The sequence below is a fragment of the Rutidosis leptorrhynchoides genome, chromosome 3, assembly GCF_046630445.1.
Source record: "Rutidosis leptorrhynchoides isolate AG116_Rl617_1_P2 chromosome 3, CSIRO_AGI_Rlap_v1, whole genome shotgun sequence".
NCBI classification, from domain to species: domain Eukaryota; kingdom Viridiplantae; phylum Streptophyta; class Magnoliopsida; order Asterales; family Asteraceae; genus Rutidosis; species Rutidosis leptorrhynchoides.
The window spans coordinates 243,845,068-243,917,156 of NC_092335.1; the positions used below are offsets into that span (position 1 = coordinate 243,845,068).

General features: G+C 34.3%; 1 non-coding gene across 1 annotated transcript; it reads right to left on the bottom strand.

The window, feature by feature from the left end:
• Nucleotides 1–21,860: 21,860 nt before the first annotated feature.
• On the bottom strand, nt 21,861–21,967 carry LOC139903133 (small nucleolar RNA R71). The gene has a single exon (XR_011777977.1). It is a non-coding gene; the product is annotated as a small nucleolar RNA R71 (small nucleolar RNA).
• Between the last annotated feature and the right edge of the window lie 50,122 nt (nt 21,968–72,089).

The following is a 72,089-nucleotide window of genomic DNA, read 5'->3' on the forward strand; positions in this document are numbered from 1 at the left end:
TATACATTCTTTCATAGCAATCAAAACAACAATACTCATTCAAACCCAATTACATATTCTGATTTTGAAACCTCAGAATTCAATACGAAATATAACCGGTACCATCACTTTTAGATTCTTACATCTTTCAAAGCTATACATTGATTTCAAAATTGTGTTAGAACATCAAATGTATTTTAACGATTACAATCTGTGTTCAAACCCTTCAAAAATTTCTGAAGACACTTCAAATAATGAATAATCGAGATGATGATTCAACCGCATATTACCCACAGTTATGTACTTAAAAAGCTCTCGAAACCAAAGTCATAATTCAACACATATATGTGTCAGATCCTTTGGAATTTATTAGCAAAAATAACTTTGCAATTCCTTTGCAAAGTAGCAAATTCTATCAAAGCTCTAGCAAGACAACTTCGATTTTTCATTCGGAGTAGCCTTATCATAATATTGATATATATGTTACCTTTTCGCCATTGTTACCGGGGAACCTTTCATATCTCACCACAGTAGCAGTAAACTTATCAACAACCGTAATGATCTGAGATTTTCCGAAAAGACATTATATTTATCAAAACTCCATATGCCTCTTGTAACGAGAATTGCCATGCGAATCATTGGGAATTACCAATCAGTATTTTAAAATCTCACAGAATGTTGACGCCAACAGTTATACACAGATAACGTCTATCTCCAAGGCTTACATACTTCGAATGTGAAGTTTCTGAAAAACACTCTGAACCGCAAACTAGTTCTCGAAATGTTGATGAAGCAATAAAAACTGTAGACGACCTTAGCAGTAAAAAGTTTGATGATAAAGATTAGTGTATTGGCAAAGCTCAGAAAAAGAGAAGTTTTGGAACTGAAAAACGGATTGAGCAAAGTATGAAAGAGGCTGTAGACAAATCACAAAGACTGAATCTGCCTTCAAAAATCTAAATGATTCAGTATCTACTGAAGTCATTAACGAATACCTTACTCCTGACTCTAAACCCTTACGGACAAATCTTTTTCATCATCCTGTGATATTAGAAATTCTAAGATATCATCGTATCTTTCATTATAAATATCCTCGATATTTCTGAATATATTTTTATAACTAATCTGATCTTAAATCATTTATCTCTTCGCGCTATCAATGTTACATCATATAAGAAACTGTTAGTTTCTATATTCTGTAAACTTTCGAGTTTAAACTATGAATGTTTTTGAAGTAGTGTTAGAAATTGATGTATGAGTTAGTATAATATAATGACACTTGATCAACGTGATTATATTACAGTAAGTCATGCCGAGTTTCTAATGAAACGTGATGATTCACAGACCATAACATCATCATGTGCCATGTTACATGACTCTTACATTCTATCTAATATACAATCATATCAAGAACATAATTTCCTGATAGTTCTATCTTTCCTCTTGAATTCTAGAAATTTAACCAATCAAGATCGTGTTATTACAACCTCTCTCTTAGAACGTTAGCTATGTTTATTTCGAATTTCATATCTACGAATTCTAGACCATTATTCGCTTGATTTAAAGTCGAGAATAGAAAACAAAAGGATGGAACTCCAAAAATATAAAAGAAATGGGAAGGGTGGATTTATAGTGAAATATCAGACAAAGAAATCAAGACAAATCATCGCCTTTAATTAAAGCGAATCCTAATTTCCTTGATTACCGAAGAATCAAATCTTATTACAAAGAATTTCTCCAAATTCCTTGAGCTCTGGAAATCAATCCTATCTACGTCAAAAGATATGACGAATCTACATTTACTCATTTCACTCTTTTGTGATAGCTTCATTCGTACCCTTCGAATAATCAAATTATTTTATCATTATTACTCAATGGTAATAAAACTCTATTTATCAGCTTATATGAGTCATGAAAACATACTCATTGTCAGCCATGACGATCCCACTCAAATTTCAAGACGAAATTTCTTTAACGGGTAGGTACTGTGACGACCCGGAAATTTTTGACCAAATTTAAACTTAAACTTTTTATGTTTCCGACACGATAAGCAAAGATTATAATGTGAAGTCTCAAAAACTTTGAACTGTATTCATATATTCATTTAACCTTTGACTATCCTCGACGATTCACGAACTGTTATAAGTAAAATGTATATATATATATATATATATATATATATATATATATATATATATATATATATAAAAGTATATATATATATATATATAATATCTTGAATTGATAAAATATAATTTAATCATTTGAGTTAATAATGTAAAATAATAAAATAGAATTATTAAGTAATTACTAAAAGGGAATCTATATATAAATATATATGACTTCTTATATATATATATATATATATATATATATATATATATATATATATATATATATATATATATATATATTTTTTAAACAATAAATAATCAATAACAATTATTGTATGATATACTATATGGATAAAAAATATTACATATGTAATAATACATATATCTAATACAAGTATAACTATAGTTGTTATAATAATATTGTTATTACTTTCAATATTAATGTCAATACTAGTAATATTAATATTATTTTAAATATATATAAAATCTATAAATGTGAATTTGATATACATGAATTGTTATAATATTGCTATTACCAACATTATTATTATTAATAAAGTTTATATTATTATAATTAGTATTATTATCATTAATATGAATAATATTTTTATTACCAATATTATAATTAAAACCAATATTATTATTATAATTATTAATATAATTATTATTATTGTTATTATTTATTGGAAATAATACATTTTGTTATTTTAACATTAATGATAAGATCAATATCATTATTATATTATGTATTTTGATTAATATTATTATTATTAATAATTATATCATTATTAATCAGTATTATTATTATAAATTAGAATTACAAGGACAGATATATATATATATATATATATATATATATATATATATATATATATATATATATATATATATATATATATATATATATATATATATATATATATATATATTATTACTGATTATATAAACACCCATATAGGAGCCGAATCAGTTAAGCATCACCATTATAAATTTTTTTTCCTTCTAATGATATTCTTGTCGATCCCTTTACTGAAACAAAACAAAAACTCAATTGAAATCAAGGACAGATAGTACGAATTCCTTATTTATTTTATCTGCTTATTCCTTTTTCATTGTTCCTGAATAAAATTTGCGTCCTTCCTATCTGTAGTTGTATAAACGTCAATTTCATAAATCAAATAGAATCTAATTCAACTGTTAAATCAGGTACCTAATTATCCTATATCATTCACGTACTGCAATCTGAGATTTAAAAACCAAGAAATTTGAGAAAAAACACCACGACAACTCTGTTCATCATTTTTTTAGCCAAACTTCGAATTTGAATTTTATTTAAGAATCTATAAATGCAGTGTTGTTTGAAATCGTGTGTTTAAACTTTCTGCAAGATTTTAAGTTCCAATTTTTAGTATCGAATCCGATTTATCAAGTCAAAGTTAAAATTTCAAAAAGTCAAAATTTTGTTCATAGCAAAATTCGTAATCATGTTGTTGTTTCTGGGTAAATTGATGATCTAAAAAGATTTTAGGAACAATTTAGAAACTATTTCGTGTAGGATTCGAAGTCCAAAATAGCTTAAATTGTCGAATCAAGTTTGAGGTTCATTTTTTTTCTTCTACTCGTCGAACAGCAGGTTTTTCTTTTCTTTATATATATATTTTTTTTCTCGGTTGCTATTAATTCAAACATATACTTGGAACGTTTCTGTTTAAACACAAGTTTAGGTCAAATACATAATTTAGTCCCTAAGTTGAATTGATTCATGGGTTGTTCGATTTTAAAGAAGAAGAAGAAAATAAGAACACAGTCTATCAAGTTAAATAAATAAGGTTTGAGGTTTTAATCAGAAAAGCAATCGGCAGTGCAGGGGTTAGAGTGGTGTGTTGGTTAGCAGGAGGTCTCGGGTTCGAGCCCGGGCGTGGGCATTCTTTTTTTTGGAACATTTTCTTTGTGAGGTAGTTTTCTAAATTTTATTTATTATTATTATTATTTTTATTAGTGTTATTACTATGATTATTGTTATTGTTGTTATGATTATTATTGTTATTATAAGTATTATAATTATTATTATTAGTATTATAATAAGTATTATCATTACAATAAGTATTATTAATGTTATTACCATTATTAAATTATCATTTTATAACTATTATTATTATATTCATTAGTAAACCTAACCATTATCATTACTAAATATTATTAATATAAATATTACTAGTATAGCTATTATTATTATTATCACTATTAATATTACTTTTAAATATTATTATTATTATTATTATTATTATTATTATTATTATTATTATTATTATTATTATTATTATTAGTATTATTAACATTTTTTATTATAAATATTATTTTAACAAAAGATAATTGTGTAAAGAAATAAATATTACATATATTATAAGTATATCCAAAGTTACTATAACATATATATAAATATGCATAACATTTGAAATAATAAATACATTACTATTTTAAACAAGTAATATATTATATAATTAATATATATAAACTGGTTTGATTACTATTACATGTTAAGTAGAGGTGTTAATATATATACTTGATATAGGTTCGTGAATACGAGGCCAACCTTGCATTGTTCAGTTTCGTCGTATGAATATTTTTACTACAAAATATTGTACTGTGAGTTTCATTTGCCTTTTTACCCTTTATATTTTTGGGCTGAGAATACATGCGCACTTTTTATAATTGTTTTACAAAATAGACACAAGTAATTGAAACTACATTATATGGGTGAATGATCGAAGCCGAATATGCCCCTTTTGCTTGGTAACCTAAGAATTAGTAAACCGATCTACTAATTGACGTGAATCCTAAAGATAGATCTATTGGGCCTAACGAACCCCATCCAAAGTACCGGATGCTTTAGTACTTCGATGTTGTTTTATCATGTCCGAAGGATTTCCCGGAATGATAGGGGATATTCTTATATGCATCTTGTTAATGTCGGTTACCAGGTGTTCGCCATATGAATGATTTTTGTCTCTATACATGGGACTTATATTTATGAGAACTGGAAATGAAATTCTTGTGGTCTATTAAAATGATGGAAATGAATGATTATTATAAACTAATGAACTCACCAACCTTTTGGTTGACACTTTAAAGCATGTTTATTCTTAAGTGTTAAAGAAATCTTTCGCTGTGCATTTGCTCATTTTAAAGATATTACATGGAGTCATTCATGGCATATTTCAAAAGACGTTGCATTCAAGTCGTTGAGTTCAGTAGAGATTATTATTAAGTAAATGACATATTAGGTCATTTATAGTGGATATTATGAAATGGTATGCATGCCTATCAATTTTTGATGTAAAGAAAGTTTGTCTTTTAAAAACGAATGCAATGTTTGTAAAATGTATCATATAGAGGTAAAATACCTCGCGATGAAATCAACTATTGTGAATCGTTTATAATGTATATGAACAGGTCCTTTCACACCATGTATGGATCACACTTCTTCTTGTCCTCCGTTTAGGGATGAAGCTTACTGTAACGACCCGTCAAAATCGCTATTGACGCGGCACGTTAATCATTGATTCCACAGTGAGGTTTTAACCTCTATATGATACGTTTTGATAAAATATTGCATTCATTAAAATAAGTGACTTTCTAAACATAGAAAGTTATAACATGTGGACGAGTTCTTAAGTATAAGCAAATCCCCAAATACATAAGTCTTTATTTTACAGGTTGACATCACAGTCAATTTATTTATTACACAGCGTGATTTTGTTTAGAAATGCAATAAACTTTATACAAAGCATGAGAGACTCCATGCAGGCAACAAGCACATCACAGCAGAAGCAGTCTAAGGACCTGAGAATAAAAACATGCTAAAAATGTTAACACAAATGTTGGTGAGTTATAGTTTTAATTGCTCGAGTCATAAATATATAAAGATGGACCACAAGATTTCTTCAAAAGTTTATCAATAGATTCTACATAACAGATTACCTTGGTAACTAAACTTAACGCTATAATGATAATTAACCTATTCGTTTTAATACACGCAAACCAACGTGTCATAAACTCAAATAACATACGTCCGTTAAAAAGCTAGCGCTCTAGCTTGGACTGGGATGTCAAGCCCTATGGATCCATATACAATTATTCGCGCCCACCAGTCCATATCCTATGTACTGGTAGCTACTAGTTACCAAAGCTAAGGGATTTTTGGTTTAACTCAGTGTAGAATTAAGTATGTACTTGTGTCCATTGCATTTAAAATAAATTGCATGTATTCTCAGCCCAAAAATATTTAAAGTATTTAAAAAGGGAGACTATAAACTCACGATTCAATATTGAGATTCAATATTGTAGGCAAATTACGCAGATGTAATGATAGTGGATGATTATATAGATGTTCTTGGATTCACGAACAATACCCCAAACAATACTCAATATTTCCTTATTTTAAAACAGGTTGAAACTCAAATTAAAAATACTCGTTCATAACCTCTTTTCAATATATTACCACTTATAAAAATATAAGATCAAAATATGTAAAAGTATATGTCTATGTATGTGTAGTTTAAAAGCAAGAAACGAATTCGCAATTTATAGATGCAAAAAGTTTGACCAGATCATGCATATTTTATTTAAATAATAATATAATAATATAATAATAAAAATATAATAATATATATAAAAATTTAAAACGTGCCTAATCTAAGAAAAAGGCAAGCCGCCATCACTTTTTATGTCGACAAACATTAAGCGTTAGGTACACGGTCCGAGCATGGTGTCTTCATGAAAGTTGTAGATTTATGAGTTACGGTCGTCTGGACATGGGAATCACCCTTTTTCGAGTCAGTATGATTTAGTTATGATTTTTCTTGTGCAAGTGCGCAGGTTTAGTATTTTCATCATTTTAACTTGAAATCATGATACGAAATGTTGTAGTCTTTTGTTGCTCATTAGAAATATTTATTTTATATATAACAATATTTAAGTGAGACTAATTATATACACACACGTCAGCTTGCATGATCAAATGTCTAGCTACTTTAAATTTTGTCCTCGTCTAATATCGAATCTATATAGATATGCATGTTTATCAAAAGTGAAAAATAGAAAGTCCCACATTTTGTCCAAATACAATCTTGCCATTTTCAATGATATATATATCGAGTTATTTATATAACATATTAAATTATTTATTTAAATCGTTATATATATATATATATATATATATATATATATATATATATATATATATATATATATATATATATATATATATATATATATATATATATATATATATATATATATATATATATATATATCTATTTATAAATCGTTGTTCGTGAATCGTCGGAAATAATAAAAGGGTACTTGAACGTGTAAACTAGTTCAAAAAGTTTTACGACTCAACATAATAGGTCCGTTTATCATGTCGGAAACATTCTATCCTGTAATTAACTTATTAATGTGAAATTTTCTAGTTCATCACGGTACCTCCCCGTTAAAGAAAATTTCGTCCCGAAATTTTGAGTAGTACCTATTTTATAAGCGATATCAGTGAACAAATGTGGATACTTTTGCTTCATTTGATCTTCACGTTCCCAAGTAAACTCGAGTCCTCGTCTAGCGTTCCAACGAACTCTAACTATCGGTATTTTATTTTGTTTTAATTGTTTGACCTCACGGTCCATGATTTCAACAGGTTCTTCGATAAAATGGAGTTTATCATTGATTCGTATTTAGTCAAGAGGAATTACGACATCCTCTTCAGCTAAACATTTCTTCAAATTTGACACGTGAACTGTGTCGTGAACACTACTAAGTTCTTGCGGTAGCTTTAATTGATAAGCAACTGTTCCAATTCTTTCGGTGATTTCAAAGGGTCCTACGTACCTAGGACTTAGCTTTCCTCGTTTACCGAATCGTACAACGCCTTTCCAGGGTGACACTTTCAATATGACTTTGTCGCCCACTTGAAATTCTAGCGGTTTTCTTCCTTTGTTAGCATAACTCTTTTGACGACTCATGGCCGTTTTCAATCGTTGTTGTATTTGAAAGATCTTTTCGGTAGTTTCATGAATAATTTCTGGTCCAGTAAGGTTTTTTCTCCTAATTCACTCCAACAAATAGGAGATCTGCACTTTCTACCGTAAAGTGCTTCAAATGATGCTGCGTTGATGCTCGTATGATAGCTGTTATTGTATAAAAATGCTGCCAAAGGTAAGTGTCGATCCCAACCGGTTCCAAAGTCAATCACGCATGCCCGTAACATATCTTCCAATGTTTGTATTGTTCTTTCACTTTGACCATCTGTCTGTGGGTGATAAGCGGTGCTCATATCTAATCGAGTTCCCAATGCTTTTTGTAATGATTGCCAAAAATGTGATATGAATCGGGTGTCGCGATCAGATATGATGGAGATAGGTACACCATGCCTGGAAATGACTTCCTTCAAATATAAGCGTGCTAATCTCTCCATACTGTCTGTCTCCTTTATTGGTATAAAGTGAGCTGACTTAGTGAGACGATCAACTATCACCCAAATAGTATCGTGACTACTTGCAGTCCTTGGCAATTTCGTAATGAAATCCATGGTTATTCTTTCACATTTCCATTGAGGAATTTCTGGTTGTTGCAGTAATCCTGATGGCTTCTGGTTCTCAGCTTTGACCTTTGCACACGTTAAACATTTGCTTACATAAGTAGCAATTTATGCCTTCATATTAGGCCACCAATAGAACTTCTTGAGATCTTGGTACATTTTTCCATTTCCTGGGTGAATTGAGTACCTCGTTTTGTATGCTTCATCCATTACTAGTTGCCTTAGGTTACCATGTTTTGGTACCCATATCCTACCAGTAAAATACAAGGTTCCATCGGCTTTTACTTCAAGTTGTTTTTCTAATCCTTTGATCACTTCGCCTTTTTCATTTTTTTTTTTAAAGCTTCTAACTGTGCTACTTGAATTTGCTTTGTGAGATCAGTACGAATTGTAATGTTCAAAGCTCGGACCCTAAGAGGTTTTACTCTTTCTTTCCGACATAGGGCATCAGCTACAACGTTAGCCTTTCCAGGGTGGTAACGGATTTCACAATCGTAGTCATTCAATAACTCTACCCAGCGACGTTGCCTCGTATTGAGTTGTTTTTGATCAAAAATATGCTGAAGACTCTTATGGTCGGTGTATACTATACACTTGGTGCCATATAGATAGTGTCTCCATATTTTGAGTGCAAAAACTACTGCTCCAAGTTCCAAATCGTGCGTCGTATAGTTCCTTTCCTGAACTTTTAGTTGTCGTGAAGCGTATGCGATAACTTTTATGCGTTGCATTAATACACATCATAAACCTTGGCGCGAAGCGTCACAATAGATCACGAAATCATCATTTCCATCTGGTAATGACAAAATGGGTGCAGACGTTAACTTCTTCTTTAACAATTGAAATGCGGATTCCTGTTCTGTGGACCAATCATACTTCTTTCCCTTTTGGGTCAATGCAGTTAAGGGTTTGGCAATTTTAGAGAAATCTTGAATGGATCTTCGGTAGTAACCAGCAAGACCTAAAAATTGGCAGATTTGTGTTGGAATCTTCGGGGTTTCCCATTTACTAATGGCTTCGATCTTGGCGGGGTCAACTTTAATTCCATCTTTACTGACAACATGGCCCAAAAACTGTACTTCTTGTAACCAGAAATCACACTTCAAAAATTTTGCGTACATTTCTTCTTTCTTGAGTACTTCTAGTACCAGTCTTAAGTGTTGCTCATGTTTTTCCTTGTTCTGCGAGTAAATCAATATGTCGTCGATAAAAACAATGACAAATTTGTCTAAATACGGTCTGCAGATGCGATTCATTAGATCCAGGAATACTGTTGGAGCATTAGTCAATCCAAAAGGCATAACAAAAAACTCATAGTGACCGTAACGGGTTCTGAACACGGTTTTAGGAACATCTTCTTCCTTCACTCTCAGCTGATGATATCCGGAGCGTAGATCAATCTGAGAATAAATACTTAATCCTTGCAATTGATCAAACAAATCATATATCCATCCTTGATTGTTAATTTGTTTAATTCTTGGTAAACTATGCACATTATCATAGATCCATCCTTCTTCTTGACGAACAGAATAGGAGCACCCCAATGTGAAAAACTGGGACGAATAAATCCACGATCCGATAATTCTTGTAATTGGTTTTGTAATTCTTGCATTTCTGAAGGTGCAAGTCTATATGGGGATTGTGCTACAGGTGCGGTTCCTGGTACGAGATCAATATGGAATTCTACACATCTGTGTGGATGTAGCCCAGGTAATTCTTCTGGAAATACTTCGGGATATTCTCTCACAACTGGCACATCATCAATGCTTCTTTCTTCAGTATCGATCTTCTTTACGTATGCCAGAATAACATAACAACCTTTTCTTATAAGTTTATGGGCCTTCATACAGCTGATAAGGTTCAGCTTCGAGTTGCTCTTCTCCCCATAAATCATTAATGACGTTTCATCCTTACGAGGGATGCGGATCACTTTCTCAGCGCAAACAACTTCCGCTCTTGTTTTGCACATCCAGTCCATGCCAACGATTACGTCAAAACTTCCTAATTCTACGGGTATCAAATCAATTTTGAAGGTTTCACCAGCGAGATTTATTTCACAACCATGGCACATTTTATCGGCTTTTATCAATTTACCATTAGCTAATTCAATAGTATATTTATCGTCTAGAGGCAATGATGCACATTTCAGTTTAAAACTAAAGTCCTTACACATATAACTTCTATTGGCACCCGTATCAAACATTTTAGAAGCTAGTTGATTATTAACGGTAAACGTACCCATAACAAGATCAGGGTCCTCACGCGCTTCGCTGACATTAATGTTAAACGCCCTTCCCCATGCGGGTTCTTTATTCTTCTCATTATCAGGGCATTGATTTTTAAAGTGACCAGGCTTCCCACATCCAAAACATTTCTTGACATCTGTCGGTTTTGTCTTTACTTCAGAAACAGTGGCATAACAATCTTTCGCCACATGTCCTTTCTTGTTGCACTTATCACAGACCACCTGGCAATAACCTGAATGATGGGTGTAACATCTTTTACGAAATGGATGGGGTCCCTTATAGTTTGGACTAGCAGTTGCCCCATCTTGTTTACCTTTAAAAGTCTCTCGCCTCTTCAGGTGAGTACTTTTGCCCTTATAGTCTTCCCATTTCCTCTTTCCTTCAGTTGTCTTGACTTCGGTAATTGGTGCCTTAATCGAACTCTCCGTGATCTGGTCCATGAGTTGGTGTGCCATTGTCATGTCTTCCTGCATTGTATTCGGTTTGGACGATGTAACATTTCCTTTGATATTGATTGACAAACCGCCAATATACATATCTATCATCCGTTTCTCGTTTGGCACTAATTCGGGACATAACAAGGCTAGTTCCATGAAACGCTTTTCATAGTTCTTGAGATTCGCACCGAAAACCTTTAGATTACGTAGCTCAGTCTCCATCTTTCTAATCTCGTTTCGGGGACAATATTCTTCAATTAGCATCTTTTTCAGTTCTTCCCAAGAGATATCGTATGCCGTATCTACTCCTTCAGCTTTAGCATAATTGTTCCACCAAGTAAGTGCACCGTCTTGTAACGTGCACGAAGCATACTTTGACTTATCTCCATCCCCACAATTACTGATTTTAAAAACGGACTCCATCTTTTCGAACCATCGGGTTAGACCGACTGGTCCCTTAGTTCCACTAAACGTCTGTGGTTTGCATGCGTGAAAAGTTTTGTATGAGCATCCGTTTCATGAGTTTGTATTCACAGCTGCTGCTTTGGCTGCTGCTTCGGCTGCTGCCTTGGCTGCAGCTTCGGCTGCTGCTTTTGCCGCCTCGGCTGCAGCAATTCTTTCATTCACACGTTTCTCGACTAGTTCCTCAAACTCAGCATCTGAACATTTGAGAAATGTTTCTTCAATAAACACAACAGATATAATTAATCACGTAGAATATTATAGATGTAGCGAGTAATTAATGGTACATCATGGCATATTAATAATATGAACCCATTATTATAAAATCTTTTTATTCTTTATTAGCACTTTATAATTATAACTCGGGTAGTACCTACCCGTTAAGTTCATACATAATAGCTAGTACATGGAATTAACTACTAAAATCCTAATAATATTCCACTATGAAAAATTATAGCGAGTTACTACGTTATTATGTAATAATAATAAGAAGTAGTAATAATACAAATAATCATTCCATGCATTTATTATTAATAAACCAAAATAATACAATACCATGCAATACCGATATTTTACATATGCTTATTTTACATAACAAGATAGAGTAGCACACATAAGCAATAGAATAGCGCATGGAAGATTTATGGTTGCGAGGTCGTTTATTCAGAACTATCAGAAGCTTCTTCCCATTTGGTTCTCTCTGTCAATTGTTTGTGTGTGCATGGTCCGACAGACATTCTAGCAGTGCATTTACTTTTTGGTCGGGGTTTTGAGGTACCCGTTGCCTCAGTGGGTTTAATACAATAAGGGTGGTTGCGGATCGAATGGTCCTGTTTGTAGTGACCCGAACTTTTCCATGTTTATATATATAATGAAATTGTTATTTACATGATTAAGTGTTTCCAACATGTTAAGCAATCAAACTTGTTAAGACATGATTAATTGAAATAGGTTTCATATAGACAATTGACCACCCAAGTTGACCGGTGATTCACGAACGTTAAAACTTGTAAAAACTATATGATGTCATATATATGTATATATATATATATATATATATATATATATATATATATAGTTAACATGATATTATGATGAGTAAACATATCATTAAGTATATTAACAATGAACTACATATGTGAAAACAAGACTACTAACTTAATGATTTCGAAACGAGATATATATGTAACGATTATCGTTGTAACAACATTTATATATATATATATATATATATATATATATATATATATATATATATATATATATATATATATATATATATATATACACACTATGATATATTAATATATCATAATATCATGATAATGTAATGATTTAATATCTCATTTGATATAATAAACAATGGGTTAACAACATTTAACAAGATCGTTAACTTAGGTTTCAAAACAACATTTACATGTAACGACTAACGATGACTTAACGACTCAGTTAAAATGTATTTACATGTAGTGTTTTAATATGCATTCTTACACTTTTGAAAGACTTCAAGACACTTATCAAAGTACTTCTACTTAACAAAAATGCTTACAATTACATCCTCATTCATTTTCATCAACAATTCTACTCGTATGCACTCGTATTTGTACTCGTACAATACACAGCTTCTAAATGTATTTACTATTGGTATATACACTTCAATGATCAGCTCTTAGCAGCTCATGTGAGTCACCTAACCATGTGGGAACCATCATTTAACATCTAGCATGAAATATCTCACAAAATTATAAACTAATGGAGCCTATATGGACACTACATCTTCACGTGAATTAGAGAGCTCACCAACACATTCACTTAGCAATTTGTTCTAAGTGTTCTTCATCATCTTCAACAAAATCTAGCTCAATCTAGTTCATAAATCCATACATAAACCAAGTTATAAAACAACTACTCAAGAACACACCAACAATACTTCCAAGTTTGCTAGCTTACTTCCAATCTTGCAAATCCACTTTGAGTGATCATCCAACCTCAAGAAATCTTTCTTATTTACAGTAAGATATCTTTCTAATACAAGGTAATACTCATATTCAAACTTTGATTCAATTTCTATAACTTTAACAATCTTATTTCGAGTGGAAATCTTACTTGAACTTGTTTTCGTGTCATGATTTTGCTTCAAGAACTTTCAAGCCATCCAAGGATCCTTTGAAGCTAGATCTATTTTTCTCAATTCCAGTAGGTTTATCCACAAAACCTGAGGTAGTAATGATGTTCATAACATCATTCAATTCGTATATATAAAACTACCTTTTTCGAAGGTTTAAACTTGTAATCACTAGAACATAGTTTAGTTAATTCTAAACTTGTTCGCAAACAAAAGTTAATCCTTCTAACTTGACTTTTAAAATCAACTATACACATGTTCTATATCTATATGATATGCTAACTTAATGATTTAAAACCTGAAAACACGAAAAACACCGTAAAACCGGATATACGCTGTCGTAGTAACACCGCGGGCTGTTTTGGGTTAGTTAATTAAAAACTATGATAAACTTTGATTTAAAAGTTGTTCTTCTGGGAAAATGATTTTTCTTATGAACATGAAACTATATCCAAAAATCATGGTTAAACTCAAAGTGAAAGTATGTTTTCCAAAATGGTCATCTAGACGTCATTCTTTCGCCTGAAATGACTACCTTTACAAAAATGACTTATAATCTGTATTTCCGACTATAAACTTATACTTTTTCTGTTTATATTCATAAACTTAAGATCAATATAAAACCATAGCAACTTGAATCACTCAAAACGGATTTAAAACGAAGATGTTATGGGTAAAACAAGATTGGATAATTTTTCTTGTTGTAGCTACGTGAAAATTGGTAATAAATCTGTATTAATCATATCCTAGCTAACTCATATTGTATTATAAATGTATTCTAATATATTATGTAATCTTGGGATACCATATACACGAATACAATGTTTTGACATATCATATCGACCCATCTATATATATATATTTCAGAACAACCATAGACACTCTATATGCAGTAATGTTGGAGTTTGCTATACAGGGTTGAGGTTGATTCCAAAATATTATATATACTTTGAGTTGTGATCTAGCCTGAGGCTTGTATACACGAGGTCGTGGATTGATTCGAGATAATATATATTGCTGTATTTCTGTACATCTAACTGTGGACAACTAGTTGTAGGTTACTAACGAGGACAGCTGACTTAATAAACTTAAAACACTAAAACGTATTAAAAATGTTGTAAATATATTTTGAACATACTTTGATATATATGTACATATTTGTTATAGGTTCGTGAATCAACCAGTGGCTAAGTCTTACTTCCCGACGAAGTAAAAATCTGTGAAAGTGAGTTATAGTCCCACTTTTAAAAATCTAATATTTTGGGACGAGAATACATGCAAGTTTATAAATGATTTACGAAATAGATACAAGTAAATGAAACTACATTATATGGGTGAATGATCGAAGCCGAATATGCCCCTTTTTAGCTTGGTAGCCTAAGAATTTGAGAACAGACCCCCAAATTGACGCGAATCCTAAAGATATATCTATCGGGCCCAACAAGCCCCATTCTGGAATTTAGAATGCTTTAGTACTTCGAAATTATCATGTCCGATGGGTATCCCGGAATGATGGGGATATTCTATATGCATCTTGTTAATGTCGGTTACCAGGTGTTCACCATATGAATGATTTTTATCTCTTTGAATGGGATGTATATTGAAATATGAAATCTTGTGGTCTATTATTATGATTTGATAATATATAGGTTAAACCTATAACTCACCAACATTTTTGTTGACATTTTAAGCATGTTTATTCTCAGGTGATTATTAAGAGCTTCCGCTGTTGCATACTAAAATAAGGACAAGATTTGGAGTCCATGCTTGTATGATATTGTGTAAAAACTGCATTCAAGAAACTTATTTTTGGTGTAATATATTCTTATTGTAAACCATTATGTAATGGTCGTGTGTAAACGGTATATTTTAGATTATCGTTATTTGATAATCTACGTAATGCTTTTTAAACCTTTATCGATAAAATAAAGGTTATGGTTGTTTTAAAAATGAATGCAGTCTTTGAAAAATGTCTCATATAGAGATCAAAACCTCACGATGAAATCAATTAATATGGAACGTTTATAATCAATATGAACGGGACATTTCACTGTTCCTTTTTAATAATTAAGGACTTTTTATTTTTGTGGTTCTTTATAGCAAGTTTGAATTCCTTCCTAGTGATTTCTTTTATTTCATTAGCGAAATCCTCCTCTGGGTTTACGGGGAGTTGAGATTCCTCGGCTAACACAATTTCTTCTTTAATAGGTATTGGAACGCCCTTTTTAGTTGTGGAAAGAATAGACTCAGTGTCTGATTCAGAATCGTACAAAATAATTGGATTAGAAGAAGTCATATATCACATAATTGAGACAACAATTATGTTAGCATATAAATATATCACATATAATATTTATGACAAAATGATAAGAAAAATTTGGTAAAAATAGATATGGTCATCGTCCAGACTCACTAATGCATCTTAACAATTACCATTTAAACACATTAATTCAAATTCTGGTTCCCTATAACCTCAAGCTCGGATACCAACTGTAACGACCCGTCAAAATCGCTATTGACGCGGCACGTTAATCATTGATTCTACAGTGAGGTTTTGACCTCTATATGATACGTTTTGATAAAATATTGCATTCATTAAAATAAGTGACTTTCTAAACATAGAAAGTTATAAACATGTGGGCGAGTGCTTAAGTATAAGCAAATCCCCAAAATGCATAAGTCTTTATTTTACAGGTTGACATCACAGTCAATTTATTTATTACACAACGTGGTTTTGTTTCGAATGCAATAAACTTTATAAAAAGCATGAGAGACTCCATGCAGGCAACAAGCACATCACAGCGGAAGCAGTCTAAGGACCTGAGAATAAAAACATGCTAAAAATGTCAACACGGATGTTGGTGAGTTATAGTTTTAATTGCTCGAGTCATAAATATATAAAGATGGACCACAAGATTTCTTCAAAAGTTTATCAATAGATTCTACATAACAAAGTACCCTGGTAACTAAACTTAATGCTATAATGATAATTACCCTATTCGTTTTAATACACGCAAACCAACGTGTCATAAACTCAAATAACATACGTCAGTTAAAAGGCTAGCGCTCTAGCTCGGACGGGGATGTCAAGCCCTATGGATCCATATACAATTACTCGTGCCCACCAGTCCATATCCTATGTACTGGCAGCTACTAGTTACCAAAGCTAAGGGATTTTTGGTTTAACTCAGTGTAGAATTAAGTATGTACTTGTGTCCATTGCATTTAAAATAAATTGCATGTATTCTCAGCCCAAAAATATTTAAAGTATTTAAAAAGGGAGACTATAAACTCACGATTCAATATTGAGATTCAATATTGTAGGCAAATTATGCAGATGTAATGATAGTGGATGATTGTACAGATGTTCTTGGATTCACGAACAATACCCCGAACAATACTCAATATTTCCTTATTTTAAAACAGGTTTAAACTCAAATTAAAAATACTCTTTCATAACCTCTTTTCAATATATTACCACTTATAAAAATATAAGATCAAAATATGTAAAAGTATATGTCTATGTATGTGTAGTTTAAAAGCAAGAAACGAATTCGCAATTTATAGATGCAAAAAGTTCGACCATATCATGCATATTTTATTTAAATAATAATATAATAATTAAAATATAATAATATATATATAAATTTAAAACGTGCCTAATCTAAGAAAAAGGCAAGCCGCCATCACTTTTTATGTCGACAAACTTTTTATGTCGACAAACATTACGCGTTTCGCGTAGATAGGTACGCGGTCCGCGTATGGTGTTGATAATGCTAAAAACGTACATATATTTCATAGCATTATCCCTCAAGAAAGACAAGCTTTTAGTTGCAATTGTTCTATTTACAAGTGATATTCGTTTAAATATTAAAAGGTGAAGACAAAAGACAGATTCGACAAATTGAATACGCAAATGACCAAAAAGCTCAAAAGTACAAAATACAATCAAAGTGGTTCAAATTATTGATGAGAAACGTCTCAAAATTACAAGAGTACAAGACGCGAAACGCAAAATACAAGATATTAAATTGTACGCAAGGACGTTCGAAAATCCGGAACCGGGACCAAAGTCAACTCTCAACGCTCGACGCAACGGACTAAAAATTACAAGTCAACTATGCACATAAATATAATATAATATTTAAATAATTCTTAAAATTATTTATATATTATATATTATATTTAAAACCGTCGGCAGAATGCAAACAAGCTCATGTGAGCTGGAAAAAGTGGCCATGCGATCGCATGGCCTGAAAGCCTAAACTCCATGCGATCGCATGGTGAACAGTGACAGGTGACATTCTATAAATTTAGCAGTTTTGGTTTATCATAAAACCATCCATCCTATCTCTCTATCTCACTCACGTATATATATATATATATATATATATATATATATATATATATATATATATATATATATATATATATATATATATATTATAATTTTAATTTTAATTTTAAATTCGAATAATAAGGGTATGTTAGCGAATGTTGTAAGGGTGTAAGTCAAAATTCTGTCCGTGTAACGCTAAACTATTTTTAATCACTGTAAGTTACGATTAATGTTATTTTTAAATTAATGTCTCGTAGCTAAGTTATTATTATGCTTATTTAATGCCGAAGTAATCGTGATGTTGGGCTAAATATTAAAATTGGGTAATTGGGCTTTGGACCATAATTGGGGTTTGGACAAAAGAACGACACTTGTAGAAATTAGATTATGGGCTATTAATGGGTTTTATATTAACTAAATGATACCTCGTTGATTTAATATATAGACTTATAATTTGACGTATTTATATATAACCACATACGCTTGACTGGGTACTGTGGGCGGGATATCTATAAATACCAATAATTATTCATTTTACCGGACAAGGAACTGGATTAATAGTTAATAGACTTATTGAAACAGGGGTGGATTACATTCAAGGGTAATTGGTGTAATTGTTAACAAAGTAGTAAAACCTTGGTCTACACGCAGTCTATAACCTGGTGTATTCATTAAACAAAGTATTAAGACCTTGTTACAATTCGAATCCCCAATTAGTTAGAATATTTGACTTCGGGAATAAGAATAATTTGACAAAGACTTTCGCACTTTATGATTATGACTGATGGACTATTATGGACAAATCCGTATGGGCATATCGAATAATCTAGGACAAAGGGCAATTAACCCATGGTAATAAAACTAAAATCAACACGTCAAACATCATGATTACGGAAGTTTAAATAAGCATAATTTATATATTTCATATTTAATTGCACTTTTAATTATCGCACTTTTATTTATTGTCATTTTATTTAATTGCACTTTTAATTATCGTACTCTTTAATTATCGCAATTTTATTTTATCGCACTTTTATTTATCGCAATTTCATTATCGTTATTTACTTTACGCTTTAAATTAAGTCTTTTATATATTTAATATTTTACATTATGTTTTAACTGCGACTAAAGTTTTAAAATCGACAAACCGGTCATTAAACGGTAAAAACCCTCTTTTTATAATAATAATATTACTTATATATTTTTTTGTATTTTTACAAATATAATTTTTAAAAATATAGCGTTAAGCTTGTTTAAAAGATCCCTGTGGAACGAACCGGACTTACTAAAAACTACACTACTGTACGATTAGGTACACTGCCTATAAGTGTTGTAGCAAGGTTTAGGTATATCCACTCTATAAATAAATAAATCACTTGTGTAAAATTGTATCGTATTTAATAGTATTTTCTTGTAAAAATATAACTATTTTATACACCACCTCGCACACATCAAGTATTTTTGGCGTCGCTGCCGGGGATATCTTAAATGCCGGAAGCGAAACGCTATCTAAAAAAAAAGATTTTTTTATTAAGTTCTTTGTATAAAAATATATATGTTTTAAATATTAAAAATATAAAAATATATATATATATATATATATATATATATATATATATATATATATATATATATATATATATATATATATATATATATATATATATATATATATATATATATATATATATATATATATATATTTAAGAGTTGTTCAAAAATATAAAATATTTCTATTTCTATTTTTAGTTTGTAAAAATATAAGTTTTATTTAATTTATATAAATATTTTTTTATAAATATTAAAACAAAAAATTAAATCAGAGAAAAAAAATATATAAGTTTTCGGCCTGGTACTGTAGCAGCTCAGCATTTGGCCCGAATCTGCAGGTCATGCGACAGCATGAAAACTTAACTAGCACTCCATGCGATCGCATGGAGTGATTTGACAGGCCCGGTACATCAGATCCATCGAATTAGGGTTTTAATTAATATTAATTATTAATATAAACCCTAATTAGGGTTTAGTTTTTAATTATTTGTTTTAAGTTTTTAATTTATTTGTATTTTTAAGTGTAATTAGTTTTAATAAATTATAAAATTAATACTTTTATAAAATAAATAATATAAAAATAATATTTTAATAAAAATTGTGTTTTTACAACTTTAAGTATATTTTTATATTTTGTATCTTTTTATTCGTTTTAGCGTAATATTTATATTTTTTCGCTCGTATTTAGTTTTAAGACATAGTTTTTGCCGTAGTTATTTTTATTTCTAAATTTTTAGGCTTTGCCGTAAAATCCCTTAAGTGCTTTTTCTTTAGACTAAGATTTAAGTGCTTTAGAATTTTGCGACGCCGTTTTATAAAATTTAGTACCTTTTTAAGTTATTGCCGTTTTGGGATATAGTATTTCTCTAAGCTTTAATATTTTTAGACGTAACTTTTAATTCTTAGTTTTTAGTTCCTTTTTAAGTTTAGACGCGCTACTTTCTTTTAATTTTCGACCTTTTATTTTTCGACATTTTTCGACGCGCAATCTTTTTCTTTCTTATTTCTCGACGCTCTAGTTTATAGGACATAGAATTTTTTTCTATTTCTTCTCTAAAATTTCAAAACGAAAAATTATTTTAAGTGGTTAAATTGATAGACATCCATTTTCTGGTTCGTAGTAATAGTTAGATTTGTGCGTGGACCGGGTTATTGGAGCCAAACAGTACTCAATTATATTGAGACCAAACGAATCCTGCCCCTCTGCTGCATCTTTTGGCTATTCGAAACGTGAGCAAAATCTGAAAAGTCTATTAATTTGATAACTTATATAATTTTTCTTATTTTTATAACTAATAGGATATTCAGTGAATGCACCGAGCAAAACGTTCACCACCTTTTGTACGTTCACCACCTGTAACTCGATCAAGACATCTAGCAAATATTGTCGCCGTTGATTTTTCTTTAGAATCGTCATCAGTCGACCAAGTACTCCAATTCAAATTTCCGATAATCCATTTTTTGAACCCGACCTCACAATTGAGAATCCGGAGGATATTCAGGGACAATTCAGAGATCCTGAACCATTAATCTTTCCTCCGGAACCACCAATCTTTCAAACGGAGATTGTAGAGGAACCAACCATTAAATCAGAATCCTCTAGTGATTCAGATTCAACAAATTCAATCATGAAAAATCTGAAACCTCTAAGTATGGAAGACCGAATGTGAGCTAAACGCACTGGCCAAGGTCACGCAATTACTCAACCAGACATTAATGCGCCAGATTATGAAATCAAGGGACAAATCCTACACATGGTAACTAATCAATGCCAATTTAGTGGTGCGCCGAAGGAAGATCCAAATGAACATCTTCGAACCTTTAATAAGATCTGTACACTATTTAAAATCCGAGAAGTGGAGGATGAACAGATATATCTCATGTTATTTCCCTGGACTTTAAAGGGAGAAGCCAAAGATTGGTTAGAATCGTTACCTGAAGGGGCGATTGATACATGGGACGTTTTAGTTGAAAAATTTCTTAAACAATTCTTTTCAGCATCTAAAGCCGTGAGACTTCAAGGAGAAATAGTTACGTTCACACAAAAACCAAATGAAACTTTATATGAAGCATGGACAAGATTTAGAAAGTTATTAAGAGGATGTCCGCAACATGGTTTAGACACCTGTCAAATAGTACAAATATTCTACCAAGGATGCGACATCACTACACGAAAAGACATCGATATAGCAGCTGGTGGTTCCATTATGAAGAAAACCGCAACTGACGCTTACAAAATTATTGATAACACTGCTTCCCACTCACATGAGTGGCACCAAGAAAAAGATATCGTTAGATCATCTAAAGCAGCTAGAGCCGATTCTAGCCATGACTTAGATTCCATTTCCGCAAAGATAGATGCTGTCGAGAGACGAATGGAAAAGATGACTAAGGATATTCACTCAATACGAATTAGTTGTGAGCAGTGTAGAGGACCACATTTAACAAAAGATTATCTCAGTATTGAACTAACAATGGAACAAAGAGAGAATGTTTCATACATAAACCAAAGGCTTGGAAATAATTATCAGAATAATTATCAACCGCCAAGACCAATCTACAATCAAAACCAGAATTATAACCGAAATGTTCCATACAACAACCAACAAGGTCCTAGTAATCAACAAGTATCCAATAATACTTACAATCAGCAAAGACCTAATTTTCAAAATAAACCACCACAACCCGATGATAAAAAGCCAAATTTAAAAGATATGATGTCAAAGCTAGTTGAATCTCAAACACAGTTTTTCACATCTCAGAAACAAACCAATGAACAAAATGCTCAAGCATTTAGAAATCAACAAGCTTCTATTCAAAATTTGGAACAAGAAGTAAGTAACCTAGCAAGGTTAATAGGTGAAAGAAAACCGGGAAGTTTACCTAGTGATACAAATGCTAACCCCCGAAATGAAACAACTAAAGCCATTACCACAAGAAGGGGTATTACACTTAAACCACCTGAAATGCCTGTAATTTCTGATGAAGCTATTCCTACTCCACAAGAACCACAGTCTAAACAAGATAAGGAAAAAGAACCGGTAGTTGAAAAGGTTAATGAAGATAACACAGTTAAGGCTAAACCTTATGTTAAACCATACCAACCACCACTTCCTTACCCTAGTAAAATGAGAAAAGAGAGACTTGAAGCCGAGCAATCCAAATTCTTGGATATGTTTAAACAAATAAATGTAAATCTTCCTTTCATTGATGTAATTTCAGGAATGCCTAGATATGCTAAATTTTTGAAAGATCTAATCACAAATAGAAAGAAAATGGAAGAACTCTCGGCTGTTACTATGAATGCTAATTGTTCTGCAGTGCTGTTGAATAAGATACCAGAAAAATTATCAGATCCAGGAAGTTTCACAATTCCATGTTTTCTGGGAAGTCTTAGTTCAATAGAAGCATTGGCAGACTTAGGTGCTAGTATAAATTTAATGCCGTATTCACTATACGCTAAACTAGACCTTGGAGAATTGAAACCAACACGAATAAGCATACAACTAGCTGATCGATCAGTAAAATATCTTAGAGGGATAATGGAGAACATGCTAGTTAAAGTTGGTACTTTAGTATTTCCAGTAGATTTTGTTATTCTAGATATGGAAGAAGATTCTCGAGTTCCTCTCATATTAGGAAGACCATTCTTAAACACGGCCAAAGCAATAATAGACGTGTTTGGTAAGAAACTGACCCTAAGTATAGAGGACGAGAGTGTTACCTTTTCTGTTGATAGAGCCATGCAATAACCGCAGTCTGCAGATGATACATGTTATTATATTCAAACTATAGATTCACATGCAGAATTGTTAGAAGAATTTTCAGAATTACAAGGAACAGGAGAATGTTCTTTAGGAGAAGGAACTGAACCAATTCATGAAGTTGAAATATTAGCTACACTTATGGCTAATGGATATGAACCAACAACAGAAGAAATTCAAATGCTAAAAGAGGAAGACAGATATCGATATAAATCATCGATAGAAGAACCACCGACATTAGAGTTAAAGCCACTTCCAAACCATTTGGAATATGCTTATTTACATGGTGAATCTGAATTACCTGTAATAATATCGTCTTCTCTTACTGAAAATGAAAAATCTAAACTCATTTCTGTGCTAAAAGCTCATAAACCAACTATTGCATGGAAGATTCATGATATTAAAGGAATAAGTCCTTCATATTGCACACATAAAATCCTTATGGAAGAATGTAAGACCCGAATATTTTATTGTACTTATGTGTGTATAAGTTATTCAAGTTGTGGGGTTTAGGTTGTATTTAATTAAAAGGCAAAAGAAGCTGAACTGGGCATTTGGCGCGCCGCGCCATTATGGGCTGACAGCTCACTTTGTTTTTAATTAGATATTTTGAGGGCAATTGGGTAAATTCACTTGAGGGCCGACCTTAAGGCCCTAGATCAGTTTTGGGGAGCCTCATAACTCCATTTTCATCTACTTCACTTCTTCCAATTTAGTTTCTAGAGAGAGAGAGATTCTTAGTGAGGGAAAGCTTGAATCAAGGAAGAAGGAGGCGATTTCGGATCAAAGTGCGGGTATTAAAGTTGTTCATCTTTCCTCTAGCTACGTTTTGATCATAGTGGTATGCTCTAATCTTGATTTCCTTGTTTAATTTTTGAAAGGGTTAGAGTTAGGGTTAATGATGAACTTAAAACCCATTTGTGGGTGAATGGGGTGTTTTTGGATGAATTTGGGTCATGAAGACTCAAAGATGACTAACTAGGGTTTTCAAGTGTTAGATTGATGATTATAAACTTAATTGGTTAGTAAAAGTACTAGAACACTTTAATGATATGTAAATGGGTGTTATTGGGTATGGATGACCCAAATGGGTGTGTTGACTTTGAAATGGGTCAAATGAGTCTTTAATGACCTAAGCGGCCTATCAAGTATGAAAACGAGTTAGCCTTGTGACCTAAGTGTGTTTTAAACCCATCTTGACGAATGATTAGGGTTTTGGTGTGTGTTGACCCAATTTAGGGTTAAGGGTGCAAATGGGTTGAAATTGCACCTTGGGTCAAAATGGCTTAGAATGGTGAAAGGGTTTGGTTGACCGACTTGATTTTGCGTTTGATTATATGTATAATGTGATAGGTACGTTACTTTGAGGTTTCGCAAGCTCGGGTATCTTTTCACAAGACTTTGAGGTGAGTGGAATAATTATATGCGTATGTGTATAATGTATCTATTTGTTGTAGCGTGAAATGTGTAGTGTCGAGGTGCTAAGACACCATGTTTCATGTGAAGAGTGTAGCATCGAGGTGTTAAGATGCCACTCGGGTGTAGCATCGAGGTGTTAAGATGCCACCTAGGAGTGTAGTGTCGAGGTGTTAAGACACCACTCCGTAAAATAATGAGTGATGCATCGAGGTGTTAAGATGCCACTCGGGGTGATGTGCCGAGGTGTTAAGGTGCCACCCTAGGGGTTAGTGGTGTGAGGTGTTAAGTGCCCTAACGGATGTTGTGAACACCGATGGCGTTTTCGCGAGCGCCGTTCCCTTGTACTATTGGTTAACCATGGTTATTTGTGTTGTAAGCATATTATATTATTCGAGTTATATTCATATGCGGTTGTTATGCTAGCTTGTAGTATTGGTGATTTATAGCTCGTTATTGTGACGGTAAGCTAAATGTGTATGCTAGCGTGTTTGCGGTTTGGTGTGTAAGTGTATGCAAGTAGGTATAATTATATATGTACTCGTATAATTATTGCATTCACTAAGCTTTGCTTACCCTCTCGTTGTTTACCATTTTATAGGTTCGGTTTTGGACAAGGGTAAGGGCATCGTTTTGGACTAGAGATCCCGCTTGATGCTAGGGGACGCTTTTGACTTTAGTAGCTCTTGGAGTTTGACCGATAGTTGGGGAGTTTAATCCCAAACGCCATGCTCATTGTGTAGTTTGGAACTTAAACTTTTTGGTGGTCGAAACTCGTGAATTGTATTAAACTCGTAAAACGGCCGATGTGAGCCCCACTTGTAAAACATCATTTTTATGTTTGAATCGTGATAGTTTTACATATTTGAATGCGTGGTTAAAAGCGTGTCGTCTAAAAATGTCGGGAACTAGCAGATCTTTTTCGCATTTTAAAACTTTCCGGACATACCACTTTGGCGCGTCGCGCCCCTACCTGGCGCGCCGCGCGGGTATGCTGCACAGGAAATTTTTTTTATTTTGTATTTTCGCGTGGTTTGGTCGCGGGTTGGTTTGGGTTGTTACAAGTGGTATCAGAGCATGGTCTAAGGGATTTAGGCGACTTGAGATAGGTGCCTAGACTTAGACTTTAATGTGTATGCACTTTTTGCGGGACTTGTAGGAGACGGGTCGGACCGGGGATTTGGTTAGTGCTTAGGTCTATGTGAACTAACCTTGCACTAATCGTTTTGTGTTGTTTTAGTAATCATCAAGCGAGATAGACGTTGTACTAGCAAGTTAATGCGACGTGCTCGCGTAACAATGATTAGCTACCATTGTTACGGGTTCAAGACGTGTCAAACAAGCAATGTACGACGAGTATCAACCAAGATGGGGCGGTGTGGTATATGTATGTCGTTCCTTTTCGTTTCGTTGTTTAATCTATATGCATTCTTTAGAATGAAGACGGAAGATGGAACTGGAACGGACACGCCTATTCTTGAGGGGAAGGATGAGTTAACATTAAGGATTGAGGTGGAGTTCGAACGCTATATCTTGATTTTCGCCAACAAGGTTAAGCAAGTTCTCCAAGAGTCGTTCGAGGGAATAGTGACCGAGATGGTTCGAGACCGAGTGCCTAAGGTCGTGAAGGAAGAGTTAGAAAAGAGGTTTCCTAAACCTCAAGGTGACGGTGACGAAGGAGCAACTATGGGGATTGAATCTCATGCTTCAAAATTTGCTGATCACTCTTTGGGTAAGAGAAAGTTAGAATCAAGAGGTGCTCCTAGTAAAAGGGCGAGAAGTACGCCCGGAGGTGTTGAAAAAGTGAAGAAGATGAGTAAGACAGGTTATGGGCCTACGTGCTTTCGGTGTGGAGGACGAGGTCATTTTGCACGGGATTGTACGAGTGTACCTTTAAGCACGATCAAGTGCTTTATTTGCCAAAAGAAGGGACACCGTAAGTCGAAGTGTTCCAAATCGTTTATGGATCGGGTTAGGAGGTTAGAGAGTGACTATCTGATGATCAGTGGAGCGCAAGGGTCCAATGATGATGTTTCAGGTATTTTCGTCTTTGGTACAAATATGCCTTATTATTGTTTATTTGTGCCGATGGATTCTTGTATGTATTAGGGACTTAAACTTTGCTTCGAGATCTATTTAGACTCAAGTGAACTCGATGAAGATTCGGTTTGTTGATGGTTTTGATGATAGTGCACCAGGGTAGCGCCTGAGTCGTTGACTCGTGGAAACGCGCCCTGGGGACGAATGCATAGTGGTAATACGTAGTATTGATGCGGGTGACATTCCTAATGGAAACACCCTATGATGACATTTGTATTGACGGACGCGGGCGTAAGACTTGGTGCAACCAAGCATTTCTAAGTGATAGGGTAAATGAATCCACTAAGCCATGAGAACGAACTTTGGCGTTAGGTTGTGAGCGCGTGTTCGCGAATGTAGTGAAGTGGGTGAAACCCTTGAGAGCATGTGTGTACCGTTGACCGGATGCTTTCGTAGTGGTAACTGTGATGACCCGGGAATTTCCGACCAAATTTAAACTTGATCTTAATATGATTTCGACACGATAAGCAGAATCTGTAATGTTGAGTCTCAAAAAGTGTGAACTGTTTCAAATGACCTTCTACTGCTCTCGACAATTCACGAACAAATAATTGTAAATTAAGTTGTGTGTATGAATATATAAATAATAATTCGAAAGATAATTTGAAGTACTATATGTTATTGTTATTAAAAATTAATAAAATAAAAATAGGATATTATAATAATTTTTATTTAAAATATATCTATATATATAAATAAAGTATATTAAAAATAAATGTTAGATGACTGTAATACTCGTTTGTTGTTCTGATTTATATTAAACAAATTAAATACGAAGTTATATAATCTGTAGGCTCATTAAATACATTTAGAAACTATTTGTTAAATTTTGACACTTAGTACATTTTACTTAGGATTCAACGCCAATAATCAATTAACTTTTTATTGATTGATATTACACCCTAAAAGATCGAAATAATTAAAAATAGTTAATTTAAAATTTGAGATTCTTATGAAGACTATTTTTTGCCACTAATTAACAATGGACTAAGAAATACTATCCTTATTAAACTATAAGTAACTAAGTGACAATTAGTAGGCTGCTATAATTTTGTGCACATGTTCATTTACTACTACTGATTGAGTCTTTGTTTGTTTAATTATTGTATTTTTCGCTGTGTGATTGGGCTTCTTCACAATTAAGAACTATATGCAGTAATATAAAAATATAGGAATTACATCATTGAAGACTTTTTGCTATTACACCCACCATTTAAGATTTCAATCTCGATCAAAAGCCACCAAACACAATCACTTTCTAAATTTTAAAATGATTAACTTTTGAATTGATAATGCATATATATATTTATATTATATACATACATAATTACACAACATGTTCATGTACGTCTATTAACCCAAAAAGCCAAGAGTCTTTGTTTTTCATCTATTCTAATTATGATCAAATCACCCTTCCTACTAAATCCACTACCACACTATCTTTTTCTTCACTAAACTACTTTATGCTTATTTAAACTCTTTCTATAGATATACAGAATTATATATGGATAGATCAAATATTTAAATACATATAAATACACTTGATATAAGAAAATGGAAAACATTTTATCTTCTTTGTCTTAATCTTGTCAAACAAAAGCCGTCACTGGCCATCAACCTTCTCCACCATTGAAATAAACCACAACCATCTTTTGATCACCAAAGCTCCATCATCATCTGCAACCATTAGACACTACCACCGTCACCTTAAAACACTTACTACTACCATCATATCGACCATAACCGAAGACCACCACTCGTCACTGTTATACTACTGCTGCATACCACAATTCATGTTTTCATTTCAATTAAAGAAGCTAAGGTTGCCGCTATATTGTTCTGCTCCTATTAACGTCGACCCCTAACACAACCCAGGTACCATTGTCGTGCTACTATATTACTATTATGTGTCGTACAACCACAACCTTCACCTACACCATTACTTACCACCAATCACCACAACACCACCATTAAAACTCCAACATCAACTGCTACAGCTGCCGTTTCTTTTTCTTCTATTTAAACCCTCCAGTTAACCACCATCGAGCCATTATCTTAACTGCTACTACCACAGCTACTTCTTGCTTTCTGTATCCACTAGATAAATAAATCATAAGAAAAAGTGTACTGCTATTACCTGCTTTCTTTTCTATTTTTGAATGATTAAACTACCAAGGAAACCCACCAAACCCTTATGCTAACCTGCTGCTACTACCTTGTTCTTTTGTTTGATTGAAAATCACAAATCATCACCATCTGCAATACCTCCAATCATAACTACTGATGCTCAGTTTGGTTCTGTATCGAGTCTATGCAAAAATAATAACCACCATCGAACACCTATGGCTACTGCTCATGATCAATAACACCACCACATACGAATATAACCTTCAACACCAACACAGCTGCACCTACTACTACGTATGTTGTTACTTCTGTTCAAACCTCGCAATCCATCTCAACAAACTGCAGATTTCTTACTTATGTTTCACTATTACTTCTGCTACGCATATACTTGTTGATGGGTTCTGTTGTCTGTCACACTGAAGTCAAACCACTTGCAGCTGCTACTGTGATCCTGTCTCTTTGTCCGTAAGTTACACTAACCCTAATTATTTTTTTTTATTTTTTTTTTTTTCTTTCATCATCAAGCTCACCAAGAACATCACTAATTATTACTCTTATTCAATCAAATAGATATACAGAAAATAAATATAGAGAATTAAAGAAATTAATAGTATATCATATAACCAATTACTTACTTGATAAATTGATGGACCGAATACTCGATTAATTGAAAATGAAGGTTGATGATGACGATTGAGCGACGACGATGAACCAATAACCTATGGTACATCGGTGATTATTTGATCGATTGATGAATCGAAGAATCTTAAACTGGGATATGCGTCCTGCACCTTGCTTCTCTAATCTCGATCTGTTTTGGAGAACCCACCAACAACACGCCTAATTTATGTATTTAGGTATAACAATAATCAGTATTACTCCGTATTATTATATTTATTATTATTATTATTATTATTATTATTATAATTGTTATTAGTAATTATTATTATTATTATTATTATTATTATTATTATTATGTTATTACATTATATATATATATATATATATATATATATATATATATATATATATACTAGTATCATTATTATTATTAGTAAAATTATTATTTTTAAATTTATTAGTATTACTATTCATTATTATTAAAATCTAACATTTTTATTAAATGTATCATTTTATTTAAATTATCATTTTTATCGTTAAGTATCATTTTTAACTCTATTATCATTAGTATTATTATTATTATTAGGATCCCTATTGCTAAAAGTATTTTTCTATCTTTTTTATTATTGAAATTAACCTTTTACTTAAACTATCATTTTTATTATTAAAAGTATCACTTTTATTATTACTAGAATTATCATAACTTTTATCATAAGTAGTATTATTTTTATCATTAGTATTATTTACATATCAAATAAAGATTGTCTATATAAAAATATATTTAGGACATAAAACCTAACTATATTAATACTTTAGTAATAAATGTTAATTATCTATATAAAAATAAATATATTTAATTAAGTTATTAATAGAACACATGATATAAAATAACAATTAAAATCACGAATAATATATATATATATATATATATATATATATATATATATATATATATATATATATATATATATATATATATATATATATATATATATATATATATATATATATATATATATATATATATATATATATATATATATATATATATATATATTTGTTCGATTACCACTATGTGTGTTAATATACATAATTGAATATAGGTTCGTGAATCCGAAGCCAACCCTACTTTTGTTCATTGTCGTCATGTGTATTCTTACTACAGAATACATTAAGTGAGTTCATTTGCTCCCTTTTACTCATTATATTTTTGGGACTGAGAATGCATGCGCTGTTTTTTATAAATGTTTTACGAAATGGACACAAGTGTTTGAAACTACATTATATGGTTGAATGATAGAAATCGAATATGCCCCTTTTTATATAGTCTGGTAATCTAAGAATTAGGGAACAGAAACCCTAATTGACGCGAACTCTAAAGATAGATCTATCGGGCCCAACAAGCCCCATCCAAAGTACCGGATGTTTTAGTACTTCGAAATTTATATCATGTCCGAAGGAGGATCCCGGAATGATGGGGATATTCTAATATGCATATTGTTAATGTCGGTTACCAGGTGTTCAATCCATATGAATGATTTGTGGCTCTATGCATGGGACGTATGTTTATGAGAAATGAAAATCTTGTGGTCTATTAAAATATTGGAAATGATTATTTATGTTAAACTAATGAACTCACCAACCTTTTGGTTGACACTTGAAAGCATGTTTATTCTCAGGTATGAAAGAAACATTCCGCTGTGCATTTGCTTATTTTAAAGACAGTATTTGGAGTCGATCATCGCAATGGAACCAGTTGTTGGTGACTTCGTCCAGATGGATTAGGACGGGTCCTTTCAGTTGGTATCAGAGCGATGGTCTTAGCGAACCAGGTCTGCAATAGTGTGTCTAACTGATAAGTCGTTAGGATGCATTAGTGAGTCTGGACTTCGACCGTGTCTGCATGTCAAAAGTTTTGCTTATCATTTTGTGTCGAAAATTACCTGCTTATCATTCTTAGAGAATCACTTGCTTATCATTGTTAGTCTAGACACGTTTTACTGCATTGACTGCATGAATAGTGTATAGACAAAATTCATATATTAGCGTATCTGCTACTTCATATCTTAGCGTATCTGTTACTGTAACTTTGTCTGACATATTCCGTAGATTCCTCCGTAACATATGAGATTTTAGTATTATATATGCATATGTAAATTATGTATTGCAGGTTACTAATCTACATCCTATAATCTATCTCTTATCAAAAAAATTCTTCATCTGATGGTACGAGATGAATCCCTCAACCAGTTCGAGTCCCTCAGATTCGATAGCTATTCCGATAGTTATTCCGACAGCTATTCCGACATGGATATTCACCTAAGCTCTGAAAGCCATGCCACCAGAATGAATCAATCAATCAGTCATCCCCAAATCATCTGATGGGTTCGTAGTCGACTTAATTAATAGAAACGCGCAGAAGGTAATCCCTTCCACCAACCGATTCACCTCTTGACAATGAACCTGAAGCGTTTACCAGCGAACCTGTTTGAGACACCATTTTCAGTCTCATTTCCAGGGCAACTCGACAAGATTATATTCTATCCACAATTCTGAACCTTATTCATCCGCTCGTTTTGACCGACAATCATCCTGGAGTAATAAGTCAACGAACTTCGCGCTCGAATAATCAATACGGAGAATATGGTGCAAAATGTACCAGCTTCATCAACATCACCGGCACCAACAGTACCATCAATAACAGCACCAGTACCATCAACAATCCATGCTTCAATATCATCATCTGTACTTTGAGTATGATCTTCGTTCTACGTATCGTTCTACCTCATTTATCTTCGTTCGACATGACGAATATGTAATCTCTAAAGTTTTAGAGATTATTTAATTCTAGTTCCAACCGAAAAGCAAATGAGTTTAATATCATATTAACTCATTAAATCCATGAATACATCTGAAGAAAATATATATGTATATATGTTTTCATAAAGATTGTAATTAAAAATTCTCTTGTACAAACTGTTAATGGTGAAAATATTTTAACGGGTAGGTAATACCCGAGGAATATTTAAATATCACATTAATAAGTTACATTGTACGTTCTTCGAGTCTGATTCAACAGTCATTCATTATCCTACTTACATCCACCGGTATCCGTATCCGTCACCGCAGAATAACCATTTTCATTCAATTTTAAATTTGGATTTTGACCTATCAGAATCCAACAAGTGGCATAATGAAGAAATAATGGACACAATAAAAATTGATTAGAAACAGACTAATTAACAATATGAAATTTTGTTAAGAAACCACGCTAACAAGATCCTAGCTAACTATTCCTAGCTAACTGGTTACATTTTATTTATCACAATTTACATTCTCGCAATTTACATTCTCGCAATTTTATTTATCGTCATTTAATTTCTGTTATTTATTTTATACACTTTATTTATCGTCATTCTGTTATTTACGCATTTTAAATATCGGGACACGTATACAATGTTTTGACATATCATATCGACCCATCTATATATATATGTATAGTTTGAGTTGTGATCGAGTCTGAGACGTATACGGGTCACGATACGTATTAATTAATTCGAATATTATATATTAAACTATATATGAATTACTGGATTGTTACTGTGGACTATCAACTGTGGACTACCAACACTGGACAATTAAAAATGAATTAAAATATTGATTATAACATATGAAACTAAACAATTCTTCAAGTTTGCCACTTGATTTCATTTTAAACCCCATTCGTATCATCACAATTACAATCTGCGTTCAAACCTTTCATGATTCTTGAAAACATCTCAGTCGAGAGGATGAATCAATCGCATTTCATCTATGAAAGAAAAGATTGACGCATATAGTTATGCACCTGAAAACACTCGGAACCTGAGTAAAACGTTTAAACACGTATCCGTGCTAGCTCATTGGCGTTATTATTACCCAAAAATAACTTTGCAATTCCTTTTCAAATTAGCCAATTTTGTCACAGCTCCAGCAAGTCAACTTCGACTTTTCACTCGGGTTAGCTTATTATAACCCTGTTATATAAGTTGTCGTTTGTCATCGATACCGGGAAACCGTTTATATCCCATCACTTTAGCAATAAACTTACCAGAAATTTTATTACTCGTTGACTTAAGCCTCTCTGAAGAATCATTATATTTATTCATTGAAACCCTATCATAAACTCATCCGCATCTTATAATGAGAACTGCCATACCAATTACCGGGAATCAGCAATCAGTACTTTGAAAACTCACAGCATATCTACATTAACAGTTATATGTATGACATTTATCTCTTAGAATTATGATCTCTCATTCTGAAATTTTGAAAAGCACTCAGTCACTAATCAATACTCTGAACGTTGAAAAAGCTGAATGAAGCAGCAGAAACTGTAGGCAACCGTAAACGACCTTAGTCGTCGGAAGTTTGATGATAAAGAATAATATGTTGGAAAAGCTCAGAAATGTTGGAACTGGAAAACGGATAGAGTTAACCATGAAGGAGGCCGAGGACAAATACAAGGACCATACCCTATATTCAAAGAATCCAGATAATTCTGGATCCGTTGAAATCTTTAGAGAATATCTTGCTCTGAAGTCATGTTAAAATCTTGCGAAAAATCTTTCTCCATCAACCATCGAACTTAGAAACTCCAAAATATCATCATAAATATCTTCGATATTTCTGAGGATATTTTCATAAATATTCTAATCCGAAATTATATACCTTTTCGTGCTTCCTGTGTATCATTATATTGGAAACATTCAATAGAAAATTTAGTACAGAAAAGCAGATTATGCGAAACTATGAAGAAAGCCGTGGACAAATCACAAACAATAAGTTTGACTTCAAAGAATCCAAATGATTCAATGTCTGCTGAAGTTTTTAGTGAATATCTTGCTCCTTACTCTAAACCCTTGCAAACAATAGTTTCTATCATCCTCTGATCTTAGATGCTCTGAGATACTATCGTATCTTTCATTATAAACATCCTCCATATTTCTGGAGATATTTTTATAACTATTCTTATCTGAAATCATTAATCTCTTCGTACTATCAGTATTACATCATATAGGAACTGTTAGTTTCTATATTCTGTAAAATTTCGAGCTTAAAATATGAATGTTATTGAAGCAATGTTGGGAACTGATGTGTAACATCCCGCGTTTTTCCGTTAAATTTATTTTTAACACCGTCTTTTTCTTTTAAATAATACCTTTCGTTATTTAAATTCGTAGTTTCCGTTGACTAACATTCATAATAATTCCGTCATTTAATTATAACATCTCTCGTTAACTTGCGTTTTAAAAATATTCGTTTGGTTAAATCCCGCACCCGCTTTGAAACTCGAGGGACCGGAGTTGCCAAATGGGCAAACTAGTTGACTAGGTCAACTAGTCAACCCATTTCATCCATTCCATCATCTCCCTCATCCCTTTTCTCTCCATCTCAAGAACACACACACAAACCCATTCCATTCATTCATCATCTAAATTCAATCTTGGAAGCTCACAACAAATCCGATTACATATTTGGAATCCTCTCTTCATCCTCTACAATTTGATACTAACTTCATCTCGTTTGGGTAACATTTCTAAAACTCTAGATTTCTCTAAATTCGTGTTTTTGACTTGAAATGGTGTTAGTTAGTGTCTATGGCTCATTGTGATGTCGTGTATATAATTTGTATGCTCGATCTCGTTGTTTTAGTGTAACTAGCATGAACTTGAATTTTGGTGTGTTGTTCTTGAATTTTGGATGATCATATGTTGTTAGATGTTAAAAGTTCATGTTCTAATTGTGTTCCTAGTATCATTAGCTTCATTTTGATGTATAGATTGATTTAAGAAACTTCATAAACGCGATTATTGATTTTGTGAACTTTTGGTTAGGGTTGACAACTCTTAAAACGAACTTTTGATGCGTTGAATGCTTGTTAATGTTATTGATAAGTGTTTAGTTGTGTTACATGTTTCATTACCTTCAAAACGGCATATCATATGTATAAATTGGATTCCCGAAACTTGAATTGCAATTGATGAACTTGAAACCTTGTTTTGGAACGTTTAACGAACTTTCGACGAGATTTTTGTTGTCTAAAATGATAAATTTGATTTAGGAAATGTATCTAGTTGTGTTCCTTGTCGAAAGAGCTTTCCGGTGATATAAAATACATGTCTTGATTGTTTGCGGATCATAAACTAGGATTGATTGAAGTTTGGCTCGTGCCTTGTGTTTTCTGCAAACAGGGTCTGTAAGTCTTTTGGGACGCCGTCCCAACCTCCTAGACGCCGTCCCACCCTTTATATCAGGACGCCGTCCTGGCAATTGGGACGCCGTCCCACTCTTCATATCAGGACGCCGTCCTGGAAATTGGGACGCCGTCCTGATACACTAAAACTGGCTGTTACTTTGGTCATTTGACATAAAAATGTTTGCTATGCTACGGACCTCCGATTAACATGAAACTTGGCCAACATGCTCATATATGATTATATAACTTAGAAAAATTGTCGGATACCCAACCCGACCCCGTTGACTTTTCTGTTGACTTTGACCCGACCAAGTTGACTTTTAATCAAACTTAACCAAATACTTATACAACCTTTCTAACATGCCTTTATACTTGATTCTCGCATGAAACTTGGCAACGTGATTCACATGCTATATTTAATCGAGTCGTAACGAGCCATAGGACTAATTGAACACATTTCACCCGACCTTGTGTCGTAACCGGTTAATTGATATAACTTACTTGTTTAGGTCAAGGCTAAGCAACTTTCATGCACACGTTTACTTTGTGAAGTACATTTATACTCGTGCACTCGAGGTGAGATCATAGTCCCACCTTTTCAACAATTTTTATTCTTTTAAATCGTGGGCTGAGAAACATATACATTACATATTTATATACATTTCACATGTATATATACTTTTCATACTTTTATACTTTGAACACAAATACGAATACAAAGATACAGACGAGTTAGAACAAAAGTCCTCAATCCAATTATCATTAGTTCCACTTGCAGGGTGTAAGTGTAAGCGAGTGATTATGTTGTGTGGCCATACGGGTTTAACGAACCCTCATTCAGACGGTTCGCTACCGTTAGTGGATGAAATATAATTTCAACGTGCATAGTGTATGTTCTAACACTATATTCAAAATTCAGAGGGAAGATTCAGTTAAGTTTTGGTAATTGGGTGCTCGTGATACAGACAACATCCTTTGGGATGTATACGCTTGATATTCACTTTATACTAAATCTTGTGGTTTACAAACACATCTTTAGAGATGTATACGCCTTGATACTAAACCTTGTGATTCAAAATATACTTTTACAAATACATTTATGATCTCACCAACGTTTTCGTTGACAGATTTCTATGTTTTTCTCAGGTCTTGCACGATATGTGATACATGCTTCCGCTCATTATTTGATACTTGCATTGGATGCCGAGTATACATGTTTTTCGTGGAACGTCTTTTGACTTTACTTTAAACTGTGTCGCCTGGATTTCAATCGTACTTATAACGTTGTAACTTAACTTTTGGTTGAACAATTCTTGTAAACTTTGAAACAATCTTTATTTTGAAATGAAGGCGACATATTTTGGTCAAACGTTATCTTAAAGACTTATAATCAGGTAATGGGACCCACGTAGCCGACGCCGTCACTTGACGATTTGTCGGGGTCGCTACAGTTGGTATCAGAGCCTTGGTTGTAGGGATTTAGAGTTCATTTGTGTCCACCCCGAGTCATAGGGTACATAGGTGAATCTAGACTACAACCGGCATATAGACTGCAGTAGGAATTACTTGACTATTTGTGCATTTATACTCGAACTCTTCTATGATATCTAACTCGTATTCGATCTTGATCTTATGTTGATAAATTTTGTTGACGCGCCACCTTGACTTTATGAAGTAATGTTAAATGCACATGAGAATCAGGGTAATATAATTTCCGGGATTATATTACGGTGATTCACATGGACGTTCCGACATTATGACATAAAGAATTTAGGGCGAGTCAAGGAAAATTTTCTCCCTATCCTTATTCCATACTCCGGTTAGTATTGTTGAAAATACTAACCAACGATATTCTTGTGTCTTTAAGGAACAATGGCTCCTCGTCGTGTACGCCGCAATGAAACTCCCGAACAAGCTCTCGAACGGATGATAGCTACCGCCGTAGATGCGGCCATGGCCGGTCACTCATCCAACAACAATAATAATAACAACCACAACAACAACAACAACAACAATGGAGCCGGAAACTCAAACGAGGGATGCTCCTATAAAGCTTTCATGGGGTGCAAACCTCACACTTTTGATGGAACCGGGGGACCGGTCGTGCTCACCCGATGGTTTGAGCAAACGGAAGCCGTCTTTAGCATAAGCGGTTGTCGGGACCAAGACAAGGTCAAATACTCCACTCACACTTTCTCCGGAATTGCTCTAACATGGTGGAACACCTATGTTCAATCGGTGGGTACCGATGAAGCTCATGCCCTCTCTTGGGCCGATCTAAAGGAAAAGATGATTGTTGAATATTTTCCGCGCGAAGAAACCCGAAAGCTTGAGGAAGAACTAAGAGCTTTGAAAGCGGTCGGAAACGATCTTAAAGCTTATAATCAACGCTTCGCCGAACTATCCTTGATGTGTCCTAATCTTGTTAACCCCGAATCTCAAAGGATTGAGCTCTACATGCTCGGTCTTCCAAAAAGCATCAAACAAGGGGTGATGTCATCCAAACCCACTACTCATCAAGCCGCTATGAACATGGCTCGCCAACTAATTGAAACGGTTGACGAAATCGTAGTTCCGGCACCTAAGGCCGAGGATAAATCGGGCGGCAACAAAAGAAAGTGAGAACCCTCCCAATCAAGCAACAACAACTTTGCTAAGAAGCCTTACACCTCCGACGGCAAGAGGGGTTATACCGGACACCTACCGTATTGTAACGAGTGCTACAAACATCATTTAGGCGAATGTGGCAAACCATTTTGCTTGAAGTGTCAAAGAAGTGGCCATGTAGCCCACGATTGTAGGAATACCGCTCCCGTCGCTCAAAAGGAGCACAATGCACCCAAGACGGGTGTTTGTTTTGAGTGTGGCCAACCGGGTCATTTTAGGAGTGCGTGCCCAAATAAGAAAATCAACCCCAACGCACGCCGTTAAACTTTCAACATCAACGCCTAGGATGCCCGAGACGACGATGGACTAGTCACGGGTATGTTTCTTCTCGAAATTCTCACGTTTCATGTTTATTCGATTCGGTTACCGTTAGACGTTTTATAAACAAGTCTTTGACTCGTGCTCTTTACATTCCACTTTTCCCCTAGATACTACTTAGACGATTTAAGTGACCAACGGAAAAATATTGTGTGCCTATAAATTTTATTGGAGGATATACATTAAGACTTTTGACTTGACACCTATAGAACTAGGGAGCTCGGAACATATTCGTTAAAAAAAAAAAAAAAAAAAAAAAAAAAAAATGTGTTTCCCCATCGTCTTGTATAGATTATTGTGAACTGAGTAATTTTCGGTTGGAAACCGATACCCTCTCCCTCGCATCCATGACCTCATGATTATTTGCATGAATCCCGTATGTTCCAAATCGACCTCCGTTCCGGTTATCATCAATTGGGGGTTAAGTGAGACGATGTCTCCTAAGCCACTTTCCGAACTCGCAACGTTAGTTGTAAATCTCTCTTAGTACCGCTTGATTTATTTAGGGCTCGCCCGTATCCATAAACCTCTTGAACCGCGTATGCAAATTCATATAGACTAATCTGTTATCGTATTTATAGATGACATCTTAACTTATTTAAGTAAAGAAGAAAACGAACAACATCACCATCTTAAGCTCGAACTTTTGAGAAAAGAGCAACTTTATACCAAATTCTCCGAGTGAGAATTTCTGTTGAACGAAGTCCAATTTTCTAGACCATGAAGTTAATGGTCAAGGAATTACAATCAATCTCGAAATCAACGGGACGGAAATTCGTTATTTTGCACGAAGAATTCAAATACTAAATTGTGGATCCGATCAATATTCTTGTCATCACGTACCACACTACATACCTCTGTTATTTCACCGTTACCGTCTGATATTACTGGAATTTAAGATAACCCACAATCCAACGATACTTCACTCTTCTTTGACTTAACGCCCTTGTGTTTCTGATAATCGGCCAACTATTATGCAACCCCGAACTATACAACTACGTGTACTATCTCGTTTCTCTTTCAGACTTCAACTTTTGACAACTAGAGGCACGTTATGGCAACCTCGAGATGTAAGCTCATCCTATTCAAAGTCCTCATTTCACTCCCATCCTCATCGCTCGCATTTTCCGTTTAAGGAAACTCCTTGTAACATTTCTCCATGGATAGATAAACTCCTCATATTACATTAGTATTCGCCACGAGGGTGAATAGTCCTAACGAACATTTTTCGACCCCTAACTGACTTGTTCAAACATATCTTAAGAGATTCTATTCCAACACGGTGTATCTTCGTCATTTATCCTGTATCGAAATACTCGTTTCACTTCTAGCGTTACAAGAGACCTTGGGAACCCGCTTAGACACATGTACCGTGTATCTCTCACAAACCGACGAACCGAGCAAACGAACGATTTACGTCTTGGAAAGACATCTCACAAACTCGTATTGTCACCTTTAGTAGATCACTCTTACAACAGTAGTTACCACTCGTGTGTTCACGCGCACTTTTCGAAACCTTATATGACCGCTAATGTCATACCCCGGTTCATTTAACCAAAGCATCAACCACCGAAATCTGAACTCCATCAAGAAACAACAATTGAGATCGTTCAAGTCCGAGAAGGGCTCGAGACAACCCATTGTCGCTAGAAGAGTTATACCAAACTTAGAGGAGAACCTCACAAATCCCAGTGTGTAACCGCGTAATATTGAGAACCCGCACCTTGGAAGGGTGTAATCCGTTTCGGGAATCAGGGAAAGTTAAACCCGCGACATGTTAACCCTTTTGAAACATTGGGGCGTATTGGAACCGCTCCCTACCGTTTAGAACTTCCGACTCAATTAAGTTTCCGTTTACCCTACATTTCGTGTAACAAACTTAGAAACGTGTCCTGCGGAACAGGAACGTGCAATCCTGCTGGATACATCAACTATCGATGACAAACTTCTCTTCATAGGAAAACCAGTTGAAACTGGGGATCGTAAAAACCGAACCTTAATGCAACGTAAAACCCTGACTATCCAAATTCATGAGAACCCACAAGAACGTACTTTCACTTATTCATAGCATTGACAACGTAAAGTCTCGAGTAAGAGATATCGACTACTACTTCCAACTAAATTTCGGGACGAAATTTCTTTTGAGTTGTGGATAATGTAACATCCCGCGTTTTTCCGTTAAATTTATTTTTAACACCGTCTTTTTCTTTTAAATAATACCTTTCGTTATTTAAATTCGTAGTTTCCGTTGACTAACGTTCATAATAATTCCGTCATTTAATTATAACATCTCTCGTTAACTTGCGTTTTAAAAATATTCGTTTGGTTAAATCCCGCACCCGCTTTGAAACTCGAGGGACCGGAGTTGCCAAATGGGCAAACTAGTTGACTAGGTCAACTAGTCAACCCATTTCATCCATTCCATCATCTCCCTCATCCCTTTTCTCTCCATCTCAAGAACACACACACAAACCCATTCCATTCATTCATCATCTAAATTCAATCTTGGAAGCTCACAACAAATCCGATTACATATTTGGAATCCTCTCTTCATCCTCTACAATTTGATACTAACTTCATCTCGTTTGGGTAACATTTCTAAAACTCTAGATTTCTCTAAATTCGTGTTTTTGACTTGAAATGGTGTTAGTTAGTGTCTATGGCTCATTGTGATGTCGTGTATATAATTTGTATGCTCGATCTCGTTGTTTTAGTGTAACTAGCATGAACTTGAATTTTGGTGTGTTGTTCTTGAATTTTGGATGATCATATGTTGTTAGATGTTAAAAGTTCATGTTCTAATTGTGTTCCTAGTATCATTAGCTTCATTTTGATGTATAGATTGATTTAAGAAACTTCATAAACGCGATTATTGATTTTGTGAACTTTTGGTTAGGGTTGACAACTCTTAAAACGAACTTTTGATGCGTTGAATGCTTGTTAATGTTATTGATAAGTGTTTAGTTGTGTTACATGTTTCATTACCTTCAAAACGGCATATCATATGTATAAATTGGATTCCCGAAACTTGAATTGCAATTGATGAACTTGAAACCTTGTTTTGGAACGTTTAACGAACTTTCGACGAGATTTTTGTTGTCTAAAATGATAAATTTGATTTAGGAAATGTATCTAGTTGTGTTCCTTGTCGAAAGAGCTTTCCGGTGATATAAAATACATGTCTTGATTGTTTGCGGATCATAAACTAGGATTGATTGAAGTTTGGCTCGTGCCTTGTGTTTTCTGCAAACAGGGTCTGTAAGTCTTTTGGGACGCCGTCCCAACCTCCTAGACGCCGTCCCACCCTTTATATCAGGACGCCGTCCTGGCAATTGGGACGCCGTCCCACTCTTCATATCAGGACGCCGTCCTGGAAATTGGGACGCCGTCCTGATACACTAAAACTGGCTGTTACTTTGGTCATTTGACATAAAAATGTTTGCTATGCTACGGACCTCCGATTAACATGAAACTTGGCCAACATGCTCATATATGATTATATAACTTAGAAAAATTGTCGGATACCCAACCCGACCCCGTTGACTTTTCTGTTGACTTTGACCCGACCAAGTTGACTTTTAATCAAACTTAACCAAATACTTATACAACCTTTCTAACATGCCTTTATACTTGATTCTCGCATGAAACTTGGCAACGTGATTCACATGCTATATTTAATCGAGTCGTAACGAGCCATAGGACTAATTGAACACATTTCACCCGACCTTGTGTCGTAACCGGTTAATTGATATAACTTACTTGTTTAGGTCAAGGCTAAGCAACTTTCATGCACACGTTTACTTTGTGAAGTACATTTATACTCGTGCACTCGAGGTGAGATCATAGTCCCACCTTTTCAACAATTTTTATTCTTTTAAATCGTGGGCTGAGAAACATATACATTACATATTTATATACATTTCACATGTATATATACTTTTCATACTTTTATACTTTGAACACAAATACGAATACAAAGATACAGACGAGTTAGAACAAAAGTCCTCAATCCAATTATCATTAGTTCCACTTGCAGGGTGTAAGTGTAAGCGAGTGATTATGTTGTGTGGCCATACGGGTTTAACGAACCCTCATTCAGACGGTTCGCTACCGTTAGTGGATGAAATATAATTTCAACGTGCATAGTGTATGTTCTAACACTATATTCAAAATTCAGAGGGAAGATTCAGTTAAGTTTTGGTAATTGGGTGCTCGTGATACAGACAACATCCTTTGGGATGTATACGCTTGATATTCACTTTATACTAAATCTTGTGGTTTACAAACACATCTTTAGAGATGTATACGCCTTGATACTAAACCTTGTGATTCAAAATATACTTTTACAAATACATTTATGATCTCACCAACGTTTTCGTTGACAGATTTCTATGTTTTTCTCAGGTCTTGCACGATATGTGATACATGCTTCCGCTCATTATTTGATACTTGCATTGGATGCCGAGTATACATGTTTTTCGTGGAACGTCTTTTGACTTTACTTTAAACTGTGTCGCCTGGATTTCAATCGTACTTATAACGTTGTAACTTAACTTTTGGTTGAACAATTCTTGTAAACTTTGAAACAATCTTTATTTTGAAATGAAGGCGACATATTTTGGTCAAACGTTATCTTAAAGACTTATAATCAGGTAATGGGACCCACGTAGCCGACGCCGTCACTTGACGATTTGTCGGGGTCGCTACATGATGCATGAGTTAGTATAATATAATGACACTTGATCAACGTGATTATATTACAGTAAGTCATGCTGAGTTTCTAATGGGACGTGATGATTCACAGATCCTAACGTCATCATGTGCCATGTTACATAACTCTTTCATTCTGCTTAACTTCTGAACATATCAAGAAAGTATATTCTTGATAGTTCTATTCTCAGTGAATCTAGTAATTTGACAAATCAAATCGTGCTATTACGTTCTTTCTTGATTATAACATTAAATTCATTCGAAACTCCATACTTACAAATTCTAGACCATTACTCGTTTTACTAGAGATCGAGAGGAGATTAAAAAGATGAAGAGCTTCGAAACATAAAGGAAGATATAAAACTCGACAACAACACGAAAATTACAATAATTAAAAATTAAATCATCACGACAATTAAAAATTAAAAGATTACAATCAAACTACTCGTCGTCGTCAATTGTCATCTGCAATGTAGCGTTCACCAGTCATTTCACCATCCGTAAGGTACTCTGGAGACATCGGTATTTCTCTTGATGCTTCAACTACTACTTCAACTGATTCATCGAGGTAACGATAACCCAACGTCTCTTCATCTTCAAGAACCGCATACAAAGAAATGCGTTTACCGCGATCTTCAATGGTATCTTTTATAAAGTACCATTGATCATCGGTACATAGAAAACTTGCCCTACAATCCGCATCATAATCGTCTTTATAAAAGAACACAGACGTAAATTCACACGGAACTTTTTCCTTCAGAAAGGATAGCAAATCTTGTAAACCAACATCACGAATGTCGATATCTTCAAACGAAATACTGTCACCCCACTTATATTCCTTCATTTGATTACGAAAATCACCTCCGTAATGAACATCGAATGAAACAATCATTGGGGAAAGTGTTAGCATTTTGCAGTTTGGGAGTGTTTGATTTTGATTTTGAGAAATGTGGAAATATAAAAGAAATATAAGTTTGAGTGTATAAAATGAAGTATATGGTTGGTATTTATATAGTATAAAAGTGGCCGTTGGGATAGCCGTTGAGATTTTTTTTTTTTAGTTTTATTTTACTAACGGCTAAAAAAATTGAGCCGTTGGGACCTCACTTACGATAGTTTCGTTCGTACTCTTCAAATAATCGAATTATTTTATCCATATTACTCAATAATGATAAAACTCTATTTTTATCAACTCATATTCGTCAGGAAAACATATTTATTGTTAGCCATGACGGCCTCATTCAAATTTCGGGACGAAATTTCTTTAACGGGTAGGTACTGTGATGACCCGGGAATTTCCGACCAAATTTAAACTTGATCTTAATATGATTTCGACACGATAAGCAGAATCTGTAATGTTGAGTCTCAAAAAGTGTGAACTGTTTCAAATGACCTTCTACTGCTCTCGACAATTCACGAACAAATAATTGTAAATTAAGTTGTGTGTATGAATATATAAATAATAATTCGAAAGATAATTTGAAGTACTATATGTTATTGTTATTAAAAATTAATAAAATAAAAATAGGATATTATAATAATTTTTATTTAATATATATAAATAAAGTATATTAAAAATAAATGTTAGATGACTGTAATACTCGTTTGTTGTTCTGATTTATATTAAACAAATTAAATACGAAGTTATATAATCTGTAGGCTCATTAAATACATTTAGAAACTATTTGTTAAATTTTGACACTTAGTACATTTTACTTAGGATTCAACGCCAATAATCAATTAACTTTTTATTGATTGATATTACACCCTAAAAGATCGAAATAATTAAAAATAGTTAATTTAAAATTTGAGATTCTTATGAAGACTATTTTTTGCCACTAATTAACAATGGACTAAGAAATACTATCCTTATTAAACTATAAGTAACTAAGTGACAATTAATAGGCTGCTATAATTTTGTGCACATGTTCATTTACTACTACTGATTGAGTCTTTGTTTGTTTAATTATTGTATTTTTCGCTGTGTGATTGGGCTTCTTCACAATTAAGAACTATATGCAGTAATATAAAAATATAGGAATTACATCATTGAAGACTTTTTGCTATTACACCCACCATTTAAGATTTCAATCTCGATCAAAAGCCACCAAACACAATCACTTTCTAAATTTTAAAATGATTAACTTTTGAATTGATAATGCATATATATATTTATATTATATACATACATAATTACACAACATGTTCATGTACGTCTATTAACCCAAAAAGCCAAGAGTCTTTGTTTTTCATCTATTCTAATTATGATCAAATCACCCTTCCTACTAAATCCACTACCACACTATCTTTTTCTTCACTAAACTACTTTATGCTTATTTAAACTCTTTCTATAGATATACAGAATTATATATGGATAGATCAAATATTTAAATACATATAAATACACTTGATATAAGAAAATGGAAAACATTTTATCTTCTTTGTCTTAATCTTGTCAAACAAAAGCCGTCACTGGCCATCAACCTTCTCCACCATTGAAATAAACCACAACCATCTTTTGATCACCAAAGCTCCATCATCATCTGCAACCATTAGACACTACCACCGTCACCTTAAAACACTTACTACTACCATCATATCGACCATAACCGAAGACCACCACTCGTCACTGTTATACTACTGCTGCATACCACAATTCATGTTTTCATTTCAATTAAAGAAGCTAAGGTTGCCGCTATATTGTTCTGCTCCTATTAACGTCGACCCCTAACACAACCCAGGTACCATTGTCGTGCTACTATATTACTATTATGTGTCGTACAACCACAACCTTCACCTACACCATTACTTACCACCAATCACCACAACACCACCATTAAAACTCCAACATCAACTGCTACAGCTGCCGTTTCTTTTTCTTCTATTTAAACCCTCCAGTTAACCACCATCGAGCCATTATCTTAACTGCTACTACCACAGCTACTTCTTGCTTTCTGTATCCACTAGATAAATAAATCATAAGAAAAAGTGTACTGCTATTACCTGCTTTCTTTTCTATTTTTGAATGATTAAACTACCAAGGAAACCCACCAAACCCTTATGCTAACCTGCTGCTACTACCTTGTTCTTCTGTTTGATTGAAAATCACAAATCATCACCATCTGCAATACCTCCAATCATAACTACTGATGCTCAGTTTGGTTCTGTATCGAGTCTATGCAAAAATAATAACCACCATCGAACACCTATGGCTACTGCTCATGATCAATAACACCACCACATACGAATATAACCTTCAACACCAACACAGCTGCACCTGCTACTACGTATGTTGTTACTTCTGTTCAAACCTCGCAATCCATCTCAACAAACTGCAGATTTCTTACTTATGTTTCACTATTACTTCTGCTACGCATATACTTGTTGATGGGTTCTGTTGTCTGTCACACTGAAGTCAAACCACTTGCAGCTGCTACTGTGATCCTGTCTCTTTGTCCGTAAGTTACACTAACCCTAATTATTTTTTTTTATTTTTTTTTTTTTTTCTTTCATCATCAAGCTCACCAAGAACATCACTAATTATTACTCTTATTCAATCAAATAGATATACAGAAAATAAATATAGAGAATTAAAGAAATTAATAGTATATCATATAACCAATTACTTACTTGATAAATTGATGGACCGAATACTCGATTAATTGAAAATGAAGGTTGATGATGACGATTGAGCGACGACGATGAACCAATAACCTATGGTACATCGGTGATTATTTGATCGATTGATGAATCGAAGAATCTTAAACTGGGATATGTGTCCTGCACCTTGCTTCTCTAATCTCGATCTGTTTTGGAGAACCCACCAACAACACGCCTAATTTATGTATTTAGGTATAACAATAATCAGTATTACTCCGTATTATTATATTTATTATTATTATTATTATTATTATTATTATTATTATTATAATTGTTATTAGTAATTATTATTATTATTATTATTATTATTATTATTATTATTATGTTATTACATTTATATATATATATATATATATATATACTAGTATCATTATTATTATTAGTAAAATTATTATTTTTAAATTTATTAGTATTAGTATTCATTATTATTAAAATCTAACATTTTTATTAAATGTATCATTTTATTTAAATTATCATTTTTATCGTTAAGTATCATTTTTAACTCTATTATCATTAGTATTATTATTATTATTAGGATCCCTATTGCTAAAAGTATTTTTCTATCTTTTTTATTATTGAAATTAACCTTTTACTTAAACTATCATTTTTATTATTAAAAGTATCACTTTTATTATTACTAGAATTATCATAACTTTTATCATAAGTAGTATTATTTTTATCATTAGTATTATTTACATATCAAATAAAGATTGTCTATATAAAAATATATTTAGGACATAAAACCTAACTATATTAATACTTTAGTAATAAATGTTAATTATCTATATAAAAATAAATATATTTAATTAAGTTATTAATAGAACACATGATATAAAATAACAATTAAAATCACGAATAATATATATATATATATATATATATATATATATATATATATATATATATATATATATTTGTTCGATTACCACTATGTGTGTTAATATACATAATTGAATATAGGTTCGTGAATCCGAAGCCAACCCTACTTTTGTTCATTGTCGTCATGTGTATTCTTACTACAGAATACATTAAGTGAGTTCATTTGCTCCCTTTTACTCATTATATTTTTGGGACTGAGAATGCATGCGCTGTTTTTTATAAATGTTTTACGAAATGGACACAAGTGTTTGAAACTACATTATATGGTTGAATGATAGAAATCGAATATGCCCCTTTTTATATAGTCTGGTAATCTAAGAATTAGGGAACAGAAACCCTAATTGACGCGAACTCTAAAGATAGATCTATCGGGCCCAACAAGCCCCATCCAAAGTACCGGATGTTTTAGTACTTCGAAATTTATATCATGTCCGAAGGAGGATCCCGGAATGATGGGGATATTCTAATATGCATATTGTTAATGTCGGTTACCAGGTGTTCAATCCATATGAATGATTTGTGTCTCTATGCATGGGACGTATGTTTATGAGAAATGAAAATCTTGTGGTCTATTAAAATATTGGAAATGATTATTTATGTTAAACTAATGAACTCACCAACCTTTTGGTTGACACTTGAAAGCATGTTTATTCTCAGGTATGAAAGAAATATTCCGCTGTGCATTTGCTTATTTTAAAGACAGTATTTGGAGTCGATCATCGCAATGGAACCAGTTGTTGGTGACTTCGTCCAGATGGATTAGGACGGGTCCTTTCAGTAACGGGTAGAAAAGATTTGATAGTTGGAAAAGTCTACCTTGAGGGTAGCGGTAATTTCGTTCTAAAAGGATACGTGTTATGTTGACATTGTGTCATCACTTTAGTGGCGCAATCGGGTGACGGTAGACGTTAGTATTTATTATTATCGAATTGAGCTCTCGAGAATTCAGGAAGAGGGACCGACGCCAAGTATGGTCGTGTACGACGGTAAATGGCGAAATCGTTTGACTTTGTAATCTTGACGATTTGATTTAGGAACGAGGTTCTACGTTGGGAAGTTGGTAGTGTTACATCAAAGAAATTGTGTCGACTTTATTAGGATTTATATTCCTACCGAGGAAGCGTAATGGGATTTGAGAAAGGTTACGATGCCTCATTGTCGTATACTTTGGGTACTAACAAAATAGCCATTTTGTGCACACGGTTGTGAGTAATAGTCGGTTTTACTCACACATTGGTATTAATAGTGCGGTAGCCGTGTTTCACTCACATATTGTTGGTAGTGTTGCAATAGCCATTTTTGCGCACTACGGATATATCACGATAGCCGTTTTTGTACACCTTGAGTTTTGTATTCAATAACCTTCTTATTGTTAGTATTGAAAACTACTGGTTGTATACGCCGGTGGTTCGGTCATGAGGACCATGTTGTGTGACTAGTGATACAATAGCCGTGTTCTGATCAAATACTTGCGGTAGATGCGTATTAGCCGTGTATGCGTACGAAGAGGGGTGTTAGGTGGAAGGTGTTATCCGTAAGGATTCATTTTTACTTGGCCTTCATCTTTTGGGTTGTTGACATTAGGTTGAGACTTGGTGGTTTTTAGCATTGTACTTGGTAAGGGTACGCTAGGGGATTGATATCTTGGCACGAGATCGGTTAAGTTCTTCCCGATATAAGGGATTGAGCAAACTTTGTGCTCGGAATTGTGGACTTTAGTAAATTGCGGGTGACAATTTGGTTATTAATGTTGACTCTTAGAGAATGATTGCCTAGAGAAGTTGGAAGAATACGTGACGACTTCGCGTATTCTAAGTGATCATTATAGACTTCGGATGTTGTGTGTATTGCACGTTTCGGAATGCGTGCAAGTGTGTATTTAGTTATTGGAATAATCTTCGAATTAATGATTAATTGACGATTCGATTTCAATGGCGGTTTTGTGATTGTGTGGCGAGTGTTGTACGCTCTTGACGGCCACTCTTTTCTTTTATGATTTTGGGGGTGTACGCGGTGTGCCGTTCTAGAGGCATTTCCGTTAATCGCGTTCGTGTGCGAGTAGAGTCTTGGTGGTTAACTATCCTTATGTATGTAGGTAACCGGATTAATGGTTAGGACCAAGTTGGAAAGGTGTAAGCCTTGGTGTTCCAAGCGCCTCCTTAGTGTTGAGATGGAAAATAAGTAGACTAGCTATGCGGCCTAGGTGGATAGTGACTAGCAGGTGCTGCTAGGAAGTCATGGGTGTCGAGCCGTAAGGTTCGTTAGATTTGTGTGATCGCGTGTAGTTAGGTGACGTGTGACATCAGGAGTAGACCCCGTAAGGGTTGAGTCTGGGAGACTCGGTGTCAGTAATCGGAGTTGGATAACACAACGTCAGGTGCCTCCTTATACCTTCTAGTGTAACTTTTGACCCCGATGATGTGATTGCTTTGATTTTGGTTACCGGTGAGAAACTCGAATTTACAACGGTGGTATAGTGTGATGTTTAGCGAGCGTTGACACTCAAATGATTTGAAAGACCGAGGTTCGAATATCTTATAGCGAGTCCTTGGAAGGATTATTTAGTATGACCAACGCCGAAGAATGCGGAAAAGTTCCTATCTAGTAGACGTGATGAGCGAACGGGTGTCGCTCATTTAGGAAAGGAAAGCTTCGATGGTCTTCGAAAAAGTCCCAAGTTGGACTTTGGGGTTAATTGCGAAGGTAGTTAGCAACGTGAGATGGTATGGCGAAGTTCCCGATAGAGGGATACGAGAGATTTTCGAAAAGTGTCGGGATGATTCCCGAATATTCCACTATTGATAGGCGTGACGACAATGATTGTCGGTGGATTGTACTACTTTTAGGACGATTGTGGAGTGTAGGGTACGAGTTTGGATACTCGGCGTAAGAGCAAATGGTTGTAGTTATTGTGTCTCGTGGGTTGATTACCAGATATCGTGAAATGATGGAGTGCTATGGCTTTTGGAAAGATATATTATGATGTTTTCACGGTGTATTTTCGAGTGAGTGGTGAGAATTTTGATCGAATGGAAGTGTGAAGTACGGTTGTTGTATTATGATGCGTTAGTGTACGAAGTGAGAACCCGGATGAGTGATTGCTACAAGTGTAATTCCGCATTGGAGACGGAAATGTTCAAGGTAGAGTGCTTAACTTCTAGTATTTGGTGCGGATCACGAGGACGTGATCCAATCTAAGTGGGGGAGAGTTGTAAGACCCGAATATTTTATTGTACTTATGTGTGTATAAGTTATTCAAGTTGTGGGGTTTAGGTTGTATTTAATTAAAAGGCAAAAGAAGCTGAACTGGGCATTTGGCGCGCCGCGCGGCCTTATGGCGCGCCGCGCCATTACGGGCTGACAGCTCACTTTGTTTTCAATTAGATATTTTGAGGGCAATTGGGTAAATTCACTTGAGGGCCGACCTTAAGGCCCTAGATCAGTTTTGGGGAGCCTCATAACTCCATTTTCATCTACTTCACTTCTTCCAATTTAGTTTCTAGAGAGAGAGAGATTCTTAGTGAGGGAAAGCTTGAATCAAGGAAGAAGGAGGCGATTTCGGATCAAAGTGCGGGTATTAAAGTTGTTCATCTTTCCTCTAGCTACGTTTTGATCATAGTGGTATGCTCTAATCTTGATTTCCTTGTTTAATTTGTGAAAGGGTTAGAGTTAGGGTTAATGATGAACTTAAAACCCATTTGTGGGTGAATGGGGTGTTTTTGGATGAATTTGGGTCATGAAGACTCAAAGATGACTAACTAGGGTTTTCAAGTGTTAGATTGATGATTATGAACTTAATTGGTTAGTTAAAGTACTAGAACACTTTAATGATATATAAATGGGTGTTATTGGGGATGGATGACCGAAATGGGTGTGTTGACATTGAAATGGGTCAAATGAGTCTTTAATGACCTAAGCGGCCTATCAAGTATGAAAATGAGTTAGCCTTGTAACCTAAGTGTGTTTTAAACCCATCTTGACGAATGATTAGGGTTTTGGTGTGTGTTGACCCAATTTAGGGTTAAGGGTGCAAATGGGTTGAAATTGCACCTTGGGTCAAAATGGCTTAGAATGGTGAAAGGGTTTGGTTGACCGACTTGAGTTTGCGTTTGATTATATGTATAATGTGATAGGTACGTTACTTTGAGGTTTCGCAAGCTCGGGTATCTTTTCACAAGACTTTGAGGTGAGTGGAATAATTATATGCGTATGTGTATAATGTATCTATTTGTTGTAGCATGAAATGTGTAGTGTCGAGGTGCTAAGACACCATGTTTCACGTGAAGAGTGTAGCATCGAGGTGTTAAGATGCCACTCGGGTGTAGCATCGAGGTGTTAAGATGCCACCTAGGAGTGTAGTGTCGAGGTGTTAAGACACCACTCTGTAAAATAATGAGTGATGCATCGAGGTGTTAAGATGCCACTCGGGGTGATGTGCCGAGGTGTTAAGGTGCCACCCTAGGGGTTAGTGGTGCGAGGTGTTAAGTGCCCTAATGGATGTTGTGAACACCGATGGCGTTTTCGCGAGCGCCGTTCCCTTGTACTATTGGTTAACCATGGTTATTTGTGTTGTAAGCATATTATATTATTCGAGTTATATTCATATGCGGTTGTTATGCTAGCTTGTAGTATTGGTGATTTATAGCTCGTTATTGTAACGGTAAGCTAAATGTGTATGCTAGCGTGTTTGCGGTTTGGTGTGTAAGTGTATGCAAGTAGGTATAATTATATATGTACTCGTATAATTATTGCATTCACTAAGCTTTGCTTACCCTCTCGTTGTTTACCATTTTATAGGTTCGGTTTTGGACAAGGGTAAGGGCATCGTTTTGGACTAGAGATCCCGCTTGATGCTAGGGGACGCTTTTGGCTTTAGTAGCTCTTGGAGTTTGACCGATAGTTGGGTAGTTTAATCCCAAACGCCATGCTCATTGTGTAGTTTGGAACTTAAACTTTTTGGTGGTCGAAACTCGTGAATTGTATTAAACTCGTAAAACGGCCGATGTGGGCCCCACTTGTAAAACATCATTTTTATGTTTGAATCGTGATAGTTTTACATATTTGAATGCGTGGTTAAAAGCGTGTCGTCTAAAAATGTCGGGAACTAGCCGATCTTTTTCGCATTTTAAAACTTTCCGGACAGACCACTTTGGCGCGCCGCGCCAGGTGCACAGGAAATTTTTTTTATTTTGTATTTTCGCGTGGTTTGGTCAAGGGTTGGTTTGGGTTGTTACAAAGAAGGTCATAAAACATATGTGCAACGCCAAAGAAGACTAAATCCTAATATGCAAGATGTTGTTAAGAAAGAAATTATTAAACTGCTAGATGCAGGTTTAATTTATCCAATCTCTGATAGTCCATGGGTAAGCCCAGTTCAATGCGTACCTAAGAAGGGTGGCATGACTGTCATCACAAATGAGAAAAATGAGCTTATTCCTACTAGGACTGTAACAAGATGGCGTGTTTGTATTGATTATAGAAAATTAAATGACGCCACCAGAAAAGATCACTTTCCCTTACCTTTCATTGATCAAATGTTGGAAAGATTAGCCGGAAATAGTTACTATTGTTTTCTTGATGATTTTTCCGGATACTTTCAAATTCCAATAGCACCCGAGGACCAAGAGAAAACCACATTCACGTGCCCTTATGGTACTTTTGCTTACAAACGCATGCCATTTGGACTTTGCAACGCCCCTGCAACCTTTCAAAGGTGCATGATGGCAATTTTTCACGACATGATAGAAGAATGCATGGAAGTTTTCATGGATGACTTTTCAGTCTTCGGTGATACATTTGAATCATGTCTAGTTAATCTTGAACGAATGCTTATTAGATGCGAACAATCAAATCTAGTTCTTAATTGGGAGAAATGCCATTTCATGGTTAAAGAAGGCATCGTTCTTGGTCATAAAATTTCAAAGGAAGGAATTGAAGTGGATAGAGCTAAAGTAGATGTAATTGCTAAACTTCCACATCCCACCAATGTTAGAGGAGTTAGGAGTTTTCTAGGTCATGCCGGTTTTTACCGATGTTTCATAAAAGATTTTTCTAAAATCGCCACTCCTATGAATAAACTCCTAGAAAAGGATGCTCCATTCATCTTTTCAGATGAATGCATCAAATCTTTTAATATTCTTAAAGAAAAACTCACTAATGCGTCGATCATGATAACTCCAAATTGGAATCTACCATTTGAACTCATGTGCGATGCAAGTGATTTTGCAATGGGAGCCGTTTTAGGACAAAGGATTGAAAAATGATTTCAACCTATATATTATGCTAGTAAGACGTTACAAGGAGCACAAACGAATTACACAACTACTGAAAAAGAACTCCTTGCTATTGTCTTTGCTTTTGACAAATTTCGTTCATATCTCGTTCTAGCAAAAACGGTGGTCTATACCGACCATTCTGCTCTTAGATACCTATTTTCGAAACAAGATGCCAAACCAAGATTAATCCGTTGGATCTTACTCTTACAAGAGTTCGATATTGAAATTCGAGTTAAAAAGGGAGCAGAAAATCTCGCCGCTGATCATCTTTCTCGTCTTGAAAATCCCAAATTAGAAGTTCTGAATGAATCGGCTATACAAGACAACTTTCCTGATGAATATCTATTGAAGATAGATTATAATGAAATTCCATGGTTTGCAGAGTATGCAAACTATTTAGTATGAGGATTCCTTGAAAAAGGATTATCGTACCAAAAACGAAAGAAATTCTTTAGTGATATAAAACACTATTTCTGAGAAGATCCACATTTGTTTAAAAGTTGTCCCGATGGAATAATACGCCGATGTATATTCGGAGATGAAGCCAGTCAAATCTTAAACCATTGTCACACAGGACCAACAGGAGGGCATTATAGACCTCAGCTAACAGCAAGAAAAGTTTACGATGCTGGATTCTATTGGCCTACAATTTTCAAAGACGCACACCTTCTTTGCAAAACCTGTGATGCTTGTCAAAGGGCCGGAAAAATAAGTCAACGTGATGAAATGCCACAAAATGTCATTCAAGTATGTGAAGTATTTGACATTTGGGGTATTGACTTTATGGGTCCATTTCCAAAATCTCATAATAATCTCTACATTCTCGTTGCCATTGATTATGTATCTAAATGGGCGGAAGCACAAGCTCTCCCAACTAACGATGCACGAGTTGTAGTCAACTTTTTAAAACGTCTTTTTGCCAGGTTTGGAACACCGAAAGCTTTAATAAGTGATCGGGGTACTCATTTCTGTAATAATCAACTTGAGAAAGTTCTCAAAAGATATGGAGTAACTCATAAAATCTCCACCGCTTATCATCCACAAACAAGTGGACAAGTTGAAAATACCAACCGAGCTTTAAAACGTATTCTAGAGAAAACCGTAGGATCAAATCCGAAGGAATGGTCCATGAAATTGGAGGATGCACTCCGGGGTTTTAGAACAGCCTACAAAACTCCAATTGGAACCACACCTTTTAAACTCGTTTACGGAAAAGCATGTCATCTTCCAGTAGAAATTGAACACAAAGCATTTTGGGCTTTGAAGACATGTAATCTTGATTTACATGAAGCTGGACGTCTACGGTTAAGCCAACTAAATGAATTAGAAGAATTGAGACATGAAGCATACGAAAATTCGTTAATCTATAAGGAAAGAACGAAGAAATGGCATGATAAAAGAATCAGAAGTTCAAAACAATTTAAAGAAGGAGACAAAGTTCTTCTTTTCAATTCAAGATTCAAGCTATTTCCTGAAAAATTGAAATCAAGATGGTCTGGACCATTTATAGTCAAAAGAGTTTTCCCGTACGGAACAATAGAGTTGATAAATTCAAATGGGATTGAATTTAAAGTTAATGGTCACAGAGTTAAACATTACATACATGGTCCGATGGAAGTTGACAATGAAGTCAATCATAATTTCACCACCCAAGAAAACCTTCAAAATGAAAACATAAATATGTTATCAACAACATATGAAAAATAAAAATTGGAAAATAGGGAGGATTCAAATTGGAGTGATGAAGAAGAATTCTTATACAAACCTCCCATTCCAAGAAACGAAGAAAAATGTAAACAAGAAGTTCAAATAGAAGTGAAAGAACCAAGAAAAGAACACTCGAAAAAGGTTTACAAACTAACTCGACTTACTAAAGCAGGAGACCCGGGTGAATTTATCATTTCTTGCTTGTTTAATGATGGTGCTGTATATAATGGACTCGCAGATTTAGGAGCAAGTGCAAATATTATGCCTCTTTCCTTATACAAAAGATTAGGTATGGGTAAATTAAAACCAACCAAAATAGGTGTTCAATCATTTAACCTAACCATTAAACACCCGGTTAGAATAGCAAGTAATTTACTTATTAACGTGGGAAGTTTGACCTTTGTTGCAAACTTCATAGTGATTAATATGGAGGAAAACCTTGATATTCCTCTAATTTTAGGTCGCCCATTTTTATCAACCACCGAGGCGTTCATTGAAGTAAGAGAAAGTAGAATGACACTTAGGGATGGTGATAAATCGATCAACTTTGTGAACCGAAAGTTTAGATCTCCACCAACCAAAACTGTTAAACCAATAAAAATGCATAAGTGTGGGGAAGATGAAGAAACACTTAATGATGAACCGATCACAAAGAACCCCGTTGATGATACGAAATTAGATGAACCCGTTTTTAACAGTTCAACGAAGAAACTTTATAAACGGATTCACGATGCTAAGATTAAGGGAAACTTTAAGTTATGTAACCGATTACTATCCAATTTATCGCCAAAAGAAAAGGCAATGTTAGTTGAATTTGTGAAAGTTACGGAGGAAATCAACAAATGGATTGAAGCTAAAGTCAGAGATATACAAGTTGTTGATGATCCAATTGAAAATAACGTTAATCACAATTTCAGCACCACATCTAACTAAGTGTGGGGAGGTTCGAATCTTTTTAGGGTAATATGTATTTCTGTTAGAGTTAGATTTTCTGTTTTCGTGTAGTTCTCGAGAATGGAATCCGAATGGTCTTTCCCTAGCAGACCCTAAAGAACTAGTCTTCTTCCCCCATTCTGAATTTTTATTTTTTTTAGGTTTTACAAGATGAAGACTTCCTGTGAACTAAACCATGGTCTAATGCTACACGCTTTGATCACTAAACGTAATAATGACACCCTTCCAAGTGAATTGGTATCATTAATCAGAGGCAAATTGGACGGAGTAAGAAAACAATCCAGGAACGAAAATAATAAGTTACATTTTGGTAAAGGTAAATCAAAATCCGCAGCGAAAAGAAGAGCACGACACCTTGAAAGATGTCAAAAATGCGGAAAATGGTCACACGAAGGTAAATGTTCAAATAATCAAACATATTCAAATACCGAATTTGTTACTTTATGCAGAGATGGACCGTTCATATGTTTCGAAGAAAAATCGTTGAATGCTCGAGGTTATGCGTATGTAGCTATGGAAAACCAATTAGTCCGACTATCTTATGAATGGGCTAAAGCAGGTCACTGAGAATTCTATCTCACAGGTAAGTATGTACAGTTTTTATTTTTATTTTATTGTTTTTAACCTTTTGATAATAAACGCTAAATCGTTCGCTATAAAGTATTAAATTGGTATTCAATAAAATTAGGTTTTGCGACCGAAATTATTGATATCATACAAAAATTTATTACATCACTGCGAAATTTACCATTTATTCTTAAGGTATAAATATCTTTAATCAATCAACCCAAAATATTTCAAAAATTCGTCAAGAGTTAAACTAGGTAATATAGCCGAAATTACTTTACCGAAAAGAGAGGCGTATATTTTTTATAATATTTGATTGATTAAAGTGGGATAAAAGACCAAAAAGATTTTTAATTTTATTTTTACCAAGTTTTTAAAATTAATATTTAAATATTAAATTAATATTGTAAATTTTTATAAATCGATATAATTAAGTTTGTATATATTTTAAAAATTAATATTTTCAATATAAGTTTGTAAAACTAAAAATATTAATGATATTTATATTAATTTTTAATTTTATGCATTTTAAATATTAGTTTGGTGTGAATTTAAAAACAAAAATTTACTTTATTTCACTAAGTTAAAATTTGATATTTAAAATTCGTCGTGAGTTGAAGACTAGGTCGTTGAACCGAAATTGCTTTACCCGAGGGCGGGACGAGAACTTTTATTATCATTATTTTTAATCTTATTGATCTAAAGTATGCCAAAAACATTTAAAAAAAAAAATCAAAAATCTTTGCTTTTAAAACCGCGCTTAAAAATGACAAATTTTAAAATTTTCTCGAGGGACGGACTAGGACAACGATCCGAAACGCCCTCATTCTTAAAAGAAACAAATTTTTAAAATTTATTAATTTATGTTTTATTAAGTAAAGGTTTTTATTAAAAAAAAAAAAAGCCAATATGATGGGGAACTTTGGTAAAATTTAAATCATTTTTCTACGCTAATCACCCTCAATAATTTATATTGTTACTGATTTCTTGCAAATGAGGGCATTGCAAGATCTTAAGTGTGAGAAGGGGTTAAATTCTTTCGAATTTTTAAATTTTTGACTTATACACTTGGTTACCATTAAAAATACTAGTAACGCAGTAGTTGTATTAGAATCTAGTGCTCTCTGATAATAAAGAACAGCTCTAGTCTTATATACTAACTACCCAATTCTAGTAAAAATTTTCAAAATTTTCAATTAAATGAATTCAAAATCATGTTTATACATATTTATGAACGATAAAACTCGGTGTTAACACCGAAATTATTGTTACCTCGGAAAGAACATAAATTGAGAAACAACCCAAAATGTTAGAATTCATTTAAAATGGAATAGAGGACAATAAAAAGGAAAATAAAAGCCAAGTGTGGGAAAACTTTACCAAGTTATTTTGAATATATATCACATATTTTTGTACAAATAACTGAAGATACTTTTGTTTTGGACAATTTTATCAGTTTTACCCTATTTACTATAATATATTTGGAAGAAAGATGGATCTACACGATGAATCAATTCCATCATTAAAAGGAAGTAAAGTCTTCCGAAAAAGAAACGCGCTTCTTGATTTAGGTCAAGAAGTTGTCGTCCAGACCAGCTGTAGGTTGACGAAAAATCTAGAAAAGTCATCACTAAAATCAGCAGAAAATCCACGGACCTCAGCATCAAACAGGGTCACCAAGTGGTCAGACTTATCCTAACCATGAAAGGATCTGTCTCATAAAATGGGGAGGACGCCGTGCAAATTAGCTTGATGAGACTAATGAATCAGACCCCCAGAAAAGGATAATCTCCTTAAAGATTAAAACAGCTTTTAAGACTGATATTACTCAATCCTAGAGACTAACCTTAAAGATTGAGAATTACAAACTCATGGAATTCGATGATATCTAAACTCGAGCTTGAACGAGAAAATATTTTGATCAAAATTACAAACCGATTTGTTTTCTGAAAACCCATTTTCAATGCGTTCATTACCATTGAACGTAAAATCCTAGGAATTCACCTGGAATTCATTAGGTCACCTGAACCAAATCGGGTGTCAACCGTAAGAACGGTGGTTGCATAACATGGTCAAAGACAGGACCCTATGCCAGACCGAAAAATTATAAGGGTGAGCTTTACTATTGCTCCTACAAAGGATAGTAATTGCATCCGACACATTATAGACCATAATTAAAAGCATGTCAGGGGACATTGCCTTAACAGTTGCTTGTTCAACGCTTTCCTGTACAACCGGACGGTAGTTTACTGAAAGGTAATATACGGAGCAAGTATACTGGACGTGTTGCTTTCCTAATACAAGGTTAGCAAGTGGGTGACACGAAACCGCAAGTTTTGAGCTAAAATTTTCAAATCTGAAACCCACAAAATCCACAAAAACAATTTGCAAACACCGGAAAAAGGGTTATTCCGGAAAACTTATCTAGGTAAAAACTAGATTTAATTTTCAAAAAATCAAATGTTTTCATAAAGATCCAAATTATAAGTCTATATATTAAATCAACGACTTATAATTTGACGTATTTATATATAACCACATACGCTTGACTGGGTACGGTGGGCGGGATATCTATAAATACCAATAATTATTCACTTTACCAGACACGGAACTGGATTAATAGTTAATAAACTTGTTGAAACAGGGGTGGATTACATTCAAGGGTAATTGGTGTAATTGTTAACAAAGTAGTAAAACCTTGGTCTACACGCAGTCGATAACCTGGTGTATTCATTAAACAAAGTATTAAGACCTTGTTACAATTTGAATCCCCAATTAGTTGGAATATTTGACTTCGGGAATAAGAATAATTTGACGAAGACTTTCGCACTTTATGATTATGACTGATGGACTATTATGGACAAATCCGTATGGACATATCGAATAATCCAGGACAAAGGACAATTAACCCATGGTAATAAAACTAAAATCAACACGTCAAACATCATGATTACGGAAGTTTAAATAAGCATAATTTATATATTTCATATTTAATTGCACTTTTAATTATTGCACTTTTATTTATTGTCATTTTATTTAATTGCACTTTTAATTATCGTACTCTTTAATTATCGCAATTTTATTTTATCGCACTTTTATTTATCGCAATTTCATTATCGTTATTTACTTTACTCTTTAAATTAAGTCTTTTATATATTTAATATTTTACATTAGGTTTTAACTGCGACTAAAGTTTTAAAATCGACAAACCGGTCATTAAATGGTAAAAACCCCCTTTTTATAATAATAATATTACTTATATATTTTTTTGTATTTTTACAAATATAGTTTTAAAAAATATAGCGTTAAGCTTGTTTAAAAGATCCCTGTGGAACGAACCGGACTTACTAAAAACTACACTACTGTACGATTAGGTACACTGCCTATAAGTGTTGTAGCAAGGTTTAGGTATATCCACTCTATAAATAAATAAATCATTTGTGTAAAATTGTATCGTATTTAATAGTATTTCCTTGTAAAAATATAACTATTTTATACACCACCTCGCACACATCAGGTGTCTTCATGAAAGTTGTAGATTTATGAGTTACGGTCTTCTGTACACGGGAATCACCCTTTTTCGAGTCAGTATGATTTAGTTATGATTTTTCTCGTGCAAGTGCGCAGGTTTAGTGATTTCCATCATTTTAACTTGAAATCTTGATACGAAATGTTGTAGTCTTTTGTTGCTCATTAGAAATCGTTATTTTATATTTAACAATATTTAAGTGAGACTAATTATATAAACACACGTCAGCTTGCATGATCAAATGTCTAGCTACTTTAAATTTTGTCCTCGTCTAATATCGAATCTATATAGATATGCATGTTTATCAAAAGTGAAAAATAGAAAGTCTCACATTTTGTCCAAATACAATCTTGCCATTTTCAATGATATATATATCGAGTTATTTATATAACATATTAAATTATTTATTTAAATCGTTATATATATATATATATATATATATATATATATATATATATATATATATATATACATACATTTATAAATCGTTGTTCGTGAATCGTCGAAAATGATAAAAGGGTACTTGAATGTGTAAACTAGTTCAAAAAGTTTTAAGACTCAACATAATAGGTCCGTTTATCGTGTCGGAAACATTCTATCCTGTAATTAATTTATTAATGTGAAATTTTCTGGGTCATCACAGTACCTCCCCGTTAAAGAAAATTTCGTCCCGAAATTTTGAGTAGTACCTGTTTTATAAGCGATATCAGTGAACAAATGTGGATACTTTTGCTTCATTTGATCTTCACGTTACCAAGTAAACTTGGGTCCTCGTCTAGCGTTCCAACGAACTCTAATTATCGGTATTTTATTTTGTTTTAATTGTTTGACCTCACGGTCCATGATTTCAATAGGTTCTTCGATAAAATGGAGTTTATCATTGATTCGTATTTCGTCAAGAGGAATTATGATATCTTCTTCAGCTAAACATTTCTTCAAATTTAACACGTGAAATGTGTTGTGAACACTACTAAGTTCTTGCGGTAGCTTTAATCGATAAGCAACTGTTCCAATTCTTTCGGTGATTTCAAAGCGTCCTACGTACCTAGGAATTAGCTTTCCTCGTTTACCGAATCGTACAACGCCTTTCCAGGGTGACACTTTCAACATGACTTTGTCGCCCACTTGAAATTCTAGCGGTTTTCTTCCTTTGTTAGCATAACTCTTTTGACGACTCATGGCCGTTTTCAAATGTTGTTTTACTAATGCGCACTAGTTAGTCTTAATGGACTTTTTACCTTAATGGACTTAGACCCACCCTACTCTAGTCAATGGACCATTAAATTAGCCCAACTTTAATGGATTTATGATCCATTAAGATGTCGGACAAAAACCCATTAAGATGAGCCAACATACTAGCATTTTTGTTAACCATTACTACACATGTTGCATGGGATCCCAACAACAAGCACCACCTTTAGACCACCACCATGCAAAAAGCAAAAAGTTGTCCCCTTGTCCCCTACTTAAACCTACGACCACCTAGCACCACCACCACTATAAATATCAAGCTTCACCCTTCATTTAACACTTGATTTCATTCTCATTTTACACACACTTGCTCTCTAATTTTCTTTCTAGTATTTCTCACACTAAAATTGTAAGTTCTTGAATTTTATTTCTTCTTCTTTTTCTTCTTTAATTTTGACATCATCATCATCAAAGGATCAAGCTTTTTAGCTTTTTGATATTGTTATATCTTGTAGATTCAAACTTTGATTTGAATCCTTCAAGAACATGAAAGATTCAAGCTTTCTAGCTTTGGATCTTCATTACTTTGATGGATCTAAGATTTATAGCTTAAGATCACTTTATTTTTGTTAAAAGATCAAAACTTGTGTTTATGATCTTCATGAAACTTGAAGATCTAGCTTTTTGCTTCAAAGATCTTCAACAACATAAAAGATTCAAGCTTTCTAGCTTTGGATCTTCATTACTTTGTTGGATCTAAGTTTTGTAGCTTAAGATCACCTTATTTTGTTAAAAGATCAAAACTTGTGTTTATGATCTTCATGAAACTAGAAGATCTAGCTTTTTTGCTTTAAAGATCTTCAAGAACATAAAAGATTCAAGCTTTCTAGCTTTGAAATCTCATAATTATTTGTTAAGGGATCCAAGCTTCCTAGCTTAGGGTTTCATTACCTTTTTGACCTAATTTATGTAACTTAAGTTCATGCTTGTTTGATTGAATCAAAGTTTGTAGCTTTATATTTTAGAACTTATATTTGTGTTGAGACTAAGAACATGATGTAACCTTGGTTCATCATCCATCTAAAATTCTTAAGTGAGTTGTATTTCTCCTTAGTCTTGACATGGTGTGTTGATGGTTGAGACTTGGTCAAAGTGATGCTAAAACATCAAAGAGTTGTACACTTGAAGTTTACATGCATCAAGGATGAGAACCGTGATGAGCATCAAGCACCAAGAAACCCACCGGAGCACTTATTTTCTATTTTTCAGGGTCTGATCAGACTCCTGGGGCTTCTGGAAAGTTGATTTCCAGATAGTTCGATTTGATTAGATGACTTTTCGTTTAAGAATCGCCTAAATCCGATATACGGTTTAGGATTTATAGCCTTCCGAAAATCACTACGCCTTTGTAACGACGTGCTGAAATTTCTGACCTACTCGCGCTTGAACCGTCGCCACGGTCAAACGACATCGAGTTAGGATCTGAAAATTGGACAGCGGTAAGAGGAGTCACATACAGAGCCTTGGAAACTGACCGCGTGTCTTTTCAGTTTGTATAGAGGTCATAGAAGCTGTCCGAAGTCAGCCTTTTGTTTCGATCTCTATTCTTGTTGAAAACTTAATTTATCTTTTACGAATGATGATGACGATGATGATGCTTAAGACTTTACTTACGAAGTTTTAAACCTTTTGGGACAATTTACTGACTTAGTAACCATTGACTTAGGTTGAGGACCTTTTGGATCGACCAACTTACTTGTTTGGACCGACTTACTACTTGCTTACATTTTCGTATCGATTTTACCGCACATTCACTGTGAGTTATAGCTCCTTTTTTACTTTAACTATTTTTGGGACTGAGAATACATGCACTTTTTATATTTTACATACTAGACACGGGTACTTAAACTTTATATATGTGTGGGTGACATAACGGCACAAAGATTCCCCTTAGCTCTGTAACGTTTAACTATTGGTTTATGAACCGGTAGACGCGAATCTTAAATATGGATCCATAGGGTTTGACATCCCCACTCGGACTAGTCGCGCTAGCAGTCAATGGGTGTTTAATACTTCGTAAACATACGCACTCGCCAAGTGTACTTTTAGGGGGTGATATATTACTTGTTAAGTTAGTTACCGGGTGCCCACGGATAAGCATATACTTTATCATACGGATTTGAGATACTGTTTTGAATACGAAATCTCGTGGTCTACATTACATTGTTGTTTACAATCAAACTATAGCTCACCAACATCCGTGTTGACTTTTTAAGCATGTATTTCTCAGGTGCTTAAACGTTGTTGCTTCCGCTGTTAGACTTGCTGTTATAGTCTTGGTGTCATAGACTTGCTGTTACAGACCCGCTGTGTTAGACTTCCACTGCATTGTTTAGAGATGTCTCAATCATGTAACTTTTATTTTGCATTCACAACTTATGTAATTTACGAGCTATGGTTTTGTAATGACCTTTGTGTCACGTACTTATGTTAATGCTCTCTATTCGTAGGAGCACGTTATCTTTTGTAAAATATTTGACGTTGGTAAAGACGTTATCTTTTCATGAATGCAAAACTTGTTTTAAAACAGCATATAGTGTTGTAACTGTGTAATGATCCTGTTGTTGATGATCTGTACACACTGATTTTGTACGGGGCGTCACAGTTTATAAGGGAATATCCATTGCTCCTCGTGTTGCCCTCCTGGTGGATCAGCTGACCATTGATCCTCAAACTGCTCTAGTTGCAGCCAGCAAACTACCTGATGAAGAGCTGACTCAGCTACTTGCACAGCTGGACCAACCAGCTAGAGAGGAGGTTTATGAGAGGTTGGCTTCGCTTCAAACGTTAAATGAGCAGCCATATTACCACTACTTTGGTATGGCTCCTGCTGCTTCTCCATGACCTGGTACATGGAGGCCTCTCAAGTTCATCCGTGATCCAGATACTGGTAAGTTTGTTATGGAGAATATTCCTGATTTGCCAATACCTTCTGATTCATCAGCTTCTTCCTCATCATCTTCATCATCTGATGGTGATGCTGATAAAGGTGCTGGTAAGGAAGAGTCAGTGATTCATGATAATGTGACTGGATCCAAGGACAAACTAATGGATCTGAATGATGATGCAACTGATGATGATGCAAAGGATACCAGTGGTTCTAAACCTTCGAATGAAGGTAAAAATGATGGTGATCATAGTGATGAGTCAGATTCTGACCTTCCACCTCCACCACCCCACGGCGGTACTCCAATTGCAGCTGCTATTGAACAATCGTCAACAGGTACAGCTGATACTTCTGATATAGCTGGGTTGTCTACTCTGGATGTTTACAGAACAGTTGCCAGAATCACACCTGATATCACCAAAACAATCAGGGAAACTCTAGTTGATTGCATGGTTGAAGCTATTCGATTAGCTGGTTGTATTACCACTTCTGTTATTGAAACGCAGCTGCGTCAAGTTACTGCCTTTGCAGATCTAGTAGTTGATGTCATTCGCCGCCATTATGAAGAAGAAGATCAGCTTAAGCAGGGAATCATCTCTCACAATGAGTATACTGACCATATTACCCGTCTTCAAGCAGAATTGGATGCTGCCAATCAAAGGAATAGATTTCTGAATGAAGAAAATAAGGTATTGGAAGAGAGATTGGAGTCACAAGAACAGCAGATGGCTACCATGATTCCTGCTTCTGCTTATGTTACTATGGTGGATACAATGCAACGCATGGCTACTCTTCAAGCTGATGTTAGAGCCAGTGTTAATCAAATGGTCATGGGTGTTGCTAGGAATGAAGTCAGAACTTCAAACATGTGTCTTAGGCAATATGGTGTGGACCCTGGTGCTCACCTATCTCCTGCTAATGCTGACTGAAACAACTTTGCATACTCAGTTCCTGAGTCAAACAGTGATCTTGATGTAAGTGTTCTCCCTAGCTCTGCTTCTGCCCTTGTTGATGACAAAAAGAGGGAGAAGAAATGTAAGAAACATAAAAAGAGAAAATAATTTGAGGGGTAGCATGAGCATGAGAAAACTCCTAAACAGCAGACCTAAACAGCAGAGGAGAGATGGTGATGATGGTGGTGATGGTGCTGATCAAGGAATTACTGGCCCTAAGCCCAGTAACACTCATACTGAAGCAGGTGTCAAGGCTGCTGGTGAATCTCAACCTAGTATGCTTGCCACATCTGTGGGTGATATTGGTTCTGGCAGTAAGCCCAGTGATGTATTTGAACTGGCTTTAGCTGAATCTTTTGTTGTCTCTCAAACCATTGAAAGAAAGATGAAAATAAAAATGAAGAGGCATCAGAAGAGACAGCATGACTTAAATGATACCTTCAATTCTAGATTTGAGGCCTATGCGGCACAAAAACACATAGAATTGAGCATAGGAGAAGCCTCAATCGTGAAAAGCTTGAAATTCACAATGAACTGCTCAGCATTAATCAATACAAGAAAGATGCTTTAAAGAGAAATGCTAAGTTCAAGGTGAAGTATGACAGAAAGAAGGTAAAGCTGTATGATGAGCGAGTAGAGAAAATCAAAAAGATGACACCTGAAGAGATGCAAAGGTATTTGGATTCTAACAAGTCAGGAGGAGAAAGATCTGATGTGTTTATGAAATGGCTGGATGCTATGATGAAAACCAGCCAATCCTCTCAACCTGTTCCTTCTGCTCAGCCAGCTGCACAATCACAGCCAGTAGAGATCATCAACCTTGAAGATGATGAAGAGAAACCAGTAGAGACATATCTGTCTGCTGAGGGGGAGTATCTTGCAATAACTCCCCTACTTCCTCCACAAGAACCAGTATCAACACAAGAATGACCAGCTGAACCCAAGCCTATTGATAAACAAAGGGTAAAATTTGCCCCTAGGGACAACCAGCCCCTAAGGAAAGAGTCCTTATTCGAGGCAGCTGGTGAAGGTACTGTGGTAGTTATACTAGCTGATACTAATCAGTCATCTGGTACTGAAGACACAGCAAGGAGAGCTGTGATTGAAGACCCAGCCAGAAGTGTACTGCTGGGTGAAACAAGTGCTGAAGACCCAGCAAAGGAGGATGAGCTGGGAGTTAAATCTGATAACGATTCTGCTGTTGCTGCTAATTATACTGTCTGGGGTAGTGGCAGCTCAATGTTTGTTCAATCACCACTAACGGCAGAATCACTTGCTTATTTTGATAGGACACTGGGTGATCTTCACTTTTATTAACCAGTGGATCCTTCTGGCGCAGCAGAATCATCTTCTGAATATCCTCCATCTTCCCCAAAACCAAATTATAAACATACTACGTGGGAAGATGACTCAGCTGCAAAAAGAAAGTCTGACATAAGAAAGATGAATCTAGATGAAAGAGAGGCTTATAGGCTTGAGATCACTGTTCCTTAGCTGCTAGAACAAAGAGCAGCATGAATACAAGAAAGAATACGCCAGATCAGACTGTTGTATCATCCACTTGACCAACAATTCTACATTGATGCCATGGAGTTCAACATAGATATTGGTATGTACTTATACAACAGTGGTCAAAGACTCCACAATAATGAGGAGAAAGCCCTCTTCTATGAGGCTTTGCAGCTGGATATGGACTTAAAGCAATATTGTGATGCCATGACTACAGATGAAGGCATACAATTGATTGCAACACCAAAATCCCTGAACATCACTGTAAATGAATATCTCATAAGTGTTCAGCTTGAACAGCAAAGAAGGGATGATGCTGAGTATGCTGAAAGGCTGAGGCTTAGGGAAGAAGAAGCTAAATTAGCTGCTGACAGAAAACAAGAGGCTGCATCTCTCAAGTTAGCAAAAGCCATAGTCAAAGCTTAGAATCTGCTGAGAAGGTACCTACTGAAGCTCCTGTAGAAACTAAAAGAACAAAAGAGCTATCTGATCATTTCTTTAGGAGTAAATATGTTGATGTGATGACCAGAAGATCTAATCATGGTAAGATCATCAAAGTGCATAAGGGTACAAAAAGGTTCTTCAGTGTCAGCAGGGACAATGATGTCTATGAGAGGGTAGATTACACTAATCTAAGAACTTTTGGATTCAGTGAATGGATGGAGATACTGCAGTACTTCATTGATAAAGGTAAAAGTGCTCTCAAAGATACACTAAAACCTGAACTTCAAGAACTTTTTGATAAAGCAGTCAAGTATGGGAATGCACCAGTAGTGAAAATAGAAGAAGTTCTAGCTCAGAAGCCCAAAAGAAAGAAATCTATTGGTGCTGGACCACACAGAAGAGATCCCTTCATTCTACCTCCTCAAATACCAGTGTTTGATCCTGCTGACTTGCCTGAACTTTTCCCTGAAGCCTGGGCAGCCTTGAAATTCAAAGAAGAAGAGCTATCTGATGAAGAAAAAGATAAGGATAAAGATAAAGATTGATAGCCGTCTTATGCTAAAATTGTATCTTTTGTTATTTCATGATTCATTATACTGTCTTGTAAGTTTTGTATATATTTATTGTAATGAATGTGAAATGAGTTTATCTTCAAAATCATATCAATTTATAATATATAGATAACTCAGCAAAAGATCCCAAAACAAACCAAAAAGGGACAAATTTTACTGCCTATTTACATTAGGTTCTTTACTGCTGGCTTTAATGTTTTACTCTTTATGTCATAGGTTTTGTCATCATCAAATAGGGGGAGATTGTTGAGTCCCCAAATGTAATTAAGGATTTAATTATGACAAAACAGCAAATATGTACACTAGAATGTTATGTGCAGCCAGCACAGGTTTGTTTATGTATAGACAGCAAATATTAATGTGTCGAGTGTTTAGTTTGCTGCCTAGTCTACCAACACAAGGTAGACAGTATTCTTCAATTAGCACAGGATGTGTACCCAGCAATCCAAGAATATCAAGTGACTCAGCATAGAAGAACCAGCATGGATGGAAAGCAGCTTACTACACAAGACAGCTATGCTCCATTACAAGCATAGTAGTTTCCTGAGTGGTCTACATCAATTGTACTATTCAACAGAAGTCGAAGCCAAAGTTGAACAGAAAAGGACACGCATCGGCGGCTGACAAGTTACCTTACAAGACCACGTGGGAATACAGAAGTTTAACGCATGTGCAGACATGTGTTATTCTTTGTCAACGCCTAGAGAATACAACATTCTATTTGTTTAATCAAATAGTGGTACCAAACCGAATTGGGGTGTTCCTGCAAATAGGTACCAAAGAGGAAAGAAGAGAGCACACTCTCTGATGCAGTTGTCCCCACAAGTACAGACATCCTATGTACCAGTGGACAATAGAATAATTACACGGTATCCACTATTGTAACAACTAGTGGTGTGGGTTTTATTTTTAAGAGTCCAAACATGTAATAGCTTTAGATAACCTTAATAGCTATAACTTAGGTGAATCTGTATCAACCAACTATCATTCCGCCAAGGATAGTTGTGATTCTTTGTGATTTATATCAATGAAGAATAATCGTTGAAAATTACCTTTGACTCTTATCTAATTTACTTGCATGAATACTAATTTGCTTAAACTGTTAATCAAGGGACCAACAGCCTTGTTATTACCTTGATGCTTACGTTTGCCATTTTTTTGTCATTATTACCAGTAAACTTTTTATGTTCCACTGTATTGACAACAGGCGTACCAAGAACTTTTTTGCTCTTTGGCTTGTCATTATCGTGCAACTTGAGGAATTCCTCAATACTCAGATGACTGCCCAAATCAAAAAGAGGTAACTCCTCCTTCGTATCAAAAAATGTTTAAAGTCTTTCCAAAAAGGTGGTAGTTTATTAATGAAGCTTGAGACTTGAATACACTCGTCCATGTGCATCTTGTGATGTGTGAATTGAGTAAGTATAAGAATCAGCTCATTGTATTGTCCGAGGACCGGTCTAGAATCGACCATCCTGTAATTATTGAAATTACTCACCATGAACTTTTTACTAAAAGCATCCTTAGACATATATTTGGTTTCCAAACCATCCCATAGTTCTTTACCAGATTCAACATTCAGGTAGGTATCAAAAAGAGAATCAACTATACTATTGAGGATTAAACCTCGAGCAATGTAGTCATCGTTCTCTCACTTGCACCTTTGTCGATTATGTTCAACAACAGCATCATCACCATGATCTTCAGGGATTGGTGAGTTGAGTACATACACCACATTCATGCTGCTCAGAAAAAAGTGAATTTTCTTCTGCCGTCTTCGAAAATCGATTCCCTCAACTTATCAAGTTTGGAGATATTCGCTGTCACGTGCTTCATCATAGCCGCCATCAATTATATCATATAATTACTTTGATTGTTGGATGTTTTAATCATCCGTAGAGTGTAAATAATCGATAGTTGGATAAATCACAAAATCGTGATATCACTTTTTCAAAGTAATTTTTCGACCCTAATTTTCTAGGTTACACGAATATCACTTTAGGATAAGAAAGATATTACGTTCTTATTTTTGACAGATAACGAGAACCCCTTTGCAGAATAGTATATCGGTTATGTATTGTGTATATGTCTCATGAATAATCGTCTATGTATTTATAGGCACCCTCTTTAGATGTAGCACCAAACAGCAAAACAGTTAGTGAATTTTATCAAGTCTTTTTCGTGATGCCTCTAAAAGATTTTTTGTGTTGCCTTTTAAGGTTTTTTCGTGCTCTCTCTTCAGAGGTAGCACCAAAACTTGTGCTGCCTCTTCAGCACTTTCTTGTGCCGCCTCTTAAGAGGGAGCACCAAAACTTGTGCTGCCTCTTAAGAAGGAGCACCAAACACTTAGTCAAATTTCAGCTCACAAAGTAGACATAGCAAATAAAACACTTAGTCAAATTTCAGCTGATTAAGAAGACATATAACCAAAACACTTACTCAAATTTTAAGTAGATCAAGTCATGATAGTAAATAATGAAAAACCACTCTTGGGTTCAAGTAGTCTATCACTTAATATGTGTACATTTCGTACTTACTAATACATTTCGTACTTACTAATCTATTTACAAGTGTAGACTAATCCTCAATTACACTAGATTTCTAACATCTATAAACCTATAATTTGAAACATTATTCAAAAATTAGCCTGTTTCTAAATATGAGCTACACCAATATATATAGTATTTCATAGTAAATATAATAAGTGATAAATGATTAAATCAAAATAAATGTAAACGAGTGACATTTCTTTCATATTCTAGAAGTGCGAGTATAATTACTAGTCTAATTGGATTATTCCATAATTATATTTGATTCTTTCATTACCCATCAGTATATATATATATATATATATATATATATATATATATATATATATATATATATATATATATATATATATATAGGGACACAATCCGTGGCTAAGCTTAAAACGAGTACAAATCGAATAAGCAAACGTGGACCACAAAATATCATAAAACTTCATTTTAACTTAAAATGCATGGAAGGGTAAAATAGTCATTTTAATAATTATGATTAATAAAATTAATTATATAAAAGTTAACATATTATGAACCACCTTCACCACCACCA